Source organism: Mchenga conophoros, linkage group LG6 (genome assembly GCF_057382185.1).
Source record: "Mchenga conophoros isolate Kocher_MC1m ecotype Shallow Benthic linkage group LG6, M_conophoros_male_GT1.1, whole genome shotgun sequence".
Taxonomy (NCBI): Eukaryota; Metazoa; Chordata; class Actinopteri; order Cichliformes; family Cichlidae; genus Mchenga; species Mchenga conophoros.
The window spans coordinates 18,233,854-18,286,147 of NC_140531.1; the positions used below are offsets into that span (position 1 = coordinate 18,233,854).

The window sequence follows — 52,294 nt, forward strand, 5'->3', positions numbered from 1 at the left end:
TGTTCATTCATTTATTCTTGTGAAAATATCCACATCCACCGCGAACAGTCTGACTGGTGGGAGTGCTTCGTTTCTTAATGTTTATTGGTCGGGAGTAGAAAAACATCCTTAGGGATGGAGTGCTTGCTATTACAGATTTCCATTTGTCACTGATGTAAAATAAGCACATTTGTTTCATTTTCACTATGACACATGGGGAGCAGTAAAAACTGTGCTCACACTGCTTTTAAGCCACCGCAGCATGACCCAAATTAGACTATGTGCCACTGTTGTAATGACTAGCTAAGGCCCCAATTTTACCCTTGACAAGACTTAAATAAGGACCCATTTGCTCTGGCATCAGTGGTGTAGGTAGTAAAGCAACAGGTCGGCTGGCCAGACATGTGCTTTCTGCCAGAGCAATCTATCATTACCAGTGTAATAAGGGGAACTGACTTTTTTCTTGTCTTGCGATTGAGAGCAAAATGAATGCTTCCACACAAAATGATAATCATGAAGGCTTGCCAAAGGGGAGGCTGCCAGAAATTCACCACTGCTTTCTTTTTCTGTGTTTCATCCCAGCGGCTTAGGAGGCCTCATTGTTGGCTGATTGCTGTCTAATTTAGTGCAAACGTCAACATCTGCAAAGTCTTCCGAGGTCACATATTTGCTACTATAGATTTTGATGAGGAGAAGAATAAGATTGTAATTAAAAATTGGTCAACACGACTGTTCTCCAGGGGATTGGGTGGACGGATGGATGGATGAGCTCACCCTGCGAGATAAGGTAAGAAGCTTGCCTCATTGTTAGGAGGTTCAGAGTTCAGTTCTTCCACACATGTTGGTCTGCCTGTTGACCTGTGAATGGACCCAAAATGGAAGGGAAAGGACATATATGAGGTGCAGTGAAAAAGCTCTGCAACTCCACCCATAAAAATCAGAGTCCCTACTTTGGTTTAAGTTTGGCCAACCTCCTCTTGGAAGTGGACTCCTTGGGCACATCTGGACCTCTGAAAATGCTGGTGCTATTTTTTACAAATTTAGTTCAGATGACGTGCAGTTGTGCATCTACACAGGTCTACACAAGCGCAATGGATGTCTTCTACTCTATCTCAATGAAGACCTTACAAACTGAATTTTATTTTGAGGAAGATCAAAGGGAACCTAATCTGATGGAGACAGTCTGCACTGAATGAAGATTGTGTTTGGGTGGTTGAAAAACATTATATTTCAGTGAGTTGTGTTGTGGCCTACAATAGCACAATGACATGGAGCACATTTAATGTTCATCCCCACCCATCTGCCCTTTGTCCAGGTCCAGGTTACAGGGGCAGCAGTCTAAGCAGAAAAGCAGACAAGCTACCTATCTGGCTGAACTCGACTCAACTTGAGTCCACTCTCCTCAGTTTTATGTTGTTTTTCCATTACAATTGAGTACTAACCTTGATGTGTGTGGTGGTTGTTATAGCTACGCGTCCAAAAGTCTTGGATGTCCTTTGTATCCAACACAAACACACCAAAACAATGGAGGACATGGAGACGATGGTATACCTGGTGCTCGGTCCACAGCTTTTTGTGAGACAGGGTTTTTTTGTGTTGTGTTTTGTGCAGCCATTTCCCTCATTGCCAGGTTATAAAAATTGTGGTCTTGGTTGTTGTGAAGAAGTTGCTCGCGTGACTCATCAAGTGACGTAATTAACTGCCTAATCGGTGGCATGCAGTGTGTTGACACCACATTTTTGGGTCGACTCAGTTGGCTTGGTTCCCCGACCGAGCAGGTACTAAAATAGTACCTGGTACCAAGTACTACCACCAAATGGAAAACCTTCCAAATTGAATCAAGTCGAGTCGAGCTGAGCCAAGTAGGTACTAGTGGAAAAGAGGCTTAACTGATCACCACCAGAGGTGTTCCCAAGTCAGCCGAGAGAGATAATATCTCTCCACTGTGTCCTTGATTTGCCCCGGGGCCTCGCTCCTGAAGGACATGCCTGGAGTCATCTCGGACACGTCCTTGTCAGATTCACCAAAACGGTATCAGGGGTCTGCAACCTTTCACATCCAAAGAGCCAATTGGACCCGGTTTCCACGCAAACGAAAACACTGGGAGCCGCAAATACTTTTTGACATTTAAAATGAAGATAACACTGTATATATTGTTTTTTACCTTTATGCTTTGTGTGAACAACTAAGGTGTGTTGCTTATGAAATCCTTGAAGTGCTAATGAGAAAATTACATTTTATTTATGTAATTAACACATTTTGAACTCTTAAAGAAATATAACCAAAGGAAAGACACCCAGCTGAACTAAAATGATCTAGCAAACAACAACTGTTGTGAGCCGCCACCCTTATATCGCCTTTGGGCTTTTGGAGCCTTGACCTGACTTTAAAAAATAATTGGAAAAAAAGCACTATGCTGCTAAAAGATGAAAAATAGATATTTGCAAAATTCTGCCTAAATATGTATTTTACCTGTTTAATGTGTGTGGCGGGGTGTGGTCTGCAGCACCGCTGCAGGGGAGGCAATGCACCTGAGCAGCACCCGCAATCAGGCCTCGCCGCCTTTACGTCTGTGCTCTCTATGCTGTTGTGTTGGTATGTGTCGGCTGTATGCGTACAGCAACTGTGTGTGAAAAGTGGTCTATAAAGAGATGCTGAAAAGCGTGTTCATGGAAACATCGTCGGGTCTGCCGTGGTATGTTTACAATGGGACTTCTGCTCCTGAACCTCTGCGCACATCATCTGCAAATTGGGGCTGTACAAAGTCTCTTTCATCTTTACGCAGGACTGTAAGCTGTCAGCTGTGAGGCGTGAGCGGTGTTTGTTTTTAACATAGTTCACAGTGGAGAATAGCTGCTGACATAATGTGGATCCAAAGGTCCATAATTGGCCTACCTGGGGTCGAAAGTCTCGATACATGCATGGCATTTCGGCGGGTATATCGGCTTCCGCGAGTCTGACGCTTATTTTGAGCGATGAAAAAAATAATAGAATATAATTGTATTTTTGTATTTCAATATGACAATAATCTTCCAATTTAGACATACAAGTTAAAAAAGAACTAACATAAATAAATTACACTTCAGCTAAATACTTCTAATTTATTTTCCCAAACCACGCGGAGCCGCACTATAAGAGCCGCTCCGGAGCCGCAGGTTGCCGACCCCTGCTTTAGGTGTAGATGAGTACCAGCTCTGCTCTGAGTCACCCCCAGATGATGAACTCTGTATCTTATCACTAAGGGAGAGATCAGCCACTCTTCACCTTCTTAAAACTATACAAGCAAATACATTTAATGTCATGTGTGCTTAATATTGCTATTTTTTTTTTTTTTTGTATTGTCACCAGTTACATACTCCTCATGATTCCCTCAGCTTGAGCTAGAAAACATTGCGCATTCAAAAGTGCAAGGCCATTTTAAACTTTTTTTTTATTCTTGGAAAAAGCTAGACTACCTTTTCTTTTTTTCTTCTCTTTGTTGTTTAATGTCCTCACCTGCCATTCAAGAGAAAGAAAGCTATTACACTGAGCAGCACTGAATTTGGTTGGCGTTATTCTGGTATGTTTTTCACTTTGAATCTGGGTTTTGGATAGCCGCTGTGTTGAAAATCACTCATTGTTGTGTGGTCTCTCTCTCATTTTCCATTGTGTGGTCAAGAGAATTGAGAGCGCCTCGTATAGTGCTACATCCTGCCCTGTCAACAGAACAGGGGGGCCTCTAACAGTAACCAACAGTCATTCGAAGATGAGGTTTGTGGCTAGTTTCCACCCACAACGCCAAGCTGTCTCTGATTAGACCTGGGATCTAATTTGAGAAGGGGGCTAAGAGTAAGGTTCGGGCGTGGGGGTTTGTGTGGCGTGGCCATCATCTCCAGGAGGACCTCAGCTCGAGGGCTCGTGAGCTTGACTTTCTCTCAAGAAATACACCCTGATGGCATAAAAGATCTCCATCCTCAGTCTGCTCTTTTTTTGAAACCTCCCAGATATGATATTGAGGGCAATACCCTCCACCCAAAACACCCACCCAGCCACACACACACATCACCACATACAAATGCAGGCTCACTTCGACCCTCTGACCCAAGTGCTGTATTTCTGTGCACTGTGTCACCTCCCCAAGTGTGTGTTCTGGCTCCAGTCTGGGTCATGCATTGTCAGGAATGTTGATGAAAAATGACAGACCATTATTACCACACCAAGACTGTCCCCTCCTCTCTACCCCCTCGCCTCACCACTGATAGAGGGATACAGATGATGAAGGTTCATTTTGTCGAATATAGATTAAGTTTTGCATCTTTTTTCTGTTCAGCAGCCATTTCCTCCTGTCTCCTTCATCCTACTCCATTAGGTTTTTATGGACTCGAGTTTCTCTGTAGAGGTCATTGTAGTGTTAATGTTTTGCAGGGAGGGGAACAAAGGGCCGAGCGTGTAAAAGAAGCCCGGGTTCCTGAGGGAGGAGACCAAGCAGCTGCAGGCAGGGGGTGTGAAGGTTTGGGTTACCTGCTTACTGTCTGAATGCACTGACTCTTCTCCTCATGACTCGGGACCACCTGGGTAGCCCGTGCTGCTTCTGGAGAAATCAGATAGCATGCACACAAGCAAAGAGAGAGATAAAAGGGCTCGCACACACAAAAGATAAATGCCGGTCATACACTCTTTGAGTGATGAGTCCATGTATCTCAAGTCTCCACTGACCCATATGCGCTCATCACAACTCCCAGGGTCTCGGGTGGATGTCAAGAGGTGTGGTGGTTGTCAGAAGTGGTTGACCCTGCACCGATTCTCTGATATCTCCCGTCACACGTCGCTGCCCAGGAAGTGCTTTTCTTTCTCTTCAGCCTCCACACACTTCATCATGCTGTTTGACTACAACAAGCCTCTAACCACAGACCTCTGACCAGTGTGTGTGTGTGTGTGTGTGTGTGTGTGTGTGTGTGTGTGTGTGCACATTCTCGTGGGCAAACCAGCACTTGGGTGAAATGTAAACTTTAATTTGCACCAGAAATAAGTATATTTCTGCTCATCTGACAGCAGCGTGTTTTAGGTTTTATGCTTACAGTAAGTGAAACAGTGGGTAAAAAAACCACTTATACATAAAACTTACAAATAATAAACACAAAAAAAGCCAAACAGTCCAGACAATCATAGAAGGGAAGAGCCCATAAGGAAGCACACATTTTATTTCATGCCAAACTAATCCATTCATTTTCCATTAAAGTCTCCACTCGTCTTTTAGCATCTGTTATTTAAAGTAGGTAAAACTATATTAAAGGTTAATCAAAGGACAATATGAAGACAATATAATAATGTGGAAGAAGTTATGGGTTGGATGCTGGGATTTTTCAGCTGAATTTGACATTACAGTGATTTCAGCTCCTCGTTATTATATTTTATTATGTTGCTTTTGCAGCTGCGTTTTGTGGAAAAACCCTTCAAAGATAACTGTACAGTACCCTCTCAGAACCATGCAACAGAATGGGGAGAGAAGCAAACAGCTGATGAGCACTGAGCCTCTAAAGACCAAGACCCGAGCACTTGGTGCAGACCAAAACCAGTTAAACAACAGCAACAATAATTAAATATTAAATGAGAAATTTGCCAAGAAATCCACTCTACAGGGCTTATTTAGCATGTTAAAATTCATGACAGTAAAATACAAAACATTGCATTATTAAACAAGTATGCCTCGCTAGGAAGGGTTTCCGGTAGAAAGCCTCTGTTTTTCTTAAAAGGACATGGCAGCACAGCTTAGGTTTGCAAAGTTGAACAAACCACAAGACTTCCAACAAGACCAAGTCGCAATGTTTGGCCTTGGCAAAGCTCCTCAATTGGAGAAAACCAAACACTGCGCTAGCACAAACAGCTCACACCAACTGTGAAGCACGGTGGGGTGATGGAGGGGTGATGATTTGGATTTGTTTTTGCACTCACAGGGTCTGGGCACCTTGCAGTAAGTGAGCTGACCGTAAACTCCACTGTACACCAGAGTCAAATGTGAGGTCATCTGTCTGAAACTGGGTCATGCAGCAGGTCATTGGTCACTGACCTGCTGGGGGGTATTTGCGTATAACTGCATCCCTCCAAACCTCAATAAACTGAAGCACTGCTTTGAAGTAAAATGGAACAAAATTCCTCCACAACAATGTGAGAGACTGATAAAGTCACACAGGAAACAATTACTCCAAGTTACTGTTGCTAAAAGTGGTTGTACAGGCTATTGGATCATTGTTGCTAAACAATAACAGAGTGTAACATGTGTTTAAGAACCTGGTAAGAACTAAACGATTCTTTATTACTCCATTATATCCCGATGTGTAAAACCTTAAACTCTTTTTTTAAAATGTGCATACTATGCAATTGTTTATTAGGAGCCTGCATATTGGTGGTAACCAGGAAAAGTATAGAAATATAAATGGGTTGGAGTGCCACAAAGATGGTATCTATCTATCTATCTATCTATCTATCTATCTATCTATCTATCTATCTATCTATCTATCTATCTATCTATCTATCTATCTATCTATCTATCTATCTATCTATCTATCTATCCTGTAGTGCATTTATGCATTTATAGCACACGTGTACATATGAATTACTTTATTTCAGTCGGCCATAATTTCCAGCCATTAAAAAGAACAAGTAAGCTGAGAATAGGTCCTGTCTTAATATCTGGAAGCATTTAAATATTGTTTTAGCTCAGCAAACACTTCAAAGTGGAAAGAGTGCTGTGGTTGACCACAGGGGAATAAATATGGTTTGTGATCAATTCACTAATTACCTTCTGCAGAGTAAATATGAGTTAGAAAAAAGAAAAAAAAAAGACTTTGCAAGCCACCCTGGTGTAAATGGTAGCTGTTACAGATGAATGTGGTCTTCAGATACTTTATAGTCTGAAGTGCGTGAGCACTGTTTGTGGATGACTACACTCTAGCGTTCATAATGCAATATCATCACAGCTCTGGCCTCCTCTCCTTGTTGACTAATGTCTCGCTGGACACACTTACATCGATGCAGCTTTTTTTGGTGTTTTACGCCATATCTGCAACCGAGGATCATCACAGCCTCTGTGCATGTGCTGATCTGCACTGACCTTACAAACCTTTGTCCCTCCCACACACTTTAGTCCCATCTGCTGTTAAAGAGCTTCATTTCATGCTATATGACCTGCAAATGCTGTGCTACAGAAAGGAGGTGGTGACATTATGACAGGTTTTGTGGTGGTGCTACACACACACACACACACACACACACACACACACTGCTGTGCCTGTCTGCCTGCTGTAGACAGTCACAATCTTGAAGTTTCCTGCCAAACCTCTGTTAATGTTTCCCTTGACCACAGTCCAGTTTGGAGCATGTGGACTGTGGCTTGACATCCACTTGCGCACAGGATCATGGGTCAGGATCATGATGTGCCTTTCATGCACCTTCCTCTCTCTGCAATGTAATGTAAACAACTTCAAGTGTAGTACACTGGGCTGCTTCCTGCTGCTATGTGTGTGGCATGCTGCGTACGTCAGCTGATGGGACATAAAGTGAGTCTGTTTGCGCAGTTATAAATACATGGACTGTGGATGGAAGCAGCCAAATTACCAAGTAATTTGGCCTGTTTTGATTTAGCTGTCGAAGTGTGGCGTGGAAACTTTTGCAGAAATTGATTATGACACGAAGCTGACAGTGAATTTTTCTTTGAAAATGGAAGCCAGGACTCAATGTGTGTTGCAACATGTTTTGCCTGCAGATTGATGAAATCAACAAAGCACAAGAGTTATGAGAGGAAAAAAAGCTCGTGTTTTCAGATACAGACGGACTTTAGGCATTCATAGTATGTCATGCTTGCTTGTTTTCTATATTTTATTGCACACAAAACATGCAAAAGACCATTTTAAAAAATCCCAAAACAAACAAACCTCAGTGAGAACGTTTACCTGCCTCTCATTGTTACGCCTTATGTTTCAGACATCAAACCATCAAACACACAACCCTATAATGCTTCACAGGCTGAATACCAAGCTGCAGTGTTTATGAGGGTTTGAACCAAGCAGCCAATGCACAGTCATGGTAAAAAGAAAGCACCCCCCTCTGTCAGTTCTAATGTTTTATACGTCCTTTACCAGGTCTTTGGTGAATGGAACCTGCATTAAGCCAGAATGCAGAGAAAAACTAAGTACACCCTATGATTCAACAGCTTGTAGAGCCACTTTTAACAACAATAACTTGAAGTAATCATCATCATGTATGACTTTATCAGTCTCTCATATCATTGCAGAAGAATTTGTGCCCACTCTTCTGTATCGATACCATACAACAGCTGGGATAAGCTGGAGCCCCCCCACAACGCTGAAGTGGAAGGAAATGGTTGGTTTCACAACATTCCTTCATTTCATTGAGGTTTGTGATCATTTGTTTTTGCACAGTCTGGACTCATTACAACACCTTGATTCTTTTTTTTTCGGTGATTCTGCTCTAGATTTGCTGCTGTGCTTTTGATCACTTTGCCAAACTTTAGCTGTTGGACACGCGCTGTCTTCTCTGCATCTTTCCCCTTTTCCTTTGGTGGAGTCGGACTCATCCAGAGGAAACATTCCTGTTTACCCTCAACTTTCTCAAGATGTTTGCACATTCCATTCGATTATTTTAGGATACAGAGGTCCTTGTGACTGCAAAACAAACCCAAATCAACACTCCACCATCACTTCTTGATAAATGGTATGAGGTACTTGCATTTGGTTTTCACCAAATGTGGCCAAACATCCCAACTTTGGTATCATCTGTCCAAAGCACATTGTCCCAGAGGTCTTTTGGTTTGTTCAGATGCAGCTTTGCAAACCTATGTTGTCATGAACTGTAACTTGTAACTTGGTGAGACCAAATTCACCCCAAGGTGAATTTGGAAAGATCTTGGCAAGATCGCAGCGTTGTGTTAATGCACACCTGGATGCTTCAGACCAGCAACCTGCTAAAACTTACCCTCTTAATTCCTACGGAAGCAGGGTGTACTTACTTTTTTTCCCCAAAGACAGTTTAATTTCTTACTTGGGTAAGAACGCTGGAAAAAGCCAAACTGTGGGTCACAAAAGACAAACATAAAAAAACCCAATATACATTTTACCTCAATCTTCACTGAGCATGTGCAGTACACATAAGTGTTGTGTCACACTTGCAGCAACGTGCTCTGAAATCTGAGGTTATTTACAGGTTTGATGCAATCCAGGTAAGTAAACATTTTCAGACTAGTGGCCTATGTAAGTAGTCTAGCTGCTGGACTGAGAGCGGCAAAATAAATGCAGATGCTTCAGTCATTTCCTGCATCCCTGTAATTTTAAGAGATACGGGGGAAAAATATGGAAACCTACTCATCCAGTTACCTGCTGCGCTCACAATTTGAGCAGCCAGCATCACTGATTATAGTTTATGCGCAGTGCCGAGACGTCTGCTCCATGAACGCTCTGCGTATGTTTCATGCTCAGTGTAGCCACAGCCTTACAAAGCCGAAGGCGATCTTCTTCCATCTGCATTGAATCCACATTTTTTGCTGCTAAGTCACAGTCATCATAGTGTCATCAGTCTCTCTCATCTACGGTGCAGGATTAGGGACAAAATTAAGCTAAAATTAACCCAGCTGACTAATGTCATTTTTGATGTTGTTTTTAAAGATCTCCTAAAATCTCCTCCATCTGTGAATGTAACATCAAGACAACCTGAAACTGTGTCTGCATTTAGTCTACATTGTTTTTATTTCACTCTCAGCTGTCACTTTCCATGTGAGCAACCTTGTGCAACAACAGGAATTCCCCCTTCCAGAAGAGACTGTCTAATATTCTCTGTATTTAATAAACTCATTGCAGTTTAACTGAAATTACTGTATTCAATTCAAACAGCGAAGCTCAGAGAGGTGTGATGATCAGCAGCATCTCTGATTTGGAGTCAGCAAAGCCTTAAAACTCGCTGAAGTGTATCTGTGGCCAGACAAAGCCAAAGCAAAGAGAGAAAGTGGCAGAGAGCACGGAGCCATGACCCGGAGGTCATTGGCAGTAGATAATCTGGTATGAGAACAACTGATAGCCTGTCAGTAATGATGGGGCCTAATACTGGAGAACAAAAAGGGAGGGGAGCCGCAGAAGAAAGAAAGAAACCTACTGAGAACTCCCCTACGTTTTTTGTCATCTGTGTGCCAAATTAGAGGGAGAGGGAAGAGTGGGGGGGGGCAAGGAGAGCGAAAGAGAGAGTGCAGATGGACCACACCGACTGACTGGTCGGACTAATGTGGACGTTTTCTCTCCAGGGTCAGATATATACTCTTAATTAGCCAGAGGAATGCGACGCATGAGAGCGGAACAAATACGTTACCGTTTTGGCCGGAATTTCCTTTCTTTCTGCGGCATGTGCTGCTTTAACCTGATTAGGTATGGCACTTATCAGCAGGAGATGAAAGCACACAGAACATCGGTGATGCATTGCTGGACACTCTGCTCTGCTTCCACTTCACCCCCATTTCCAACCCGACCCTCCCCGAGGTCATTACTGGCTGGGCCGTGTGTCATGGAATGAGGGAAACTGGGTCGGTCATTTACTGTAAGGCTGACACCGCGCCCTCGTTGCAGGCTCTTGTTTTGGGAACGGATCAAAAGGAAGTTTCGAGGGTGCGATAAACAAGCGGGGACACTTTCAATAAAAAATCATTTTTACTGAAAGAACTCAAAATCAGATAAACAAGTTTCACAAGGCGGTGACAGGGCCGCGCTTTTGTAAGGAAGCGAGACGATTTCCAGTTCGCTCGTATGCGGGAGATTACAGTTTACTGAACCTGGCAGCAGCGAGTCAGAGCAGATTTCGTGGTTGCACTCCAGCGCACAGAAAAGCTTGTGGCAAGGTTAGGCCTGGCTTCCTGCTAATGATGGATTAGAGGGCTTTAAATGGCAGATGAAGCTAGTTGGTATTGGCAGGCTTGGTGTGGTATAGCTTTAATCTGCCACATTTGTGGTTTTCTTAGGAAACAGGGCAATCCCAAGTTTAGCTGAAGCCAGGGGTATTTTTCCTGCATTCATCATCTTTGAGACCATTTGGCCTGAATTCACTCAGAGCTGTTTGTTGGTGGAATATAAGGGGGGTGGGGGGAGACTCACGCTCCGTGGTGTTAGGTATCTACTCGGAAAGATGGCATCACTTTGATGGCATCAATCTTGCTCCTCGCAAGATTAAAAAAATACATAAACGCAGCACTTTATATTTTTATGCACTTTCTATCACAAAGAAGAAAAGTCCCACCCAACATATTTTTGAGTTGTTGCTTTGTGTAAAAGGATCTCAGCTTATTATGCAACAACGCGCTGAAGAACATGTATCTGTGTTTAAACTGTGTGAATGAATAGTTTCTGCATGAATCTAAAATTTCTGTTTTGTTAACCAAATGTGGTTTTAATCTGCAAACAATTTTCCAACTGACCCTAACAACAACACGAAAAGTTTTTTTTACTAGTTAATCAGAATTCTTTAAAAAACAAAAAAACAACCCTTATTTAAACAGAACGTTAAGCTTTTGAGCTCTCGTATCACTAGCAGGACGTTGGTGGATGCCGTCACTTGCTCGCTTCTACTTACTTTCTGCACTCTTGGCAGCGTCCCACTTGTGGATAGTTGTCCAACAACTCTGGCAACCACGAGCTGACAGATCAGGTGGTCCTTGTCTTTCGCTCGCTTCCCTCTTTTTATTCAAATTAACGTCAAACCTCAGCTTTTTTTTTTTTTTGCTTTAGCAGCCAGGTTTCTCTCTTACAACAACAACATTATCGTCTCAACAATTCACTTTGAGGTAAATGTAGTCCTTTTAAAGATAAATGGGAACGTGGCACGAAGGAAAAAGCGGGCACACAGGTTAGAATAAGTTTGACTTAATCTTATTTGATTTTGTTATTTGATTGGTTATAATGTCTAACAACACTGCTTTGTGTTTTGTGGTTTAGAAATTGAAATTATTTTTAGTGCAGACATTAACAGAAAGGGTTACTTTAGTGATAGCATAGGAAACCCACTGACTATCCAAGATGTGCAGAGAACAGGTAATATAATAATGATATAGTGCAAGAATTTTTGATTCTGCATGTTCACATTCAGATATCTGTTTACAAAAACTGCTTCCAGTGTACTCTGCACATATCAGAATAACACAACAAAGATGGCTAATATAAAAAAACTTTTACCGATATGGCATTTTGATAACACCTGACTCAAAGCATGACTTCATTCAAATGAAGCTTCAGATTCTCTTTAATGCTACAGTCACATTTGGAAAAACAGTGGCTGGAGACCCCAGCATGAGTAAAATTATTTGGACCTTGTGCGGTGAACTCACGATTTCGTTATTAGGCCTGTCCGCACTCGCAATCAGCTGCTGTCTTAAAAGTAACTTTGCATCAAGATGGCTATAAAATGGCAATAACATATAGTGAGTCTGCTAGGAGTTTGTAAATGAATGGGATTAGGTTGACAATTACGTACAATCAGTTTGTAATATTCATACAGCGACATGTGATTGGTGTCCAGCAAGTCTAGCAAGAACATCACTGATCTGGTAAAAGAATCATAAACAATGATGTTGTTTCTGCAGGAGGGCAATTCAACTACAACTTGACATAGGTGCTCATCAACCGGTATATAACCAGAACACAGCAAGTTGAGTCGAGTCCACTATTCTAAAGAGACTTGTTTCACTAATTGGTGCTTGATTGCAACATCTTGTCAACCTGAAACACAAGACAATTATTACTAGATCTTCCCCGATCTGTCTGAGAGTGATAACAGGCTCTACTTCTATAGTTTGGAGACCAGCAGTTGGCTTGCAAACGAGAGCGGTAGCTCAGAGTTTCAGGATGTTGCACGCTCCTCTGGGCGATCAGTTGGTCACCGCAGCTACTTGCAAACGTGGAAAATTTCTTCTCTTTCTGTTTTCCTGTTTTTTTCTCCAGTGTGACTTAAACATAAAGGAAGTACTCGAGCTATTTTGTTTATGCGAACATGAGCAAACATGAAAACGTTATTTGCACATTATTAAAACATGGGCACGCCAAGAATGAGAGTTTTTGAATTGTGCGTGTGTGTGTGTGTGGGTGTGTGTGTGTGTGTGTGTGTGTGTGTGTGTGTGTGTGTGTGTGTGTGGGACACAATTGTGTTAATCTTCATGTTGAGGAAGGAGACGATGGTCTTCCAATTGATGGGCTCCTGAATTCAGGCTAAACATGTATTTTTCAGAAAAACCTCAACACAAACAAAATCAGTCACCAGCTGTCACACAAACCGGCAGCGAAGTGGAACGCCGTGATTATACGTTTTCCTTATCAGAGAGTACGCTTTCTTAACGTTCATGAATATTCCTTTCGTGCTAAATAGGTTTGCAGTCTGTCTCCCTTCTCCTTTTGTATATATCAGAATGTGAATGATGTCAGATTTTACTATTGCTGCCGTGTGCCATATGCGAGCTATCACTTCAGAATGCGAGACCAGCCTTTGCTTGTGGCCAGCAGCACATCTGCTCACCTTCTGTTGTGGGCTTCACTAAAGTGTGTGTGTGTTTGTGTGAAGCACATAATATACACACAAACACACGCGTGCACATGACACAGTCACAGGTGGAGCCTCAGTGTGCGTGCGACAGCGAACATATCTTTACATCTTCCATGAACAAACTCTATCCGAAGTATATTCCCAGCTACTGATCTCCTGTACCACACATCTTGTACCTAAAAGTATAAGCATTACAAGCGCCTCAGAGCTGATGGTTGCACTAATGACCTGGATGGATAATGTGTGTTACGGTAAATGAAAATGAGGTCATACCCCCTCATTTTGATTTCGTACCCCACACAGAGCAAGTTCCCAGCTCCTCCTTGTACTACTACTACTAATGCGATTCTTTATCTTTCTCACACATGCTAACACTAACACACAGGAACACACACATCCTTATGATCTGTATTTGCTCAGGAGTTACTGGAACAGGCCACACTGAAGTCTGGAAACAGAAGGACATCCAGCCTCCAGGTCTCACGGTTCCACTGATTGACCTGATGAAGACCAAAGGCTTCCAATCACAGAGTCAATGTGTGCTGCGTGTCTGTATGAGTAGAGTATGTGTGTGGGCAGGCCCGTCATTGTATGTGTGTGTGTGTCGCCTCCTGACCACACACACGGTTTGGATGAACCATTATCATTTGCACATTAAACTCTTGGAAAACACTCCAGGAATTGGTCCTGGTCCTTCAGCTGGCGTCTTTCTTTAATCTCGCACATGAAGGCCAAAATCAGAAGCGCGTCACGTGTGTTTGTACGTGTGTTTGTATGTGTTTGTACGTGTGTTTGTACGTGTGTTTGTACGTGTGTTTGTATGTGTTTGTACGTGTGTTTGTACGTGTGTTTGTACGTGTGTTTGTATGTGTTTGTACGTGTGTTTGTACGTGTGTATCAGTGGTGATTTGCGCTTATTCAAACTCTCTCCCTAGTGTCTAAGACACACAACACGGCCTCAATCTTTCGATCATCACACCAACAAGAGGGAATTAAACCTCCTTTTCACATGGGCTCAACAAACTCACAGAGACCCATCAACAGATCACGCGTCCTGCAGTTGTGCACGTGTGTAAATGCACGCATGCACAAACAAGACCAAAAAAATGAAAGAAATGCAGTCAAAATGCATAAATCAGAAGACCATTTATCTACATATGCAGTACATAAGATATCCTTACGTGAGTCAGTGGGTGAGTAAGAAAAAAATGATGCATGAAGCAATTAATATTCATAAACACCACTTTTTCAACATGAGTAGAAGGGGCCTCTCTAGGAAAGTCTGAGAGAAAGATGACAGAGGAGTAAATGATGGGGCACAAGTGGGGAACAGATCTACGCAATTAAGGCTTAGGCTCTGCAGGAAAACATATTTTTCGAGAATATTAACATTTTATTGACCTTTCAGGCCACACGTAAGCTGAGAATTATTCTGACATATTTCAGATGTCAGAGGTTAAGGGTAGTACAACGTCTGTAGCTTGAATGGATTCACAGTAAGGAGGGATAACTGTGTAGCTAATGGAGGGGGACGATCATATCTGAATATGTTTCTGACACAACAGCAGCACAACTGCTCCTATTCTCTGTAAGGGTGCTGTTCGAAGAACCATGTCCTTCCTCAAGATAAACAGTCATCAGTAAAGGCCACATGCCTGCCACATGGTTAAAAAGACAAATATCACCAGCTGTTGCCAAGGTTGACAAAAAATTCTTCAGTTGCATTAATTAAAAATGCCAAATCAAAGAGTCTATATGAAGAAGAACTCATCACACCTACCCATGACGTGTTCAGTGTGTATAAGTTTATTATTACAAGTCCTGATGTCTAATGAATAACTCAAAATTTATTTTAGTGCTCTGGGTTTTTCATTTACAATCACTGAATTAGGCACACCAGTTCCACTGCGCTTTAACACAAATATCTAATCCAATATCCAATCACATGGCAGCACCTCATTGCCTTTAGATACGCAGACATGGTCAAGCTGACCTGCTGAAGTTCAAACTGAGCATCAAAATGAGGAAGAAAGTTGATTTAAGCGGCGCTGAACATGACATGGTTGTTGGCACTTGATGGACTGGTCTAGAAAAAGCTGATCGGCTGAGATTTTCCCCACAAAACCATCTCAAGGTTTTACACACAATGGTCCAAAAAAGAGAAACCATCCAGCGAATGGCAATTCTCTGGGGCGGAAATGCCTTACTGATGTCAGAGGTCAGGGGAGAATGGCCAGACTGCTTCGAGCTGATAGGAAGGCAACAGTAACTCAAATAACCACTCATCACCACCAAAGCATGCAGAGGAGTGTCTCTGAAGGCACAACACGTCAAACCTTCAAAATCTGTGAGGAATGCTTCCAGCACCTTGTTGAAGCTGTGCCGCCAAGATTTAAGGCAGTTTTAAATGCAAAACTGGTCCAATCCGGTTCTAGCAAGGTGCAAGTAATAAAATGTCTGTTCACTGTGTGTTTTCAAATATTGAAATCCATCAGAAGTTAGACATAGTGCTGGAATGTAGTTTTAAAAGTGAATGGGAATTACTATGTGAGTAGGCATTAGCCTTATATTACAGTTGTCCCTGAATCTACACCGCAAGTTCTTTTCACATTCTCAGATGCACTGGAGGCATTCAAACTTTTAAACCAGATGAAATGAATGAAAAGAAGCTAATACATTCATAAATCACAGCACCATGTCAGATCTAAATATAAGAGAATCTTTCAATTGAATTCAGTTGAATTCAGGTTTATTTATATAGCGCAAAACACAATATCAGTCTCCTCAAGGTGCTTTATATTGTAAGCTACCTCCAATAATAGAGAGAAAAACCCAACAATGAGGGGACTCCCTATGAGTAAGCACTTGGCAACAGTGGAAAGGAAAAACGTACGTTTAACAGGAAGAAACATCCAGCGGAAAATGGCTCAGGGAGGGGCAGCCATCTGCTACAATCAAGTGGGGATAAAGGAGGTAGACAGGACAACAGACACTTAAACACATCATTGGTCAGGTCCAGTAGTTACCTGAACTAACCATGCCCGCTCGGGTATCTGACATTAGGTATGGTTTGTTTCTGCCTCCATTCACTAATAAAGGGTTAACTTTTGGAGAGGAAAGAGAATGGCAGAGTGAGGGAAAGATTTAATTTAAAGTCTTTTTTTCCGTTAGCACCTCACAAGCTCTTATACTTATTTAAAACACACACACACAGTGTGAAAATATTAATCAGCCATGGTGGCATTCATATCCTCTGGCTGGCACCGTTTACCCCTTATCTGTATAATCCTATGATGCTGCTTACTAACTGGAAGCCTGTATTAGACCTGCCTGTACCACACACTAACATTTCCACCTCAGCTCTTTTTTCTTTATTACAATATTGCACTAGAACCTTTTTTGGCAGTTACACTGCAATTGTTGCTGGCAGACAACACCTTTTCCTTTCAAATGCCTAATGCCTATTTATATAGGTGTTTCTGATGTTTCACTTCCCCATCAAACAAGGCAACAATGCCAATACTGTAAGCTGCTTTCATTCATCAGCTGAGTGATAAATCCACCCAATAGTGTGTGGGTGGTATGGGCTATGTTCTCTGGGTGGTCATATTTGGGAAACGTGAAGTCCAATAAAGGTGTATAATTTGGAGGGCATTTTTATCCACCCTCTACCAGATGTAAACAAAATGTCCCGAGGTAAGCAGCTGTTGCAACACTAGATGGATACATTTACAGGCATTGTCTTCATATTCCCGGTTGGCGTGGAAGTCTTACATTTAACGAATTCCTCTGGTAACTCTTCACAAACAGAGCTCAGTGCTCCCTGAAAATTTCCATTTGGCAGAAGATTCACTTTGTGGTGCTCGAGCTCAGGAGGTAGCCGAGCTTTTGCCACGATGAATTTGTCTCACGTCTCGTGTGCTCTTGTTGAAATCGCCATGCCGACGGTTTCCTGAGGGTTTCGGCGCTGGTGTAACTGTATGTAACCGGTTAAACGGCTCAGCGAGACCCTTTGAGTGAGATGACTGACAGAGGGCAGCAGGGAAGAAAGAAAGGAGCGAATGAGTGTTCTGGCTTCTTGACCTCTTAGCATAAGAAGTCTTCTAAGTTCAAACTCCAGCGATTACAAGCTGAGCTGGTATTTAAAGTGGGCCTAACCCCTCCCAAACCTACCCCCACCCCCCTCGCCCTCGCTCCATTCACTTCAGGCTCGTGTGACTTGTGTGTGTGTGAGACAATGTCTGCGACTTCAGTATGAGAGTACATGCCACATGAACCTCAGTGTGTGTGTGTGTATGTGTGTGTGTGTGTGTGTGTGTGTTGTCGTTTAGTAGAGTAGGTGGGCAGGGTCAGGGGTTGCTTAGTGGGGTTCTGGAGCCAGTGGGCCTTCTTCATTGTTCAGGCTGGAGCAGCCAAAGGGGGGCAACGAGTATTGATGCTGAAGGTATTGCCTGCTTACGGTAGGGGGTTAGCAATAAGTGTGTGTGTGTGTGTGTGTGTGTGTGTGTGTGTGTGTGTGTGTGTGTGTGTGTGTAGACCTTTTGCTGCAAGAGGAACCCACAAGGGGCGGGAAAGGGAAAGTAATTACAGATGATATAGGACCAAAGAGAGGAAATTGATTAAAGAAAATGGGTGACCAGGAAATAAGCAGGGATCTTTTTTTCCCCTTCAATTAAACTGAAATGTCTCAGTGGTCTCTCTCTTTGAGCTTCACATGGTGGAGCTGGACTGTGGGGAACCCAAGCAGAGTGTGTGTGTGTGTCAGGGGAGGCGGGGTGGACTGTGGGGGGATCTCCGTCAGGGGAGGAGGCCTTGCAGAGGTGATGCTGATGGATGCATGTACTTGCAGCATTTTTTGAGGAGAGCAAATATCCTCCATGCGTTACTTTAGTCACCATATTTATGAGAGGAAATTCTTTAAGTTGTCTTTTTTAATATCTATATTGCACAACAACAGTCACCTCAAGTGTATTACAAGGTAATATTAGATGGAGAACCTCCAGTCACACACAAAGGTATGCTACAACTCATAGACAGAAGCTGCTGTCCTTTTTTTTATGTTGTTGGGTTGTTTTTTTTAAAGTAAAATATAATTCCATACAAAAAAGGACATCACGTCCTGCATCAAAAACATATAAGAAAACTGCAAAAAAAAGAAAAAGAAAAAAAGAATTGACTTCATGTCCAACCAAACCTTCGGGCCACCGCTCACGCTCTCTTTCTCGTGTACTGTTACTTCTCTGTAACTTGCTTGGCAAATGCGAGTATACAGTATGAATAGTTTTACAAGGCCAAGGGAGAAATAACAGTGAGGGGAGGTGGTGGTGGTGTGTGTGTGTGTGGGGGGGGCAAGAAAGAGAAAACAGGTTGTCAGTGTGGTTGAACAGCAAAATAGCATTTTCTCCCTCGGGCTCAGCCTCCACAGATGTTTCATTCAGGCCCCATGGCAGGGCCACTCTAAAAAGTGCTCCAGTCCGACACAATTCAGCCCCTTTGTGCGCTGAAGGAGAGAAGCTCAGCCCACTGTTTACTGCTCATCCACCCCCCCCTCCTCTAACCCCCGTCCTCATGTTAGCAGGCGGAACAATTGGGGAGGGCCTTGCCCAGAGCTGGGGCGGTGTGGCAGGTCAACAGAATGGGCTGTGAATCCTGTGCCTCTGAATCCTCTGGGTGGGTGGTCCAGCTCTCTCCCCTCTCCGTGTCTCTCACACACACATGCCCTCTCCTCTCCTCCTCTCCTCTCCGCGATTAGCTCATCCACTAGGCCGGGACTGATGCTGTTGCCTGGGCTCTGTGATGTGGCGATAGGTGGCCCAGAGAGGAAGCCAGACATGGGTTTTTCTGCAGGATTAGTGGGTCCAGAAGAGACCCGGTCGACGGGAGGGGGAGGGGGGCGCAGCGGCCCACGTGGAGCCTGCCAGTGACTGGGTGGCAGTTAACGCTAATCCTGCTGCTGATTACCGCTGGCATGGGGGGAAATAAACAGTAATAAATGAACCCACAAGGCTGAGCACACATGCGCCTTCGCAACACAAGGCAAGTCAGGCTCACGCACTTGCACAATAGCGCACACATTCAGAAGCAACCAAAAACATGGTGGCAATACAGAAAGAAAAGATTGCTTTCGGTGATGGTATGGGTTGTCATCTGGTTGTATGACGAATGGCAACAAATACAGTCACGAGCTTCCTGGAGCTCGTGGAGATCGAGGCTCGTGGAGATTCAAACGTTAAGTTTTAAGTCACCAACAGTCCGAAAACCTCAAAGACATTAACATAGGACAATGTTAAAGTGCAAAATCAATCTTTCATCTCTCTTAATCAGCAAATAACCCAATCTTCCACTCTCACTATAATCAAAAACATCACTGTCAGACCACTGGACTCTGCTATTACCACAAACATGCCTTTACCCCCTTGACAAACTGCAGGAAAAACCTAACTTTTTTTTTTTATTCATGCATTTTGTATGCCCTTTTACTACATAATTAAGCTTCCATCAGAAAAGATGCACCTTTTTCCTGCATTATCCCCTTAGTCACAGTGACATCTAGTGAGCATAAGCCAGAAGTGACAATAATGAACAATTGGTGAAAAGGCTTATATTTAGAAACACACAGTTTCCCCAGAATAACACATGCAGGTGTTAACTGCTTGGAGAAAATACACCGAAACATAAGTTCCCAGGTCTAAAGAGGTGAATCTGAAGTGAGATGTTCGCTCACAGTCGGCAACAGGTGTCACTCTGCTTTGTTGTTCACAGCTTTAGGTTTATGGGGAACAAACAGAGTTTTGTGGCAGCAGGTCTGCGAAGAGAGTCGCCTCTGAAGCAACAGAGCAACAACGTTTCTTCTCGTCTACGGCGTTTGAGCAACGCCGCTATTTCAAGTAATGTGGTCAGAGTTTTGGTTGATCCTCTTTTTTCTGTACAGGCATGCAATGCTCTGAAGCATTAAGGAAGAACCGCTGCATATGAAAGCACAACCTTTAGACAGGAGGCATATAAATACGGATACTTTATATTTATTTCTGTTTGGCTTTTCCAGCTGCTGCTGCCATCCAACAGACTTACAATGCCATCAAGTTTCTTCTTTATGCTGGGTAAGACTGTTTATATTATATTATATTATACATACAGATATTATTTTTATATATATATATATATATATATATATATATATATATATATATATATATATATATATATATATATATATATATATATATATATATATAAATGTGTGTGTGTGTGTGTGTGTGTGTGTGTGTGTGTGTGTGTGTGTGTGTGTGTGTGTGTGTGTGTGAATGAGAATGGGGTGTGTCCCTCAATAGAAATTCTTCCATCTGGGTTCAGATCGTAATTTTTACAATGTGAATTTAATAAAATCACATAATCTGACAGAACATTGTTTTCGCAGATTAAATGTGAGAGTGTTGTACGTTGCACTTAAACCACTGTGTGCATAAAAAGGTTCTCGGGCACGCTGCCTTAACACACAGGAAGATTCAGTTCAATAAGGCTGCGTGTGTTTTATATAATGGGAACTAGGTCTTATATCCTGCTGTAGTGCTTTTGTGCACGATTTCACATATGGCTGTAGAAATGTGTAGAAATGAAAGTTTTTGTAACATCTGGGGAGTAATTTCCCAAGTTGTTAATACATTGTATTAAAGTTATTTTCTTGCTATATATATGTCGTATTTTTTTAAGATTATGAGCTGAAAGTGGACGTTTTATAGGTGTGTATTGTACTACCTGTGAGTTTCATACTGTGTTAAATGATAAGGCACTCTGAAACAGTGGGTCTAATGCGTGTTGGGTAAAAGGAACTGGGGAAAGACAAGAGGAAATGCATAGAAAGGCCAAAAAAGGTATGCTGAAACTGAATTTAATGATAAGGTAATCAGGTTTGATATATTGTTTTGACCTATTAGAACATTATATTTATTTTTTGTGTAGGTTTGGTTGTGGGGACCGCCATAGCAAACAAAACAATACTTGAGACAGATCTTAACACCTCCATCACCAACACCACCAGCACCTTCATCACCAACACCACCACCTTCATTACCAACACCAGCACAATGAACACGACCATCAATTATGATCAAACTACCATCAAGACAAGCAACTCAAGTACTGAAATGAACGTCAGCACTGAATCTTCTGGTGAGAGCTATTATCTGAACTCCTTTTACAATAAAGCCTATACTGTAAAGCAGTTCTTTCAGATATTTTAACCCTTGTAAATGGTCCAAACTTCACAGTTTCTTATTTTTCTTAACATAAAAAAAATGTTTTGATTGTTTTGTTGTAGGAAACAGCGCAATAAGTGTTGCTACTACAGGTAGAGCAAAGCCCAGCAGTCAGACTGTCACTGAAACTAAAAGGACCACAAAACCTCAAACCACACCTGCACCGGGTGGTCCTGTGACATCTCAAACCACAAAAGGCACATTCCCGAAGAGTAAGCTGGGACTGATTTCTTACATTACCAAAATCAGCATGATTATTCATAGCTCTCTGCATGCCAATAACTGTGTTGATTGTAATAAACCCTTCATCTGCAGATCAAACAGATGAAACAGTTGTTGCAACAATCCAATTGAAAAGGTTCGCACGATTTTGCAGTTCTCCTCATTTAGCTCACAGCCTCGTCATGCAACCGTTTTTAGTGGAAAACCTCAGATAAACCCTGGCGTGCTTGCATCGAGGCACGTTTTGCAGCTAAACATCCAGATATTTTCTGCAGGAATAAAACAAGAATGATGGAGGCAAACATAAGTTCCAGAGGCCAGAATTGGCCTAGCAAAGATACGAATTTGGTCCACTGGACATCTTTGTGGCCCTTGATCTTAAATGAGTTTCCCTGAGCTAGAGGAAAGAGTTGCTTGAAATTGCTTGAAACAAAAGTGCAAATGAATATGAATATCCTTAATGCCAGCTGTGGGTGTTTTTCGATTGGATTATGGATAGACTAACGTTTTATGACAACTCATTGGCAGGTTTTTTATTTCATACAAGCGTCTTGTATATCTCACAGGTTCCACGTCCAGTCCAAAGACAGCTGGCTCTGACAAAACTGGTGAGTTAAACATACGTCAGCATGTCTGTGCCTCACAGAGGCTAGAACTTTTCTGTCAAATCTAGTGTGTAAATCTACAGTCAAATGCCACTTCATTAAGTCCACCTGTTCTTCTGCTCATCGATCAAATATCTGCTCAGCCAATCACATGACAGCAACTCAATGCATTTAGGCATGTGCATGAACAAGAGAGCGTCAGAATGGGAAGAAAGTTTTATTTAAGTGACTTTAAATGTCACGTGATTGTTGGGGCAGGATTGAGTATTTGGGACAACTGCTGATCTGGTGGGATTTTCCCCACACAACCATCTCTAGGGTTTACATAGAATGATCTGAAAAACAGAAAATATCTAGTGAGCGGCAGTACTCTGGGAGAAGGAGAGGATAATAGATTGACTGCAGGGAAAAGCAACTCAAACTATCAGTTTGTGCTCGACACAAGGTGTGCAGAAGAGCGTCTCTGAATGCACAACACATTAAATCTTGAAGCAGAAGGGCAACGGCAGCAGGAGGCCCCATCAGGTGCCACTCCTGTTGTATAAGAACAGGAAAGTGAAGTTACAGTTTGCACAACTCAACAAAACTCGAAAACTGAATTTGAAAAATGCTACCTGATCTGTGGCGTTCTGGTGGTAGGGTCAGCAATATGCTGTAAAAGCATGGATCCATCCTGCTTTGTATAAATGTCAGAATGGACCAGAAACTTCTGAGGAATGTTCTCAGCACCCTGTTGAATCTACGCCTCGGAGAATCAAGGCATCACTGATTGCATAGTGTAACTAATGAAGTGTCCTGTGAGTGTAGGTCTTTACTTGGAGGTCTGTGGGTCACAGTGCATAGCCACAGTGTTGGCAGATGTGCTTCACTCTAAACATGAATTGTATTTCCTCCTTCAGGTATCATCATTCTAGTCATTATCATCCTCGTGGTTGTGGCATTTTTACTTGTCTGTTACGTGACAAAGAAAAGAAGAAGAGTAAGTAAAGAAGCTCTACATTCAATACCCAACAAAGAATGGTTTGACTGGGTTTCATACTGTTTGCTAAACATGTAGGTACAGACAGCGATTTATTCATAAAGACTGGGAGTGTGCGGGGAACTGATATCCTTGTTTGGTCCAAAGATTTTTTCAAAATGTGTGGTATCATGGTCATATAACTGCAGCTTTTGTTGCTCAGTTTAAGCCAGGGATCTGTGTTGCATGTAAAGAAAAACATTTAAATAAAGGCACTAATGCGTTCCCCTGTGTTCTGGATCTCCTCAGCGCTACTCAGTTGATTTTTCCTCCAGACAAGATGAAGTCAACATCCCTCTCAGCACCGTGGCGCCTGTTGATACCGCACCTCAAAATGGTCAGTTATTGGCTGGAGACAATGTGTCGCCTTAAATATAACATCGTTCTGTTTTTTGAACCAGGTTCCTCCATCTGAATAAATAAACATTTTTCCTGTCTGAATATTTTTCAGGTCTGAAAACCTTCGAAAGTACAGAAACTACTGCGAAAGAGCCAGAAGAACTGGAGGCAAAGCCAGGAGGCGCAGATGAAGTTAAACCCGAAGCACAGGAGGAGCAGAAAGGTAAGAACAAACCTGTCTGGATCTTTTTCACAATATTTGACTTGTCACAATAGGAAACCCAGATTTTACTCACAACTTCAACAACGGTTTTTTGATATTGTACCAATAATTCACTTTGAATTTTTCACACCAGCGCCTTTCCTGTTATGATGTGTTAAAGAAAATGGTTTCCGCGTGTGTGAAACTCAGATAAACAGCATGTGTTTGGTGGATTAAAAATGGTGTGAGTGTATAACGGTGTTTGCCACTTCCTCTTTCTTAAGATGTGTTAAGAGAACAAAAAGGAAGTCCTGTTCGTGACACCGCTCCTCACACGTTACTGTAGCAACATCCACGGATGCTGTAAATATTGAAATAGTGAAATCTTTATGTGTACATGACTCAGACGTTGACTTAACGGTTAACACGAAACTTAAAATATGAAATGAAGTCAGTTTGTTTAGAGGGAAAATCTGATGCAATACACACCAGTCTGACTCACACAGTTCTCCAGTATTCTGAAATGTGTGTGTGCACAGCTAACAAAGTTTTCTAGTTTAAAAAAAGCTCCCACAACAGATGCCCTGCAGTACTTTAGCCCACCACTTGATGGAAATGGGAGCTAAGTTAAGAAACAAGGAGTATGGTTAGTTTCCCTTTACCCAAGTAGATGCAAGATCTAATAAATAAATAAATCCTGAGGTTGTGGAAAGCTGTATCCCTAAGCCTTTGTGCAGGGAATCATGGAGATGAGCTTTTGCTCTTCTGTGACTTTTATATACAACATTGTTCCCTTTTTGTCCTGCACTTGCTCATTAAAATGTTGTTGCTTTAATATTTTCGTTTCCTTGTAAATGAATAAAGTTTGTCCGATCCTAGTATTCTCCTTGTGTGACATTGTGGCGTGTCTCTCTGCCTTCCCCAACAATGTCTTGTCCCAGTTGTTGTGAAAAGGGTCTGCTTTTTGTTTGTTTCCCCCTCTCGTGTGACAGTAAAAATGAAATTTTGCTATCTGCGTTTGATACTAATGTTGTCTAATCTCTGTGACAAGAATCTGTAGCACCTACTAGAAATGTACACTCACTTGCAGACATTTGGGGAACTGCTACTGTTGGTTTTGTGGGCAAAAGAGGTGTCAAGACAGCAAGTTAGTTTCATTGTTTGTTTAAAATTTTTTTTTTATATCTACTATTTTAGGGCTTGAAAAAATCATTTTAAATTTGAAGAAGGCAAAGTTGATTTTGGGGGGGGGGGGGGGGGGGGGGGGCAATAGTTGAATTCGGTGTGAGAGGAAACAAGCATATACGCCCTTTTCAGGCTTTGGAAATTGAAGCCTGCTAAACACATGTCATTTCCATATAGGTAGTTTATGACATAGTACTGTGTAAAAAATCTTGTGCCCGTCGTTGCTTCTTCTGTATTTTACTGGAAACAGGTGCAGCAATTTAATGAAAAATCCACAATCATAAATGGAAATACAGCATATGAGGCAAAAAAAAGACCTCTTGAAAGCAAACTAGAAAAAGTTGCATTTCCTGCAAAAATGCAGTGTGAATGCCGTGTAGTGGAATCTGAAAACAGCAGAAGAAGGAGAGCTATCTGTTGAAAACACTGTGTAGAAGCTGAACTCTGCTGAAAGCAGATTACATGTAAGCAGGGAAGATGTGCAGCATCTGTCACATGTACTCGAACCCTTGCCACCAGAGCTCACGGCAGCTGCGCATCCGACTGCGCCAAACCAGTTCTGGTCTCAAACATAGATATGATGAGAGAGAAAAAAAATGTGCACTGTGCAGAAGAAGAAAAAAAGAGGTGAAAATGCTGAATGTTCAGCAAAAAAGAGATAAGGAACCTGAAAATTCAGCATGAAAAGAGGTGAAAAGGCTGAAAACTGCTGATAAGAGGGGAATCAGCAGACTTTCTGCTGAAAAGAGGAAAAGAAGCTGAAGTTTGTGCTAAAAACAGCTTAAGAAGCTGGAATTTGTGCTGAAAAGTAGTGAAAAACTGAAAATGTTGCAAAAAGAGGTGAAAAGCTGAAATTTGTGTGGAAAAGAGTTTAAACAGTGGAAGTGTTAACTGAAAAAAATGTTGCCATAAGCGGGATTCGATCCCGGGCCTCCTGGTCAGAGAACGACTGCCCCTCTCACTGAGCTAAAACGTGGCTCAGCCCAGCAAGCAAAACTAGTGATCACACTGATAATGTGGTCCCTGTTAGCAAATGGGCCAAAAAATGGCATAAAAGGCTGAATATCTGAAAAAGTATAAAAGTTATCATCACCAAAAGATATAGCAGAAATAGCAGAACAGTTTAAAGTTTGAACGGTGAAAATCGACTGAAAACTGAGGGAGTAGTTAAGAAATGGAGCAACTAGAATAATAAAGGATAAAGAATAAAGAGAAACAGGGTCTCAATAGTGTGAATGCCTCACAGGCATTCACACTATTGAGGTGTAGCTCAAGATCAGCCTATTTTCTTGCATGTCAGATAGAGTGGTGTATAATCTTGTGCAGAGCGGTGCACAGACACAGATCTAACACAGACCCTGAGTAGCAGAAAATAATGACTGCGCCTCACATTGACAGGCATCTTAAAGCCACACATTGAGATAAGCACATTGTTGTGACTTTTGCAAACTGCGTGTCGTGCAAAAGGGGTATGGGCTGACGTTTTTAGGAGACTTTTCACTTGTCTTGTCTTGCTGACCACTGAGAGAGCTTTGCACTTCCAGAAATATTGCATACTGATTCAAACGGTGCATTTGTTACAGTTTATTTTGGTTGGGTTTAATATTTTTCTTCAGGATCAAAATTGCTGTACAGCTATTTTATATAGAAAGATTTAACTAATGACACAAAAGCTGACTCTTATCACCCATTATGATCTTTTATCAGGACCGAGTACTCCTCTGGCCAGTGAGTTGGCAACATTATTTATCATTTGTATTTGGACCGATCACAAATACTTCTCTTTTTTTCTCTGTACAGTGGCCATTTTTAAACAGAAAACTGTGTTTTAACCGTGGATACATCTCAAATATACAGATCAAATAACGCTCACACAGAAAGCCAGAAATAAGCAATAGTTACTCACGTGTTGTCGGTGTGTTTAAGCATCAAATCAAAGCAGGCAGGATTTACTCACAATTGACAGCAAAAGCAAGGAAAGCAACTGTCCTGGCTCTCTCTGAAATGAACCAATCAAAGGTCAGTTTGATAGCAAGTTACTCTGCACAGCCCTTGACCTGAAAGGCAGCATGTATAAAAACTGCCATCAGTCTAGAAACGCACAATAATTTGCTCAAATGTGGGTATAATAGCTTGGTATATCTACAGGAAGTGTTTGAGGTGCTTTTTTCAGCCATCCCACTGAAAAATCGAACACACGTGCTTCTATTTTTCAGCATTTAGAATCAGACTATATGTGTTAACTTGACGAGAAGCACTTTTTCCCCCCTTTTTTTTAATGTAAATATTTAAATAGTGATTGTACTGTACTGTGAGTAAGTCAATACTGTGCTTGAATGGAAACACAAATCCAAGCTGCTGTTAACCAGCTGCTTTTGCTGCACTCAAAAAAATATTTATGCCCAAAATCCTACGTAAATGTCCCGTGTAACTTTGTAACATAACTACAATGCCAAATGGAATCTGGTCAAATGAAACCTAGTTGACTGGTATACATGTCAGCTAGGTTTCACATTTCACTGTGTTATTACATCTTCCAACAAACCGATGCATTCTCATAAACTTATAATAAATCTATTAAAAATACATAGCAGTGGGTTTGTGGTTTGTGGAAGCTGCCCCACCATATTTGAATTCAGTGGCCAGGAATGACTCCTCGCTTCTTACTAATGGCATTTTATATTTGCGGCTAAAAACCGGCCACATATGTAGTAAGTTGTGCCTCAAACTTTAAACTCAAGATATTAAGCATAATAACTATGGTTTATCATTAGAGGCGAGGTCTTTTGATCCTTTTCCTCCTCACCTAAAATCTCATCTACTGAATTGAAGTCAGGGCTCTAACACAAATGCTAATTAATTACAGATATTATTGCACGTTCTTATTCTCAGTAGATTAGACATGTAATCTTACTGTCTCCAGACAGCTGACAAGTTTGCTATATAAAAACACCAGCTGGCTATAGGCTAACATTATGTCAGTTAATATTAGGCTTGAGTATCCTAAAAATCTCACCTTTCCTCTGATAAACAGTTACATACTCACGTCATATGAAATTTTATTTAATTAGTGGTGGAGTCCAGCAATTTTAGACCCACTTCAAAGGTTTCACTAATGCTGGCAAACAGCAGGTAACACAAGCTAACAACAGCTAACAGAGGCTAACAGTAGCTAAAACAGTAGCACTTACCAACAGCTCAGAATATCCCCAGCAACAATTCAACTCGGTATGGCTGCCATGGTCAAAAGTGAGCTGATTCACATTGCACTCCTTTCACATAGTTTTAGAGTCCTTTTCCAGAGTGAATAAAGTTTCTCACCCAACATTGACAGCTGAGGTAAACAGTAGACCGACAGCCTTCCACAAGTAGGAAAAAACCAAGTTATAATTTTTGTTTTGTTTTGATCGGAGAACTGTACATGTGCAGCTTTTTCAATTACAAGGTATTCCTCACTTTATACTATATTTTACTCTTAAGGTAAAGGCTTATGATGAGCTGTATGTGGGGCTGAACAGAAATGAGAAAAAGGCTTGTAAAGATCGGCTAGGCAGAGCTCAAACTGGAAAGGATGTGCAGCAGATTAGGGTGGTTAAGGATAGACATTGAACTCTTATAAAAAGTGAAGAGAGTATGTTGAGAAAGAGTACTTTGAGGAGCTAATAATTAAGGGAAATGAGAGAAAAAGGACGACGGATGGAGGACAGTGAATCAGGAAGTGCAGAGGACTTGCAGAGGAGTGGAAGAGGCAGCTGGTCCAGATGGACGGTATGAAGATACGTTTAACCAGGATGTTTAACACAGTTCTGGAGGGAGAGATCATGCCTGAGGAATGGAGAATGGATGTGCAGAGCTGCGTCACTACAGAAGATAAAACTGAAGAATCATACCATGAAGCTAGTTGTTGAAGCCAAGGTTAAGAAGAGAGGTGATTATCAGTGAGCAGCAGCATGGTTTCATGTCAAGAACGAGCTCTACAGACGTGATGTTTGCTTTGAGAGTGGTGATGAAGAAGTACTGAGAACGTTAGACCTGTTGTTTGCAAATAGATGTGTTGCCCCCTGGTGGCAGTTGAAAAAAAAGCAAAGAGTTGCGCATTGGCTTCATGTTTAAAACCCAAACGAAATAGTAGTTAGAGGCTGATTCATGCCAGGAATCCACCTGTGAAGAATAGTTTAGCAAAGGCTCGAATAACGACTGACCAGCCAGCTTAGACATTGCACAATTACGTCTTGAAGAACAGCCATCTTCCTCTTTCCCTAATTTCTCCTTTCCCTCTCCCTAAGACTGGGTCAGATAATAATGGGGCCGCCCTACTTTCCCACAGCCTCCAACAGCTGCATGGCTGTGGCTCATTAGGAAGTGATCACTAATCAGCTGCATCATTACCAACATGGTGGCCCCCTCAAATGCTTTTGCCCAAGAAATATCATGCCTGAGGACAAACTACTTCAGGCTGTTTAAGTGGAAATGCTGTGATTATGGGGCACCTAAATAATTCAAACAGCGGTTCTGCAATGTCATCTAGATTTAAAGGAAAAAATGAAGAAATGTTTCAAGAATTTCACACAATTAACTTATTGCAAAAGTTTAACATTCTGTCGAAAAGGTATGACACAAATACAGGGGCATTCCAGTATTTTCAAACTCAGTCCGTGTGTTTATTCTACTTATCCACATTGTTTCAGTTTCCATTTATTTTAATCACTGTTTTTTATCTTGAGAACCACAAAAAACAGCTGTGCTTTCTGCTTTTGTTGTCCTTTACAGCTGAGACTGATAAATCTGTTGCTGATCCCAGCACTGAGTCTGCAACTCCAGCTCCTGCTCCCGCTCCAGACAGCTCTGAGGACAAGCCCAAAGCGGATGTAGCTGAGCCTCCTGCACCTGTGGAGTCCACTGTGGAAGTCAAAACTGATGATGAGGCCGCTGTCTCCAACAAGACTTCAGTGGAGTCCCTGAAGGAGACAAATGAGAACAACAGCAACAACGCTGGCTTCATTCAGACGAGAAGTTGGTATTTAGATCATTTGTTCCCTCTAAACATTCATCACAGGTCCTTCACCTTCGGAAATCCTAAAATACAGTTTACAGAAACGCCCGTATAGTACACTGAGTATGATGCAGGCCTTCAAACACTCAGGTCTCATGGATTTGTCTTAACAAATCCCAAACTCGCTCGCGAACTTACTGTTCTGCTATATGGGGTAAACGTTCAGCTCTTCCGTGTTCATATCCGAGTTACAACAAAATGCAACATTTCAACACACTGCCGTCTAACAGAGAAACAACAAAAGCAGAACTTTCGTGCATATTGTGAATTCCTTCCTCTATTTACCCTGAAAATCTAGATTACTGTGAAACATTGGAAGGTAGATTAAGACTTTTTCTTTCAGCCTGACATGTGTACACAGTTCTTAGTCAGTGTAATTGTGTAAAGGATCTTCTCTAAAATGAGTGTGAAAGAATGCCCCTTCTAGTGGTTGGATAGTGTAAGTAATAGGGAATAACAGCATGTGTAGGTGTGATCTTTGCGATCAGCTGAACTCGAATCAAACTGATCTTCTAAAAATTGTCTTTTTGTGATAAATTTATGTAAGCAAAATCACTTAAAGAGTACTGTGACAGACTAGAGGTGTATCCAGGGTGTACCCCACTTCTTACTCTGTGGCATCTGGGATAGGCTCCCCCACTGTCAAAGTAAACCAGGAAACACAGGACAAGCACGGCGACCGAGAACTAACCACGAGACACGGCTGAGAGGGAAGACAGATGACTAAACATAGAAAGAACAAACCCTACACTAGAGATGTGACACACTAAACATGGAAGGCAAAGGGACAAAACCTAAGAACCAGGAATCCCAAAGACACAGACATGACACTGACTGAGAAGACAGGGAACGTGGAACATGGAGCATTGGAGGCGCACAGAAGCAGACACCAAGAGAAAATCATAAATAATGAAATCAATGACTATAAATAACACAAAACACTCTGTCAACAACCATGACACCATTCAAATTTGGCTTAAGTCCATCAAGGTCTTCAGTGTCAACTTAATTATTAATTTATTGGTTGGAAAATGACAAAAAGCCGCGTGTATAGTCAACTTAAATTACTGGAAAAAGATTAAAAATATCAAGTATGATTGATCGGTAAAGAGATAATAATGCTGTATAGAGCTATTTAAAACTATGTTTTTACTGCCATTGTTTGTATTGGCACCATATGGGCATACGGGCAATGATATGGATATGTGGATTTTTAATATCACGTTACTTCGGACCTCTAACCTGTTCTTCAAGGTCAAATAAGGTCAAACTTTCACAAAATGTCTTTAATATCTTCTGGACATCAGGTCTTGTTTGATCACATAATGGCTTAGTGGGGCAGAGAAATATTTTGTACATAACTGTGGAAGTGGACTCTAACCTCCAACCCATCACTCCTCCACCTTCTTCTCTGACAGACTGACTCCCCATCCTGAGTAAAATCCTTTCTGCCTCATCCTGCCCTCTGCTTCCTCATGGTTAAAAATGTGAGCTATAAGTCCCGCTATCCACTACAAAGGACACTGAATACAAGTTTCACTTTGAATGGGGTGCATTTCTGAACTCTTACTAAAGTTAAGATCCTCAAATTGAAGAAATTTGAGTCTAAGCAATAGAAGTATCACTTAACCTTCCTTGTGGCCATAAAATATGGAAGCCCAGGATGTCATATAGGTTGCATAAAAGGTGCTTGGTGTAGCGGTCTCAGTCTCATATCCCCCAACAGAGGACAAAAATTAATAGCGGGGTTTTACGAGGATATGGGGATTCTAAATATCACATTTTACCTCACTTTTACATTTCACATCTGCCTTACTTTTAAGCTGATCCCCAAATTTGTTACACCTTTAAAGAGAGTGTTGCCAGCCAGTTAGACATATACCGTATTATAATGCTACATATTAAGTTCACGTTATTCGTGTCCACTTATTTACTTAATCAATATCTACTCCTACATAATGTTTGTGTAATCAAAGTAAACATCTGTCACGTCGCTCTTATCTGATTTTTGCTGCACTGCAAACTTCTTAAAGCGCATTTAAACAGAAAGGCGAAAACAAAATGAATATGTACTAAATACAGCGTTATTCCCTTAAAAGTAAATGCTCCCCAGAGAGTGAGTTGCCTCTGCAGAGGTGTGCGCTTCTTGTTTTATCCTTGATTTGACTTCTCCTCTAGTTTTGACCGTCAAGCAAGTGGTTTTTGACATGATAGTGTGCATCCACAACGCACCCACAGCTACACCCTATTTCTGTTTCTTTTGAATAGATTTGATCTTCTGGGAAGTTCCTCTCGACTGTCCGGTGGGAGATATTGTGGCAGCCTGGTAACCGTGCTGTTCCTCAGAAACTTGGTAAGACTACATAACACTACAAGACAAATGCTGTGCTGCAGCTGCTCCACCGCTCAGCCAGCTTAGCTGTTAATAAAAGGACAACTCCCGCCACCAGCTGAAAGTCAACCACATACGACCAGCGGGCGTGCAGTGTTACAGCTTCCTGTCCTGAAGTAACTTATTAAAAATAGAAATACCATAACCATAAAATCTAAATTTGTCTAATGTCCAAGTCCTGAAATTGTAAATCATCTTGACAGCCTGACATCCAGCGGCTTATAAATACTCATCATGGGAAACTGCAACCAAAACCAAGCATAAGTGAAACATGAAGTAGTATTACATACACGAGTTAGTTAAGTTGATTGTTGAATCAAAGTCAATTTTGCAAGCTGCTGACTGGATCGCCATCATTTCCACAATTAGGCAATAACAGAGAGACACACCCAAGCCAAACACTTCTATCAAAATGTGTTTCTGCAAACTCTGAGTCATGCTTGACATCACTCCTTTATTCATCTGACGTCTCCCGCTCTGTTTTTCGCTGATGGATGACATCCTTCTCTCACACGAGTAGTAACACGGATCCTCTCGGTCTAATCATCACATGCTTTGGATGTAAGGCCCACATCTGCACCTGCAGTCCACCCTCTCTTCCTATCAGCTCAACAATGCTCCGGGCTGCAGCCAGAGGCCTGAGGAATTCACACTGCTCTTAACAGCTGATGATAAGCTCACATCTGAGAGGCTAACTGCTCGGGAGCTCGGCGTTTTCAGTCACGGATCATTTCCGCTCTCACAGAAACAGCAGCTTCAGAAATGCCGGGAATGTCCATTTCTGCAAAGGCAATCGCTTCTAGTTCTGTCTCTGATACTTGCTCACATGTTTAGTGGGTCTTTAAGATAAGAAAAATGAAGGCAATCAGCATGACTGTGAAATCAGCTATGCATTTACAGTATATTACAGTTAACTATTTGATCATTGGCATCCAAACCTCTATTTCAAAACGTTCTTATTGTGCTGTCCGTAGGAAAAGTGCAGGTTTTCCCATTATCAATGATGAATGGGACTGAGACTGCTTTCATTTTGCTAACAGCAGCTGTGATTTTTCTACAGTGTCACGTCAAAGTACATTCTGTGACAAATCTTTTCTTCAGTAGTTGGCAGGCAGCTTTGTTTGTGGATTTAGACTCTGTGGTGGCAATTAGTTTTTCTTTTCCTGTAACTGAAGTTCATTTTTTATATGCCTGGCTATGTTGGACCAATGAAATGCCTCTCTAATTATATTGCTGAAGGCAGGAGTGGGCAATTAATTTTCCTAAGGAGTCACATGAGAAACTGGGACTGTTGTGGAAAGCTGCGTAATAACAATAATAATGTCAATAACAATATTAATAGAAAAATGACATAAAGCATATAACTAGACACATACTAATACTTAATTCAGTTCAATACTGAATTCAGTTCAGCAGTGCAGCCCTCCACAACAGTCCCAGAAAATATACATGCAAGCTCTCTAACTCTGCATAATACACCAAGCATATAAATGCAATCAGTTTGATACCGTGTGTGTTCATTAGTCTGAGAAGCTTAGCTGGATGTGGTCTAGTGTTCTGAAATCAGCATTATTTTAGGCTTCAGAGTGAGTAATGAGCATGCTTAACAAAGCACTTACTAAAGCGCTTACGGAGTCTAAAACTCACAGAACCACTTTAGCGTGTGCCATCCATAGCACCTTACTTTATTCAAAGTGCAATGGAACAATGTAACTGTCTCTAGAAATATGTAAATTCTGCATAACAGGAAAGCCAAATATGACTATGTTTTATAGACAAAGTTTGCTTTTATAAGTTACCCTGCAGGATTCATTTACAATAAGCATGACATACAACATAAAAACATTGTTTTCTATCTTAGTCATGTCAAGAAGTAATTATTATTCTTTTTAATTCATGGTCCAAATGGATGGCATAGATCAAACAGCTAGCATGTGTTTGTGCAGAGGTGCCAAAGACTGCAGTTCATGGAATGGTCAGTCTTAGAGACACGTTAAAATACCCACCTGTACAGTAGAAGTGTACATGAAAATAATTTTTAAAAAAACCTTTGGTTACTAATTTTCCCTCTTCTTACTCACCTGTTAAAACTGCCTAATCTGCACACGAGTGACAGGTCGATGTTACCAGCTGCTTGCAAGGCTTGATCTTTAATCCTCTAAGTTTTGAAGTTTGGAGGATTTTTATGCAGTTATGTGCCAAATAATATCACTTGCTGTGTTTTTAGTATCACTAGCAGTCTATATAGTTAGGCACAAAGGTGGCAGACATCAAAAGTTTCTCATCCAGAATGCTCTGTTTTATTTTGTTTTTTCATAAATCCAAAAAGTACTCAGCTCTAACCCAGCACGTTTTAAAGGTGTACTTGAAGAGAGATGAAAGGCTTCTAAGAAAGCAACTACATTTTTATACCTAACAAGTTAAGAGTGAGACATGATGCGAATGTGATTCTCTTAGCTGGCCTGGGAATGAGAACAGGCAGTCTGGAGAACCATCAGAAAAAAGAAAAGTGAAGACTGCACTGATCCCCACCTGGTTTGGGAAGTGATGAGCAAGGTGAAGTTTAAAGGCTGGAGGGGAAGATAATGGACATGAGCTGCCAGGTCATAAACTAAACCAGCATAATTAGACCTGAGACTTTGCTGTGTTATTTTCCAGTCAGAGCAAAGCTTTCATGTCTGATGGTTAATGTTGGTGGAAACTGCCGGTACCGCCTGGGAAGAATATTTCACGGTGAGGAAGAGGCAGAAGTGAAAGAAGGATAGACTCAGATTTTACTCTTTGAGACAAGCAAAGCTAGTAGTTAGCGGGAAGCAGCAGAGGCACTTACTGGAAAGGTGGTGTAGAAACAGGTCAAAGAGATGAAGAGAGATGAAGATCTGTGGCTGAAGATGGTGGTTTGCCTTTCCTGAGCTTTTGTGTGTGGAACACAAAGTAACACAAACAGTACAAAAGAAAATAAAAATATTAATACAAACTTTTTTCTGTTTTTTTTAGAAGCTGTCTCTATTTTCTTACAATTTTCTTGGGAGACATATAAACATAAATTTGTGGCGGGCTGGATGACAATAGCGCAGTGCTGAACACAGGGTCTTTATCTCAGTAATAACAGTGAAGGAAAGCTTCCTGCTCGTGAGGTTTGATGTGGTTCAATCTGGCAGGTCAGCCGTTACACCTGGGAAGCTTTGCAGAAGGGAGGGACTGCTGGAAAACACCGACAAGCCCTTCACACTGCAGAAACAGTGAAGAAAGAAAGAAACAGCTGGCGGAGGCTGGATCAGCCCCTTTTTCCCTACACGTTGTGCTGCTAAGCACCAAGTTTTTGCTAAAACTTTTCAACTGCAAAGTCACAAGACAGCAATTACACCTGTGTTATTTGCACTGCGTTTGCAGAATGATCCTGTGCATGCAGCTTTGAGAGAATGGTGGAGTGAACGGTTTTACTGCAATGATTTATTATGAGATGAGAGAAGTTTCAGGAGCATTGAGTTTATGCGATTTAAGAAGGCATGTTTAAAGTATCTTGTGGTAAAATACATTCATCGTCTAAATGTCTGTAAGGGTTGATCGTATCTGCATAACATAATGGATTAAAATAGCAGTAAATGAGCATTAGTGGATGGATGGACTGATCACAGAGCAGGGGATTTTCTTTTTGTTTAATTATAGTCTTGCTAAATCATAAGTAAATGGTCATCTATATCAAAGTCTCTCACGATCGCCAAAATATTCTTAAATCAATTACTATATCAGATTTACATTACTGTGCAAAAGTTTTGAATCACTCATTTCTTTATATTTTGCTCGGAAAATGGGAAATAGTCAGAGTGAGTTATTGGAACGTGTGCAAAAATGGATGGAAATACAGTATGTTAAGGCAAAAACAGAGTTTGTACAATTGTAGCAATTTTTATTCTTCAACACAGCCTGAACTCTCTCGGGTGATCTTTCTTCTAATTTCTTTAAGTTGTCTTCAGGAATAGTTCTCCAGGCTTCTTGAAGGACATTCAAAGCTCTTCTTTGGATGTTGGCTGATTTTTGTTCTGTTCTCTGTCGAGATGATCCCACACTCTTTATTCATGTTGAGATGCCGGGTCTGGGGAGGCCAATCCGTGACTGATAAATGTTCCATTGTGTGTTTTTCTATCCAGGTATGCTTTTACTGCATTGGCAGTGTTTGGGATCATTGTCTTGCTGAAAAAGCCACTGCCAGTCAGATGCTTTCAACATGGTATTACATGGTGGATTAAAATCTGATGGCACATTTCTTTGTTCATATTTCCATAAATTTTGAAAGATCCCCAACACCACTGGTTCAAATATAGTCCCAAACAATGGAAGGAGCCAGCATCGTGTTTTACAGATGACTGTAGATACTCACTATTGTACCTCTCTCCTGAGCTCATCCTTACTTACTGAACCAAAAACTTCACATTTGGATTCATCACTCCATCAGATCAGTTGCCACTAATTTTCAGTCTTGTGGGGAGGTTTTTTGGCACAACTCAGCTTTTTCTCCCAGTTCCCCTTCCTTAAGCATTGCTTCCTGACAGCTACCCATCCACTGGGACCATTTGTGATGAGGCTTTAATTAACAATAAATGGATCAACTGAATGATAGCTGTGTCTCTCAGGTCCTGTGTCAGGTCTTTGCTGGATTTTTTTCTTATCTCATAAGTTTGTTCGTTTTGGTCCATGATTTACTAGAATCGCCATTTCTCCTGGAGTATTGCTCAGAATTGAATCAAACTTCCAAACAATGATCACCAACTCACAGTTTTATTTTCAGATCGTCTTCAGAAAATGATAGTTTGCAAGTTAGCGCATCCAATATAGAAACAATCTATAAAATGTGCTTCTAAAGTTAGGAATTGAACTCGTGTTTTTAGGGACATTAAAGGAAATGAGACTGTGCTTTAGTTGAATTCTTTAAAATGCTTGGAAGGAACTGACCTGTAGCAGAGGTCAAGGTCAACAAATCATTGACTAACCATTCCAGGCATACAAGTGACTGACTCTTCCTGATGAAATGTAAAGAGGATAAATCTGTCAGTAGCGTTTGGCCTTTGACCTTTGGAGATGACATTTTCTGTAACACCTTTCAAATCTCTTAGAAAAATGTGCTCTAAACAAAACTGAGTGATGGGACATGTTTTTGTTTAGTGTGCTTGTTTGGAGTGAGCCTCTTTTGAGGTCATAATTTGATTTGGTAAGAAGGCTCAAACACTCGCAGACGAGGTCATCCAGACTTTTTCAACCTGAAATCAGGGCAAAACTTTAAAGCATGACGTTGCAACACTTACAGCAGATTAACACTATGTGCTGTGTTTTTATATGTAGAACTTCATCATCGATCTTTAACAAAACCACAGAGTTTACCCTCTTTCTTTGGCTGCTTGACTTTAGAGGTTCTGGGTTTAAATCCTTCACAAAGGTCATAGGTCACATAGTCCTTATTACAGGGTACACAGTGACTGCAGAAGGATAATGTGGCCTCAGTGTCAGAATGAACTGGCTCACATTCTTTGCCTGTCACTGAACAAGTCTCTGCAGAACTGTGTTCGCAGCAGCCGTTGCGATGAGTCGTCCAACACACATTTAACAATTCGTCTAGTCACTCTACTCTAAGTGGAGCTGTATTTCTCCATCATACACCTATTTTTTACTGCATGATATTAAACTGGAATCCTGCTGAAGAATATACAAAAGCAACAATGAGAGTGAGTGCTCTGTTAAGGTCAGGGCAGCTGCAGACACTACAGCCAAGTAGCTGCTCCTGTTACAGTGGGGCAAAAAAGTATTTAGTCAGCCACCGATTGTGCAAGTTCCCCCACCTAAAATGATGACAGAGGTCAGTAATTTGCACCAGAGGTACACTTCAACTGTGAGAGACAGAATGTGAAAAAATAATCCATGAATCCACATGGTAGGATTTGTAAAGAATTTATTCGTAAATCAGGGTGGAAAATAAGTATTTGGTCAATAACAAAAATACAACTCAATACTTTGTAACATAACCTTTGTTGGCAATAACAGAGGTCAAACGTTTACTATAGGTCTTTACCAGGTTTGCACACACAGTAGCTGGTATTTTGGCCCATTCCTCCATGCAGATCTTCTCGAGAGCAGTGATGTTTTGGGGCTGTCGCCGAGCAACACGGACTTTCAACTCCCGCCACAGATTTTCTATGGGGTTGAGGTCTGGAGACTGGCTAGGCCACTCCAGGACTTTCAAATGCTTCTTACGGAGCCACTCCTTTGTTGCTCGGGCGGTGTGTTTTGGATCATTGTCATGTTGGAAGACCCAGCCTCGTTTCATCTTCAAAGTTCTCACTGATGGAAGGAGGTTTTGGCTCAAAATCTCACGATACATGGCCCCATTCATTCTGTCCTTAACACGGATCAGTCGTCCTGTCCCCTTGGCAGAAAAACAGCCCCATAGCATGATGTTTCCACCCCCATGCTTCACAGTAGGTATGGTGTTCTTGGGATGCAACTCAGTATTCTTCTTCCTCCAAACACGACGAGTTGAGTTTATACCAAAAAGTTCTACTTTGGTTTCATCTGACCACATGACATTCTCCCAATCCTCTGCTGTATCATCCATGTGCTCTCTGGCAAACTTCAGACGGGCCTGGACATGCACTGGCTTCAGCAGCGGAACACGTCTGGCACTGCGGGATTTGATTCCCTGCCGTTGTAGTGTGTTACTGATGGTGACCTTTGTTACTTTGGTCCCAGCTCTCTGCAGGTCATTCACCAGGTCCCCCCGTGTGGTTCTGGGATCTTTGCTCACCGTTCTCATGATCATTTTGACCCCACGGGATGAGACCTTGCGTGGAGCCCCAGATCGAGGGAGATTATCAGTGGTCTTGTATGTCTTCCATTTTCTGATGATTGCTCCCACAGTTGATTTTTTCACACCAAGCTGCTTGCCTATTGTAGATTCACTCTTCCCAGTCTGGTGCAGGTCTACAATACTTTTCCTGGTGTCCTTCGAAAGCTCTTTGGTCTTGGCCATGGCGGCGTTTGGAGTCTGACTGTTTGAGGCTGTGGACAGGTGTCTTTTATACAGATGATGAGTTCAAACAGGTGCCATTCATACAGGTAATGAGTGGGGGACAGAAAAGCTTCTTACAGAAGACGTTACAGGTCTGTGAGAGCCAGAGATTTTCCATGTTTGAGGTGACCAAATACTTATTTTCCACCCTAATTTACGAATAAATTCTTTACAAATCCTACCATGTGGATTCATGGATTTTTTTTTTCACATTCTGTCTCTCACAGTTGAAGTGTACCTCTGGTGCAAATTACTGACCTCTGTCATCATTTTAGGTGGGGGAACTTGCACAATCGGTGGCTGACTAAATACTTTTTTGCCCCACTGTATACTTTTCCTTGGAGGAGGCATGCATAACTGGTGGGAGTGCAGTCCACAGACAAACAGGCACACAGACGCCAATACAGAGCCTTGCATTGGCCCTTTGACGATGATATTAACATTGCACTGACCCAAGAGAACTTGTGCATACTCCCAGACATAGAAATTAAAAAATACTGGAAACGTCTCATTTGTACTTTACCTTTGGCCTCAATCTTTTTATTTTAAGAGTTGTCAAAGAATGCCTGACCTTGACCTTCGCTATTTACACTTGAAGCATTTTACACAGTGTCACATTTTCTAGATTCTTCTTTTGTGCTTTGAAAGTGGAACCACAAAACATTTAAAGGAACTAATTTAGGAGTTTATGTGTGTACCATGCTGCATTTCACTCAAAGGACAGGACAGTGGGGAAAGCACAGTGAAAACACTTTGTGGAGAAAGCAGAAATAATAGCTTAGAACTACTGTGAATTGACGTATCCTTGGGCAAGATGCTGAACCCTGAGCTGCCTCCAATGCATTCATCAGAGTGGAAGTGAGAGTGTGTATAAGGTAAAAGCGCTGTATGAATGTGTGTGATTGGGTGAATGACACGAGTTACTAGCCCGTCACTAAAAATGTGGTGTCACAGTGGGTCAGTTTTTTGCAGTCTGTATCTGTATTGCCCTTACTCTGCCTGGTTACTAGTTTTTTAGCAATTTGATCAATGGCAGCTGAACGTAGTTCATGAACTTGGCATGATAATTGATTCACAGAATTATTCATGGGAGATTTTGTATATATGTAAAACATATGAGATTGTTAACTTGGATATATATTAAAGAGTTTTGATTCATTTCACACTACTTTCTGTGCTGTATTCAGCTGCTGTACATTACAGCTCAGCCTGCATAGATAAACCCTGTACACTAGTCCCCTGGTATGACCATCCCTGCCCATGTCCTTTTCAATATTAAGGAATGATGAGGATACTATATCACATTGTTCAGCAGTCACTTCTTCAAGCATAGCTGTCATGAATCTTGAATGATGTAAGCATCTTTAGACACAATCAATAGTGTAACTGCTGGGAGGCGGGGACAGTCACACTCAGACATGATACAGTTCAAATTCAGCTAATCTGAAAGTGGCCATGCTAGCCTCTGTCTAAGGCTATAATTAGGTTAAGACCTATATGGTGACTGTTAGCATGTTCACATTGCCGATGTTGACATACCAATGCTCCAAAGGTCACGTTTGCGATATTCATTATCTTAGTTTAGCTTGTTGCCATGGTAACATATATTAACTGATGCAGAAAACAAAGGTGAGGGCATGTATTAAGTTTTCCTGGCATTTACAAACCAAAGCGTTCTACAAATGTTAAACATGACTGATCAAAGTTATTATGGCTAATTTAGACTAGCTGGACTTTCAGGGATTCCAAACCCTGCATTAAATTTCTACAGGTGCAAAGAAGTAGAAGTAGAAACCAACACTGTGAGCCTGTCTGACTGAATGGAGGAAAAATAGAGTGTTATCTGGACCAAATCTGATATCTTCCGATCTGTGGACCAACAAAATTTACTCCAAAACAATGAAGGCAAGAGATGCAACCATTTTCATGTCCAAAACTTAATGTAGCTGACCTACGATTCCCCCAAAAAGCCTACAACATAATGCTTCCTCTCTGGTTGTCCTCTCCGGGCTGGTTTTTAAACATTCCTCTTCGGGCTTAGAGCAGTTGGCAGGGCTGCTGTGATCAGTAGGGCCTGCTGACAGATGGACATTCATCCACCTGCTGGTATCGCCTCCGGCATCAGCTTCACATTCCTCAGGCGGTGTCAAACTGTCAGAAACACACTGTGACTTTATTACATCTCTGTTTCTCATCAGTAACACACGGTTTAAAGTGAACTTGGGTCACATGACAGATCCTAAAAAGTCGAAACTTTGTTTTGCTTTTATGTTGTGAAGTGAGTCAAGCTTTTAGTTCTTCTATATCGAAGCATTCAAATGGAAAAACTAGACTCTTTTAAAATCTATGCAGACCTGCAGACTATAATCCGCATATTACATTGACAGACACTAATGTTTAATTTATGTTGTGGTTGTGCGCATTTGTGGAGGTATTTGCCTACAGGGAGCCTAAAAAAGGGGCTTTCAACTGCCACAAACATGCTCAGTCTGTAAAAAAACTTACTGCGTGTCGCTTGTGCATCTGTCAAATGCTGACATTTTGAGTGGGCCAGAACAGAAAAGGAAGAAAAGCTGAAAATAAAACAAAACTCCAACACAGATTAAAAACATTAAAAAGACAGCATGAAAAGTATGTTATAATCAGTGTTGGGTAAGTTACTTTAAATTAGTAACTTAGTTACATTACTAGTAACTAGTAATCTAGTATCATAAGTAACTCAGTTACTTCAAGTTACTCGTTACTTTCAAAGTAACTAGTTACTAGGGAAAGTAACTTTGGTTTTATTCATAATTTTCTTGTTAATGTGTTGCCTCCATAACTTTGCCAGTCTTTTGACTTGAGACCAGCCCGCCATTATAGGGAAAAATCATAAAGCCTTTGAATGAAAACAAACGCTGTTGTGACAGTGATGTACACTGTTTTGATGGTATACAATCGTTTGTTGTAAGACTCAGATAATTATTTTTTAAAAGCTGGACATTTTAAATGAGAATAAGAGAGAAACGTATTTCCTTGTGCCCCCCTCTCCCTGTTAATGCCCTACCTGGCCCCCTGGCAACACTTTGCTAGACCCGCCCCTGCACAGTTACCAGCTGTCAGCTATGTAAAAAAGGATCCTGGTGTTATTTGTCTCTCAGAAACAGTTCATAACTTCCCTTCAACTCATTCATGTCACCTAAAAGGTAAACCTGTTTCTCCATCACCTGTTCAGCTCTGATGATTCAGTAAGGACATCTCCTGGTTTCATCTTCATGTTTCCCTCTCACCAGATAACCAAACAGATATCATGACCAGCAGCTTTTACAGCTGTGGCTCCTGCAAACATCAGCTGATACTAGATATTAATATTAAATAAATTCTAACAACAGCTGATCAAGCTTAAACGTGCTGCTGTTGTTTAGCGTGACATCCGCTGTGTTTCTTTTCACCTCAATACGAAACGCGTGATATTTTCTCTGAATACGAGACGATTCCGTTTTTTGGCAACTCTAATAATTAACCTTATGAACAAAATAAAGTTCAACATCATTAACATCATAGCACCCACCCAGCTGTATAGAAACTCTGTCATGCTAGCTAGTACGCAGTACGAAAAAGTCAGAATAACGAAAATAAACTCCACCTAAACTTGGGTTATATCTGACACAGATAGACTGCAGGTCATAACTTCTTACCTGAAGTTCAGTTCACACTCGGACCAGCGGCTGCCTCGGGTCTCTCTTCCTTGTGCGTCCCCTTTCTCTCATCCACCTGCTGGCCTCCACCACTTGCTAATGTTACTGAATCTGTGGAAGCTCCGCGATAGCCACCACACGAAGTAACGAGTAACGACCCTATCTAAATCCCAGTAACGACTAACGCGTTCCTGATTTTGGCATAATAACTAGTTACCGTGCTCGTTACCACAATAATAACGTAGTTACTGTAACGCGTTACAGTCCCAACACTGGTTATAATTCAATCTTCTTCATGACAGGCCACAAGCAAGAGTAGAGACCGGCTATAGTACAGACTTCTGACACCTGCCCCATCTAAGACAGACACTTTCTTTCAACACGCTGCCAACACTCGACTACCACTGAACCATAATTTCACTATAATGGATACACACCACAAACTTGATGTGTAGCGACTACTAGCGGCACTAATTATTGACCAACTGGCAAATATGCTAGCTAGCCAGGAACCCCGCGCCTTTATAGCGCTAGTCAGCAGCAGCTCCTCGTGTCCCCAGGTGTTGTTTAAGTCACTAAAGACGTGTTCAAGAGGGAAAAAAATCATTAAGCTAATCTAAGTAAAACTGTTGGTACCACAACACTAAAAAAGCAAAACATTAACTTCTAGAGGTGAAAAAATGAAGCAAATGCAGTCGTATAGATCCTTAAATGACAACTTGAAACTCAAAAATGAACATGCTTGCAGTCTGGTAAATAAATAAAAATGGTATCTTTGTCTAATTTTTACTGTTTTTATAGCTGAACTTAGGTCACGTTTAAGTTTGGTTTAGGTCACGGGAAGCTTTAAAGGTTGAGGTAGAGTCATTAAGGTTGCACTTGCTTGTTTTTCTGCATGTACATGTGTTTTAAGCATGTATTGTGCTAGCACCCCATCAAATATCACTGAATTACAGCTGCACCCTGCTAATCAAATTAGCTAAAACTGCTAGCCACTTAGCAAACTGTCCAGCTCTACTCTGTCATCCAAAATATGATCATATCTGGCATAAATTCCAAACTGGAGGCTTCAAACCATTGATTCAAAAACCATGTTTGATGTCTGTCTTTTATAAACATATATTTAAATAGTTTCGTAGATGCTAAAAATCTACATTACTAAAAATTTCTGCTGTTTTAAGCTACCTTATGAGAGCAGCTCACCAACTTCAATAGTTCTACCATATGAGATAAATTAGTGTTTCTTATCTTACCGCATCGTATTCCTGTACTGTAGTCATTGAATGTGTGTGTATTCTTCCATGAGTAATGATATTAAGATTACTATTACTTTGACTCGCTGATTATGTTGTCTGGGTGGAGGCACTGCATTAAAAGTAACAGTGTGTTATAAAAGCCACAGAATACACAAAAGATGAAGGTGCTGCAGTTAGTCTGCAAGATGTGAACTGAAACTTTGTCTGAGGCTATTTTTATGAAAGCGGTAGTGTAAGTGTCCATAGATCTCTGTGATTATGAACCTCAAAGCCACAGATTGTAATATTTTTTGTCATTATATGAGGTGATGTTGTGATTATTTACAGGTAAACTATAAATCGCCATCATGTTCCTCTGTGAGCACCGTTTCTCTTGGTTCAGGAAAGTTAACCTTAGACTAATCAATCTGTCAGGTCTGAAGCATTTTATCATCCAGGTATTTTTGTGCAAGTCTGTATAAGTCAGTAGTCCTAATAAAAACTTCACAAAAAACACACAACTTAAGGTCATGACACATGGTGTAACCTTTTCAGCTGTTAATTGTGTGGGTGAGGTATCATGAGAGTCAATGAGCAGCAATTATACAAATGGGATTTTGAATGGATGGTTATTATCAGAAGAGAAAAGTAAAGTTGATGTATTTAAATTTGTTTTGTTCGAGTAGTCACGGTTCTTGTTTAAACCAATTTTTTAATTGTTCTTTTGAAGCTTCCGTACATAATTTGAAAATTGATGTATTCAAGTAAAGATTCTGAAAATACCTTTTATAAAAATTAAAAGTCAGCTCATTATTTGGACAAAGATTTGTAAAAACTCTAAAAATGAGCCCTGCAGTGCTGTTGTCATTTGTACCTCCGGGACTTGGTTTGTTTCTGTTTAAACACTTACTAGTTAACCATAAAACACAGCAATAGATGTAGAGTTAGCATTATGTCAGTCATCCTTTCCCTCAAACAGATGGTTCTCCATAGGGATCAAAGGTCATGTCAAAGGCCACATAAACTTGGCCAAAGCAGAAGTTACAAGTGGAAAAAGCAGGTGATTGCAGAACACGTGACTGTGGGAAAGGATGCACTGTTTTCATTGCTCTGTTTCTTTTTTCTCACTCTCTCTCTTTATTTTTTTTGCAGACCAAAGGAAAAAAGAGGCCGTCGGGGAAAAGGATATTTCTATTCAAAGTGTATTCACTGATAACTGTGATACAAGCTTGTTTTTTTGTTTTTTTTTTGTAGCATATACAGTAATGTGGAAAAGTCTTGAGCCAGCCAATATTTCTTTGTATTTTGCGAGACAAATCGGAAACATTTTTTATTTTTAAACATGTCCAAGTATACGTGGACGTACAATATGTAATCAAATACTGAGTTTGCATAATTCTAGTGAGGTGTGAAGTTAATATTTGGTATGACAACGGAAAGCTTTCTTGTCATTTCTTAAAGTAGCCTTCAGGAATAGTTCTCCAGGCCTCTTGAAGGACATTCAAAGCTCTTCTTTGGATGTTGGCTCGGTACCAAACGACTGCGTTTGGGGACCGCTGACATAGTGGATAAAAATCTGATGGATGTTTCTCTGAAAATGTCAGGTACTACGACTGGAGTGAAACAACAGCCAATGTCCAAAGAAAAACTTTGAAAGACCTTCAGAAAGCCTGGAGAACTATTGATCAAGACCCTGCTACCAGAACGTCTGGCTTCTTGAAAGCAAAATACTTTTTAAATTGAGGTGTATCTCAAGACTTTTGGACAGTGCTGTAAGCTTTTTCAAAGTTAATTGTTCGCTTTTCGTTGTTTTAGTAATTACTGAACTTGTCTTCTGAATATGTATTGTGGCTTTTATTCATCACTGTTCAGGTCATAACCCCTTCAATAGACTGGCGCTCTGTCCAAGTGTGTACTGCACCTCTTACCCAATGGCTGACAAACACCAATCAAACCATTTTGTTTGGTTTACACTTATTGTTAACCAATCAAAAACAAACAAACAAAAATGTTAATTTAATTTAAAACATTATACATAATCCATTTGAGAGGCACACAAAAGCACTTACTACACGTTTTTGCCATATTGTAAAAAAAAAAAAAAAAGTGTTATAAATTTACAAGGTGAGTGTGAAGCAGAGAATATGCATTCAGATTTGCTCACTTAATAAATACACTGGCTGTAAGTGGTAATCATTTCCAAAATGGTTGTTTAAGAATCACCCGTTTCAGGCATTCAGAAATAATGTAAAAGCACTCCTAACTAATGGATCTATTAACTAATCATTTAAGCACAATTTTAAACTAAAACATGCATATTAAGGTTTTCTACATTGGTATTACTGGCCTTGATATAAATAATGTAAATAAATCCATGCATAAGTGTGTGTATATACAATGATTGGCTTGATATGGTCACTGCTACTTCACCAAACAAAGTTATTTGAATCCTGGCTCCAAAACTCTTTACTCATTTTTGGCATGTATTTGTAAAATATGAATAATATGAAAATGACAGAGGCTTGTCAGATCTGATCAAATTGTGCTTTCCTCAGTTTAAGAGGAAGTGCTTTACAGAAGCTCCATTTTGCTGTTTTACGTTCTTCCTATAACAGTGTGAAGCTTCGTGTTGCACCACTTGTTATGACGTGACTTTCGTTTGAATTTCATTTGATTTGTATTAAATAAAAACTTTTTTTCTTTGTCCAGAAGCCTATTTTTCTTCCCCCACCGTTAGCAAATAGTAATTAACATTTGGTGAGGTGTAACACTGTGCTGCACATAGGTTGATACCTGCTTCTCCTTTTAGTGTAGTGAGGCCATGATTAGTACTAATTAAATCTGAACATATTGGCTGAAATGAGAATCATATTTAATGGTGCTGTACAGCAAATTTACATCTACATGAATACGATTACAGACGCGGCCGTGCAATTTAACACACAATAAAGCTTAATTTACTGCCATGTCCATTTTCAGCTCATCGCTAATAGACTGGCCTATATTTATGTTTCCTGTCTAAATTCATGAGGCACATAATATTCTTATAATTTCCATCTACAGCAATGAGCTGCCCAGTGTTTGGGGCCGATCCAGCTGCTATATCCAGCCTGTTTCCATGGGCTTCCGCTCCCCTTTAATGACAAATGACAGCATCAGCCTATATCAATCTGCCCCACAGGATGCTTTAATCCGCCATTAAGCAGATGAAATGTTGCACTGAGCCCGCAGAGCAGCAGTGACGGCAGGAGCGGTTCTAAAATTCGTATGCACGCCCCTCCGGCCTGACCGCAGTCATGGACACCCTGCGTCAAACCACCCAGTGCAGCAAAACACAAACCTCTTCCTCCTCGGAACTGGATCCAAAGGTCTCAGTTATCCCCTATTTATACGCAGTGTATATTTACAACGGGCCGGATGATTAGGATGCTAGCGAGTAGCGCAAGAGCAAAGAGAATGTGGGGGAAATCTTCCTCGGCTATTCTGAGGAGACAAGGGGTTTATCAGGGGTGAGCCACCTCTCTGATGTCAAAGCTTGTTTTCAAAGAATCTGTCAGAGCTCCTTTACCAAGGTGCTTATCACCTCCTGCAGCTGATCCCTAACAGCTTTTTCTTTTATAACTTCTACATAATCAGATAATTTATGTGAGGCTGAGATCTAGACTGCAAAAGACACCAGGGAGAGAGAAAAGAAGAGAGTCGGTTACACTGAATCAGTGCACAAACAGCAAGAGCGTCATTCACAAATCTATGTGTAACCATAGTTTTTAAAACCACCCACGTTGAGATGTTCAGGACTCAACATCCTTGATCTTTCTTTCATCTATGTGAGATGAGAAGGTGGAAGGTTTTCCAACGTCTGTGTTCGTGTGGAGCAGTTAGATCTGCAGCAACAGTGTGATGTGATCAAGTCAAGAGTCTGTGCCACGAAGAAATTAAGCAGCTTTGACGGGAAAAGGTGGTTCATGCAGGTAGTAGCTTAATAAAGCCTGGTGAGTGTATGCTTGTATGCCAAGAGATGAGGAGAGAACCACGAGGCACAACCGCAATCTGATTCAGAACTAAATATACGGTTGGACAGGATGCAGCACACGATCGTCACCCACATAGCTGTCCTCAAACAGGAGCCTTGAATTATGCCAGAAAATCCAAAATGTGAAACAAATGATGCAGCAAAATGTGATGTGATGTTTATAATAATGTACTGAGATATCCAGTGTTTCTGAATATCTTCATACATCAGGTATTCTGGTAACTCTACAGACACTTACACATCAAAAGCTGGAGAGAGCTGTTTCATCTACTTTAAAAATAGTTGAGATGTTCATGCCTGAAAAGAGTTGCGGGCACGCTGAGAATCTGAAGAATGAGCACTAAAACTTTCAGCTTTCAAAAAAGCAAAACACCCATTAAGGCTTATGTCAGTGTGTTAAGCTGTGGAATGTTAAACTAGTTCCAGTTTACTAAGTCGCTTTCTTGACCCATTTTTTAAAACACTTCCCATCTTTCTTTTTTTTTTTAAATCAAAGACAAACGCAGGCGAGGTTGATGCCAAATAAAAAGTTACATAAATTTAAAAAAGAAATTCCCTACAGTTGTCAGACCTGTTGCAGTGTCTGATGGTTCTCACACAAATGAACAAATAAATAAATAAATAACTTGGGATCATCATACAAAACAAAAAACAAAATCCCAGCACTGCTATCACCTCCAGCTTCTGTGTACGGTGATTTTGTCAGCTATAAAATCACACACAGTCACCTCTTAACTGGATTACCATTGGAGCCAAGAAAACAGCATGCTATGATTTACTCGTGAAAGTGGCTCCTTTGACACTTTCCTCATGTTTAAGTCAGCCATGCTTAATGCTTATAATTATGTTTAGAGGGAAGAACGCAAAAAGGAGACACTTTTAAGTGTAAATCATGGTACGTGACACAAATTTAAAGTCAAGACATGAAAGACAAAATCATTTATTCATATATTTCATGTGAATCCATCCATTACTCCTTTGACTTAAAACCAAAAACGCCCTCCTCACGGTGGTGCTAGAGGGTTAGTCCGCAGAAGAAGATCTATCCTTTTCCCGGGGACCTTGAGCGTCTGCACAAACTTCCAAGGCAATCCTTCCAATAGTTGCTGAAGAGGTGTTTCATTTTGAACCAGCGAGCTAACAATGTGAGCCCTGGAGCGTGACTAAAACGAGGGGGTAAAGTCAACAGTTTGTGCTGAGAGCATGTCAAACTGTGAAACGTGTTTACTAAAGAGCTTTGCATTCCCTGTTCTCTGAACATGATGACGCAGACCAGGAATTGTGGGAAACTGAGGAAAATAATCAGCAAATCCTGGATTTTGCCACCGTTGCTGTTAGGGATAAAAGGACGAGTGCTTTGTTTTCCATTTATCACGATGTCATTAGTGCTGCTGTCATCACAGGCTTCCCCCTGGATGAAGAGATGATCCTGGGCACCAGAGGCTGGCATCACACCAGCTTCATTCTCTGTTTATCTTAGACACTTATTAAAAGCATGTCGTGTCTTTAATGTCTAATTTGGAGAAATGCAAGTTAACCAGTTAACCAGCTCGACAGACACCTTAAGCAGCTGTCATCGGGTGATTTATACACGCCTGTTTCATCAGTCATGCTTCCAGCCCAGCAATCAATATCAGGCTTTTCTAACTATCTGAATGGGAAGTTCTTGTTTTTAAGTCTTCACTTTTTTCCTCACTATGGGAGGAACGTGGAGAGTAACAGAATATAAAAAGCTTACTGTGTTTGTTTCTATAGTTACACCATTTGGTGCATGTCCCATTTTTATTCTTGTCCGGTCAAGCGAGGAGGGCAAGATTTATTTAGAGGATGCAATGAAAAGTGTGATACAGAATGCTGGGATGCTTATGGCATCTCTGCTATTTGACCCACACTTAGAGGAAGGTTGCTGAGTGGTTCACAGCGTTGTCCTAAAAGCTTTACCGCCACCGATAAAGAAGCAGCACTTTCACTGAATAATAATTCTAGCAGCTCTGAAGGTTCATTTTTCACTATATTGAAGCATAAATTGCACTGAAGTGCCCTACCTAGCAACAAATTCTTCCATACAAGCAACTCATTATCAGTCCATAACTGGATAAATTTACTGGTGTGTTAAACTATTTAAAAAGAAGATTTTTCCTAGTACGTAGAAATGTCACAGTCAGCGGTTACAATAAAACGAAACTCAAACATTTCCAGCGTTGCAGCTGGAAGGAAAGTGTGAAAATGCTCGAGCGCTGCACATGGATCACTTCGTCAAGTGTCAGGCTCAACTTAAAAGATGACCCATAAAAGGCTACTAGGTATTTTTATCTTAACATGACCTTGTGTAGCATACTGAATACACATTCTCACATTCTCGCTGCATCCAGTGTGAGTGCTCGATGTGGCCACGCTCTGCTTTGTCACTGCAGAAAAAGAACGTCAAATTTTCTTCACCTGCTTATTCTGCTGAAACTTTCTTTTGCGCACTCAGTTTGCCGAACAACAGTGTTCGGTTGCATGAAATATGCAGATGCTGTAATCACAGACGAGGGGACTTTCCCTCATTTGAATCTTATTTAACCTCAAAACACGCAGCCATTGCTTGCAGAGATTCGGTTATTACAAGCGCTTGCTCAGCAACTAAACTTTATGAGAAATGAAGCCAGAGATGTCCCGTGCTATATTTATGCGGCGTATTATATATTTATTTCCATCACAGGTGGCTTAGGTGGCATATTTTCAGCTGTATAATGTTTTTTCTGTGTGTGTGTGTGTGTGTGTGTGTGTGTGTGTGTGTGTGTGTGTGTGTGTGTGTGTGTGTGTGTGTGTGTGTGTGTGTGTGTGTGAGACCAAACAGTTTCCAACACCTGTTGTGCCAGCTGATGCCAGGTTATTGTCCCCATGTTTGGAACAAATGGCCCCTCCGGAGCTGAAAGTTGCCTGAACTTAGAGGCCCTTAACTCTAGAAGAGAACAGAAATATCTCCACACGTCATCATTCTGCACAGACACGCCTTTGGTTGAGATACTAAACTTTATTCTTCTGATACTCTAAGAATCCTGTTCAGTGTCTGAATCCCTGCTGACTGGCTCATCTTTGATATAATGATAGTTTGTTTGGGCATATTACATTGCCTTCTCTTAGTCCGCCCTCCATGGTAATATAAGGGATTGGTTGATAGGATAGGTTACACCCTTAATAATGAAGTTGCGTGTGATATCACACAGGTCAGTGATCAAACATCAGAAGACACTGTTCATTTTAAAGTAACTAAAAACAAATCGATTAAATAGCTAAAGAATCATTTTATCGCTGGGTAAAGGCTTTATTACTGTTTTTCTACTATTTCTTAGCTTTAACCCTTTTAAAGGGAACATTAACTGGGTTGCATTCTGACACATTTGCATGTTCACACTTGTGTCTAAAAGAAAAAACTTGGAGGAACAAGATATCAAATTATATTCAGTTGATTTTTTAATTAAATGTATTTATAA

General features: G+C 41.1%; 1 protein-coding gene across 2 annotated transcripts; it reads left to right on the plus strand.

The window, feature by feature from the left end:
- Positions 1–20,503: 20,503 nt before the first annotated feature.
- Positions 20,504–47,483, plus strand: LOC146572427 (uncharacterized). Of its 2 annotated transcripts, none has more exons than XR_014892710.1 (10): positions 20,504–20,639; positions 21,499–21,708; positions 21,857–22,006; positions 22,583–22,624; positions 23,521–23,600; positions 23,889–23,976; positions 24,091–24,201; positions 30,136–30,382; positions 32,687–32,771; positions 45,935–47,483. XR_014892710.1 is itself a non-coding variant. In XM_085276575.1 (10 exons), the coding sequence occupies exons 1-9, from the start codon at positions 20,612–20,614 to the stop codon at positions 32,746–32,748; spliced, it is 1,014 nt and encodes a 337-aa protein (XP_085132701.1). In that variant the 5' UTR covers positions 20,504–20,611; the 3' UTR covers positions 32,749–32,771; positions 45,935–47,483. The 2 variants fall into 2 exon arrangements, 1 of the variants encoding a protein (XP_085132701.1); XM_085276575.1 differs by having other exon boundaries at positions 30,136–30,378.
- Positions 47,484–52,294: the final 4,811 nt, after the last annotated feature.

Bases quoted from the DNA above. Each gene is read 5' to 3' on its own strand.
- LOC146572427 (XM_085276575.1), top strand. From the start codon at position 20,612: ATGCCATCAAGTTTCTTCTTTATGCTGG. The intron at 22,007-22,582 runs GTAAGCTGGGAC...TATATCTCACAG, and splicing joins AAAAGGCACATTCCCGAAGA to GTTCCACGTCCAGTCCAAAG. The intron at 23,977-24,090 runs GTCAGTTATTGG...AATATTTTTCAG, and splicing joins TGATACCGCACCTCAAAATG to GTCTGAAAACCTTCGAAAGT.